Source organism: Phoenix dactylifera, chromosome 1, assembly GCF_051530095.1.
Source record: "Phoenix dactylifera cultivar Ajwa chromosome 1, Ajwa_hap1_PhDact_Kaust_v1.1, whole genome shotgun sequence".
NCBI classification, from domain to species: domain Eukaryota; kingdom Viridiplantae; phylum Streptophyta; class Magnoliopsida; order Arecales; family Arecaceae; genus Phoenix; species Phoenix dactylifera.
The window spans coordinates 56,784,930-56,857,018 of NC_143190.1; the positions used below are offsets into that span (position 1 = coordinate 56,784,930).

General features: G+C 37.4%; 3 protein-coding genes across 9 annotated transcripts; 1 reads left to right on the plus strand and 2 right to left on the minus strand.

The window, feature by feature from the left end:
- Positions 1-2,948: 2,948 nt before the first annotated feature.
- On the plus strand, positions 2,949-34,655 carry MET18 (ARM repeat superfamily protein). Of its 7 annotated transcripts, none has more exons than XR_003388480.3 (22): positions 2,949-3,274; positions 3,694-3,756; positions 3,839-3,893; positions 5,924-6,021; positions 9,950-10,108; positions 10,223-10,282; positions 13,032-13,220; positions 16,392-16,445; positions 20,873-20,959; positions 21,078-21,816; positions 22,843-23,222; positions 23,310-23,383; positions 25,354-25,459; positions 25,726-26,609; positions 28,416-28,491; positions 28,583-28,694; positions 30,169-30,245; positions 31,172-31,252; positions 31,404-31,483; positions 31,594-31,676; positions 32,658-32,810; positions 34,325-34,655. XR_003388480.3 is itself a non-coding variant. In XM_008812268.4 (21 exons), exons 1-20 carry the CDS (start codon positions 3,203-3,205, stop codon positions 31,607-31,609), a joined length of 3,462 nt encoding a protein of 1,153 aa, XP_008810490.3. In that variant the 5' UTR covers positions 2,952-3,202; the 3' UTR covers positions 31,610-31,655; positions 34,325-34,655. The 7 variants fall into 7 exon arrangements, 1 of the variants encoding a protein (XP_008810490.3); XR_003388481.3 differs by having other exon boundaries at positions 2,952-3,274; positions 31,594-31,655; XR_606367.4 differs by lacking the exon at positions 32,658-32,810 and having other exon boundaries at positions 2,952-3,274.
- A 4,700-nt stretch (positions 34,656-39,355) lies between these two features.
- On the minus strand, positions 39,356-47,328 carry LOC103721892 (putative protein phosphatase 2C 6). The gene is made up of 4 exons (XM_008812269.5): positions 46,886-47,328; positions 43,418-43,702; positions 41,449-41,554; positions 39,356-40,799 (listed from the first exon to the last, which is right to left on the minus strand). Exons 1-4 carry the CDS (start codon positions 47,276-47,278, stop codon positions 40,483-40,485), a joined length of 1,101 nt encoding a protein of 366 aa, XP_008810491.3. The 5' UTR covers positions 47,279-47,328; the 3' UTR covers positions 39,356-40,482.
- A 5,125-nt stretch (positions 47,329-52,453) lies between these two features.
- Positions 52,454-56,695, minus strand: LOC103721893 (small ribosomal subunit protein eS24z-like). Its single transcript, XM_008812270.3, has 5 exons — positions 56,521-56,695; positions 56,393-56,434; positions 56,099-56,269; positions 53,400-53,486; positions 52,454-52,743 (listed from the first exon to the last, which is right to left on the minus strand). Exons 1-5 carry the CDS (start codon positions 56,590-56,592, stop codon positions 52,702-52,704), a joined length of 414 nt encoding a protein of 137 aa, XP_008810492.3. The 5' UTR covers positions 56,593-56,695; the 3' UTR covers positions 52,454-52,701.
- Between the last annotated feature and the right edge of the window lie 15,394 nt (positions 56,696-72,089).

Here is a 72,089-nt window from a genome sequence, read left to right on the forward strand (position 1 = left end):
CCTCTTGGGTTTCTATTGGCTTATCTATGTCGGTGCAATTCATAACTCTTTCTTCATAATTCTTGAGCATTAGGATCTCATTTGTACGCTGGTACCTATTTCTTTGGCTGCATTACCATATGAATGACGGAATTGACTTTCTTTATTGCCTTCGAAATAGGCTGTTACTTCATAATACTTCACCTGGTAGTATTTTTACTACCTTACCATATCCATATGTATCTTAGAAACCATTTACTGTGCTCTTTATACTGCTCCAATTTATTACCTTCCAACTCCTTAGCGCTCCTCTTCAATGACCCATCCAAGCATGCACACCTCCTAGCCTCGTCGTGGTCCTACTTCAGGCTCCCGCCCCTCTGTGTACCCCCTTGCAGTGTCCGTGATCTCGCCATGCGTTGTGCAGGCTCCAAAACATCTAGATTAGCCACCTCCTGCTACCCTCTTACCGCCCTCCCGCATCGCTGCCACCCACTTCTCCCCTGCCTCCCACCTTGGACCCCTTGTCCTTGTTGCCACCTCCATTGGACCCTTCCACGCCCCGGAATCCTCTGCACTCCCTTCTCCAAGCATCCCTCGTCCTCCAAGAGTGCACCCCCTCCCCATTGCGCTTCCCTCTCCATCCTCATCATAGATGGCCCGAGCTTTCTGGGGATGCCAGACTTGAGTGGGCCGGAGTGAGGGATCCGACCGGACTTTTTATCGTCATTAATGGTTGTGGTTAGGGACAGTGGGCTCGTGAGGCAGGAGCAAAGTCTTGGTATGGATCGAAGGGTGGGAGCGGCTGGTGAAGGAGGCCTAGGAGGTATAGACGTATAGTAGAGGACCTCGCCTGTACAGAGGTCGCAAATAGTGGGCGGGGAAGGCCTTAATAAGGTGGTGGGAGTCATAGTTATCGTCATTGAAGGAGGGCGAGCGATATATAGCAGCATCAGGAGGAAGGGACTAGTAAAAAAGGGTTCTGAAAAGAGAGACGGAGCTCCTTGGCTCAGACCTTTCTTCCTCTACGGGCTCGTTTGGTTCGCGGGAAAAGAAGGAGGGAAAGTGTGGTCAACGGAAAAGTAATGAGATGCCTCTTATTTGGTTGGAGTTTTCAAAGGAGAGAGAAGGGAAAGTTGTATTCCCATGGGAATGTGATTCCCATATTTCATGGGAAAGTCTTTCCCATGAGAAACATGGGAAAGTTACTTTCCCATGAGGCGGGAATCACTCCATTTTTACTTTTTCCCAAAAAGTCCCTTCAGCATTAAAGAAGCATTAAAGAGGCATTAAAAACCTAATTTTTATTAAGGGCATAATAGGAATTATATATAACTTTCCTAGGAAAGTGGATGGCTAACCAAACATAAGCATCTTGGAAATTTGTCACTTTCCCATGGTCAACCAAACATGCCAAAAGTACTTTCCTAGGCATCCTCTTCCTAGGAATTTGTTTCCCAGGAATCATATTCCTAGGAAGAAAAATGCTTCCCGCGAACCAAACGAGCCCTACGTTCCTCCCTTTCCCTGGCCACACCTCTTCTCCTCCATTTCGCCTCACTTTTTCTTAAACTCTCCTCCAGGCATAGGAACTAAACTTCGAGTTACAGCGCGACTTCAACTGAGGACTCCAAACAGGCTCTGATTATGGTAACTTAGAAGGAAGGCATATTATAACTTCTAAGGAAAGTTGCAGAATTGGCCTTCAACTGTTTTGCTTTATTTTTTAAAGTAAATTACACAAAATTCTCAAAAATAAGCATAAATTATATTTATATTCAATAGTTTAAAAAATTTATGTTTACTCTGTGAGATTTATTTTTATCCAATACTTTATTCTATAACTTAACAGAATATTAGTCAAATAGTTAACCTTAAATAGAATCCAAATATCATGTCAGAAAAATTTTAAAAATAACCAAAATAACCTTAAGTGATATAACATACGCTCGACGATATAAGAAAATGTATGCATTCTTACAATTTCAACTTTTCATATGAAATAAATGGTTTCATTAATACCGTTAATTTAACTAGGTGTAAGTGTAGGTTTTAAAAATTATTGAATTAAATATAAACCTTAATAAGATTTTTGTAATTTACTCAATTTTTTATTTTCAAATACGAGCCTTTCGAAAGTTGAGCTTGTCAAAGTTGCTTGTTGTATAACCTTGCATGAAGACATGGTGATTGTTTAGATCTACCTAGCTTCTTTAGCATTTGCCTGCAATCATAGATAGTTAGTAACATTTTTGTATCTAGAGGGGCAGACAGCATCCAAAAGGCAACATCTCATACTATCACCATATATATTGGTCAACCAAATTACAAGTAGGAGCCATCAGGGTTATACGCATGGCAATGGTTCTCTAAGACCGTTATTTACCGTTGTAACAAAAACAATAACTGTTACTCATCTGGAGCGACTTGAACTCAACTTTTCAAAATTAATAGCTATAGTTAGTTGAAATAACGGGCTAAAAAATTTAACAACATTGTTGTTTGATAATGTTTTCAATTTACATAATAAAATAATATTCATTGTCCTTTTATTGAAGATTTAAATTTAAGGACTCGTTTAGCTTGTAGAAATTTTTTTTACTAAAATAATTTTTTTAGAAAGTTGATTTTTGAGAATATGATGCATAAAAAAATAATTTGGCATGTTTGGTTGACCATATAAAAGTTGTATATTTTTGAGTAATTTATATTTTTTTAAAAAAGTTGTGTGAAAATCTATTAAACTCTTTATCTATGGATTTTGACAGCTTGACAATAATTTTTTTAAAAAAATTTCAATCGATAAGAAAATAGTTTTTCTATATTTTCTATATTTTTTTTACAAAATATAAAATATTTTTATAAAAATACTACCTTTTCTATTTTCTTCTCTAAAAACTTTAACTGAATATTTTTTTTTTTATTTTCGTTAATCATATTTCTTGAGTTTCCCTGGCTGCCAGCGCCAACGAAAGAGGTCGAAGGAAAATGTCGCAAAAGTAACGCAGCCGGGACCGGCCGTTATATTAAGCGCTCCAACAAGCGGCGAGACCATGCAATCGAGTTACCCGGCCAGGACCTCCTTTTAAAGCCAGTCTCATTGTTTTCGCGGCATTCGTTTCCGCTCGGCGAGTCGCTTCTTGATTCCAGAACTCTCGCTTTCTACCCTCTCGTAGAACCTCTCAAAAACCCTAAACCCTAGTCTCTGCTCTCCTCCTCTCTAATGGACAAGACGAGTTCATGGATTTCTCACATCGAAGCCTTCGTCGATTCCTCGTGCGCTCCCAAACAGCAGGTTACCCTTATCTTCTCTTCTTGTTTTCTTTCTTCTTTCCGTAAAGAATGGCTAGAAAAAGAGTTTCTTGATTCTCTAGTGCTGTGCTATGGTTTTCTTGGCATCGTTCTTCAATTCTTGTTTTCTTCTTTAATCGCCCTATTTAGCTTGAGTTTAGGGTTTTGATCTACCGTATTCAATTTTTTCAAAGCACATTATTTTCTGTTTGCTTTATCACGAAATCTTGAGATTTCTCTTCATTTTATTTGAATATTCTTCTTATTACGTTAATTTTGTAAAATTTTGAGCTGTTTAATTTACTCTCTTTTTTTTTTCTAATTTCTGTACTAAAGCTTGATCGTTCTCTTAAATTTCTTGGATTTTTTCCTTATTCCCTTAATTTATTATGATTTTTCGCTGTTGAATTTACTTTGTAATAGGCTGCAAGTGTTGATGCTATTGCTGCATTGGTGAAGAAGGACCTCTTAACTCTTGAGGCATTGGTGGGATTTCTATTCATCTTTTGTTTGTCTCTCTCTCTTTAGGTTTATCTTTATTGTTATCTGCTACTTTTTTTGTGTATAGGTAAGAGAGATGGAGCTGTATCTAACCACCTCAGATCATTCTATTCGTGCTAGAGGTATCTTTTCTCCTAGTCAAAATACCTTTTTTTAATGTGTTTAGTGCTTTTTTGTTAAGGAATAATACTGCTTATATGACCAATTCTGATGCTTAACTCTTTAGCGAGATTCTTAATGATGTTCTGGTTTGCCGGAGAAGCTATGCCACTATGCTGGTCTACATAATTATGTTGGAATCCATGATAATATGGAGTTGTTTTATTCCCCAGCCACGTTATAACCATAGAATATCTTGTGTTTGGGACAGGAGATGTTCTTGAAATGATATGTTGTATGTAATTCTTATATGATTATTGAATTAGAGTCTCCGGTCACAACCACATATAGGATATCAGAATTCAGTTAACTGGTGTTTTATATTTATTGATTGGAAATACTGCATCGGTTATGATTTTTTAAAATTTTTGCATCACTAAACTGTAACACTTCTTGATTCAACTTTTTTTTATAAATAAAATCACCAGATAACATGCTGCTTGATTCGCAAATATTCCATTTTTCCAAATGTATAGATTAATTGGTGTTAATCGAAGAGGTTGCATTGGTTATGGAACAAACCTGATGCCTTGTGATTAGGAATGATAGTGTTAGAAGTTATATCTGTAGAGGAAGCATACATATCTGTCAGCTATAACAAAATTGCTAGTTAAAAATGTTATGATTGTATTCATTAAATGTCGACTGTGAAGAGTTTATATTGGAGATCTAGGAAAGGCGTTAAGAGGCTGATTTGATCTGAAATCAATCCTTTAATTAGAATCTGATACAAAGAAGGATTTAACAAGTTAATTCCAGATATATGATATGGGCTGTTGATCTTTTTCAATGTTGAGAATATGTCTATCATTACAAGAACACATACATGTATAGAATATGTGGCATACTGAAAGCCAAAGCCATGTGGTGTTGTAGAATGATGGTAATTGGGCAATAGCAAAGCAACTGGTACCCTTCAAATTTAAATGAGCATTGCAACAATCTAAACCACTAGGTTTATAAGTTTTTGGGCCCCTGGATTTGGCTCCGTAATTGTAACATTACCAGAAGTCGTGACAAATTTGCTGATTGCAGGATGTGAGAAATGCTGACAATCACAACTTAATGAATAGATAACATCTAGAGGTCTAAGCAAAATTTGATTGCTAGTAACTAGACTGAAGGAAAGGAGAGGTCTAGGATTATCTTCTGAATCATCTTGAAAAAGTTCATGCTGGGAAGCGCAAGTAGTGGCTATCCATGGTTAAATAAAAGATGGCATCCAAAATGCAGTAGAAAAAATTAAGTATTCATAGATTCAGGAATTGCAGTTGTTACATCATTTTTTTTAAGAAAAAAAGACAACGGAAGATTGGAGGAATGGAGCTGTTAGATACTTAGATCATTTTGCAAAACATGAGAGAATGAAAGAAATGGATTTGCAATTAGTTTAAGTTTTGCAAGTTCACTGGTTAGAAATGTTGGTTATGTTTAAGTAAAGAGCCAGTAAATATGAAAACCCTTGAAGTCTGATAAAGCTACGAGGTGGAACTGACCTATTTCCAATTGAATTATTGGACCAGTATCCACATTGGCTACTAAAGTTAGGTTTCTTACATAGAAGCCAAGTTGATACATTGCATATAACCATGTTGGGTTCTTTTTTATGTCCTATCTTTTCTATTTATAGTTGGAAGGAGTTATTGAAAATTTGCTATTTGCTGAATTGTATTCTGTACATATGTAAGCCATCTGTTGTCTCTCAGGCAACCCAATTTATGAATGAAAGGAAATAGTGAAGTTTGCTAAATTGTATTCTGCTGGCGTCAAACACTTCCCCTTAACAATACATGCTTGAGCAGAAAGACATGCACACTCGCACATGCATATGCATGTAAATGTGGACATAGATGGAGACATATACCCATGTATAGATGCATATTTTTGTTACATACACATCAATACTGGATGTACAACTTTTTTTTTTTATCTTTAATGAAGAAGAAGAATCTTATATAATTGCTTCTTTTAATAATGTGTTCTTTTTTTTAAGGTATGCTTCTCTTAGCAGAAATTCTTAACTGTCTCATATCAAAACCATTAGACAGTGCCACTGTAAGTAGCTTGGTAGAGTTCTTTACATCAAAGCTGGTGAGTTTGGATGCTTTCTCCCGATGTTTTTTTTTCTTCTATCTTTAGATCATTGTCATCATGTTCTTTTATATGAAGTCATTTAGTAAAGACTAAAGTTGTTAGGCATAATCTTATTTATGCTTGCTCAACCTTAATTTGATGCCTTCGATTCCTTTTCGTCCATTCTTTCTAATATTCCTGTCCTCACATGACTCCTTGGCTGTTATAGGGGATTTTGTATTTCTTTGTTGCTTACACAGCTTTTTCATATTAAACATCAGACATTTTTATTCTTATTGTAGCCTTGTTGGATGATGTAGTATTTGCCTAGAGAATTCTAATATGAAGCTTTTGAAAAAAAAATGAAAAGTTGTTTGACGAAATATACCTCTCTATAGTTGTATGAAGTATTAACCAAATATCACTGGATTTTGCATTGAAACAAGCAAACAATTTAAGTGGAAGGGACATTTCATAACATATCTTTTCCCACAATACTTGACAGTATATAGGACAGTTACACTGAAACATAGGGGTCCTGCAACATGTCAAAAGGGTGGTTTTAAAATGATCAATTGGTTTATTGATCATCATTCATCAATATGGTGACTGTTCTCTATGTGGTTATAATTGAAGCAAAATTCGAAAAACAGCAACCAATACTGTAGCAGAAAAGGTGGTATAAATCATAGGAAGCATGTTCAATTTAATGTAGCCTTGCAGATTGAGATATTTAATTTTTGATACTTTTCCACCTTGGCTGTGTTTGGCTGCTGGTTAAGCAGTGGGTAAGGAAGACTTATTTGTTTAGCTAGCCAAACACCACCCAAAAAATGGTGGATAACTTTGTTTGGTCAAAGGCTCAAAAAGGTACTTAACTTGGGTAACCTTATTTGATGGGGCAGGGTGAAATAGAGTTAACCACCTAGAGCTTCCTCTCTTTCTTTTATTTTTTTCACTTGTTTACAACTTTATCCCATTAACCAGGGGGCACCAACCAAACAGAGAATAACTTTATTCGCTAGCTGGTTAGGGGGTGGATACGCATGGCTAAACCTATTTAAGGGCTAGCTAGCTATTCGACATCCAAACACAACCTAAGTAATCTGTAAGCATCTTTCTTTTCATTTTTCTATGTCCATCTTAGATGAATATATCAATGGGAAATTGAACTGTGTTTTTGTTGCTTCCATACCTCATAAAAACTGATATTACTTGGGCCCTCTAATTTAAAGGTTTCTTAAAGTGTTGACACCTTTTGATACTTGGACATGATAGGACACAACTCAACATATGGAAGCACAATCCCATTTAAATTGTCCTATTGATCTTAGCAATTACTTTGCATATATGTGCGTGTGTGTGTCAATGCAGCAGACTTTTAGTTTCAAGTGCTAGACACTTAGGTGTCATAATGTTTTTACTACAAAGTTACTACATGGACCCTAAGGAAAGTCTCATTAACTTCTGTTTAGCATATAGTTGTCAAATGGTTAATCATCAATTTAAGTATCTTAGCATATCCTAAGTACCCTTAAATGAACCTAAACAATTTTCAAACCCTTATGCTACTATTTGTTTTGTTAGGCAACTTATGTCTTTTCTCCTTCCCCTTTTTTCTCTCTTTCTTGGATAATTATCAAAGTAGTGGCTTATTTGTACATATGTATGTGTTTGTCATATCTCAAACCTAGATTTTTGGAGGCTTCGTGTTTGACAAACGAGGTGCATGGATGCTTGCAATTGTGTCGAGTGTCTAGGTAACCTTGATTTCAACTTGATGTTTGCTGTAACGGTATGGGACTACGTACTGATAGATGATCGATATGGTACCAATATCGTATGAACTAGGACACCATCTTTTTTTTTTATGTTTAGGGTTTTTAAGCTTTCATTATTTTGTTGAGGCGAAAAAAGGACTTTGGGAGTTCGTTTTTGATATTTAAATGCAAGATACTTTATTATTTTATATTACATATCTAAAGAATGGTGTGACTATAGAATACATGTTAAATTAACCAAATATATCATTAAAAATGTAAAATACTTTGGAAATGCAACATACATGCATATATTATATTCCAAGTTGAGTGTCGATGTCCCTCATACATGCCTAGATCATATTTGCGATCACACCTTGGGACTTGACTCCATCATTGGTACTGTGCACATCTAGGATCTTGGTAGCTTGTTTGGACTGATAGCCATGCTGATACTGTTGCTTCATGGGTACAACGGCGGAAATCGCAAAAAAGGATCAAGCAAAGGTTTAATTCTTGGTCTAATTGAGGATGGAGAGGATGATAGCCACATGAACATGAAGACTCAGAGGGCACATATCCATGTGGGCCATAACCCAGCATGAGAGGATATTATTTGGTATAGGATGATGATCCTGAGCATCAGGAATTCCGATACATCTAAGATTTTCATTGGATGTACCATCTCATCAGCCAAATCAGTACCACATCCACCATCTGTGGGTCTCCTCCCATATACTATGGTATCCTTCCTAGCTCTAGTCAAACTGGGACTCATCAGTGAATATAGTAAGCATATAGAATTGCGTTCCAACCTCCTCACTATCCACTGCCCTCCACCCTGATTGTTGATTCCATCATCACTCGAAGAGTCATTGTCATCATTGCTTGTATCACAAGATGACTTGGACAATCTATCATCGGAAGGCTTGATGGTTTTAGAGTCACCATGAATTTTCTCCTCGTCTACTTTCTTTAAGGGATTTGTCTTCTTTCCTTTCTTTTGCTTTATCTGAGTGGATGTCCAGGCACCGGCTTCTTACCCTTGCTTGATCAACCTTCGTGACTTTTGGCTAGCCCGAATGGGCAGATTATTCTGATTGGTTCTGCCTCCCTGGCTGGCCCAAGTGCTGTGCTGTGTTCTCTTAAACATCTCTCTACAAAATTTCAGATTGGAGGTCTTCGACTCTAAACCAGACTGGAGCCTTTTAGTCCATATTAAACATTAATAACCTATTTAATCTGAATTGCTTTTAGTTCGGTTTTTACTTGAGAAAAATTTAATATATATAAAATTAATCAAATTGTTGTTAGAAAAAGACAGTAGTTAGTATGCTACATCCCGAGCATGATTCTAATTTTTGGAAGCTAACATCTCTTTTATTTTTTACTAATTTTTTATCCTAAGATATATTTTTAGTAATAAATAAAATAAATATCAAAAAATAAAAAAAGGTTATGCCATTGTAGGGATTTGACTAAGATCAGTGATATATCATGAAATTGTGCAAAAATACAAAATTTTTGGCATGATTTTTCCATATATTTTGAATATTTGTGCGTATTGATGAGGTGTAACAATAAAAAAAGGAAGAGGGATTGGAGCTCATGCTCGTGCTTTCATTCTTTTCCTCTCTTTCTCCTCTCCTCTTTCTCTCATGTCTTTCTCCTCTCTTACCTCGAAACATGAGGGAGAAAAGATTTTTCTCCCCCAATTACCAAGGCTCCGAACTGGTGCAGGGCTCTTGCTGGGCTGAATCGCTTGGAAATTAGTAGTTCTAGACAGTTTGGCTTGGTAAGGACTGGTTTGCACTGGTCCATGCTAAATACCGTACCAAGACCACAGACTGTTCCAGTTCATGGTTGGTACTTGGTATAGTTTGGTCAATACCAAACCATGCGGGTTTGGTATGGTATCGTATACTATGGTCTATACAGTTAATATACCATGGTCTATACTTGTCATTAGCATGCTAAACAAAGCATAAAAGCAAACATCCAATTTAACAAGTAATTTTGCATCATCACATGTCAAAATACCAACAACTTCAAACTTGTTACATGAGAGTGCATGGCCTTTTAAAGTTGTATCTCTTATTAGATTCTTCATTTGCAGGCAATGTTTTTGTTGGTGTCATATGTTCTTACTTTCATGATATGCTGTGTGATGCTTCTTTTGACAACAGGCAGATTGGCAAGTCTTACATGGAGCACTTATTGGTTGCTTGGCTCTTTTGAGAAGGAAGAAAAATGTCGGTATGGTTAAAAGTAGTGAAGCAAGGGCACTTGCTGAGTCTTACTTAACGAACGTACAAGTACAGTCACTAGCAGTGCATGATCGTAAGGTCAAACCTCAAGCATTTATTGTCTTACGGATTCATGCATATGTTTATTACATGTAATTCATGGCGAATGTTAAAGATGTATTTGGCTGATGCTTGTTTGCCATGCACTTGCAGTTATGCTTCGAAGTTCTTCAGTGCCTATTGGAGGCCTACCCAGAGGCTGTTGAGATGCTGGTACTATCACTTGGCTTTGATCTTCAAATGTTGTACTTAGCCTTTTTATTTACTTGAATTCAGCAGGTTGCTCGAAGGCAGGAAATCTTCACAATCATGACATCACACTAGACTGTTGAATTGTGGAATTTTGTAATATCTACTTTGCTAGGGTCAAGACTTTTGAAATTTAATGTGTAACTGATGCACTCATGATCTGCATAAAAGAGATCATCTTTGATGTATCATTGTAGATTAGTATTATCTGTGAAGAATCTTAAAAGATACATATGCGAGTCTACCTTTATTTGGATATAATGCAGCATGTGTAAGGTATCTTCTATACTCAGGCCATGTACATGCACACTTATAGCTTATGTATGTGTAAGGTAGCTTATGCATGCCTTTGTTTTGTCCTGGCTTTGATCCATGTGATGCATATAGAGCCTAATTTTGTTTTTTTTCATGAAAAATGCTCTTTTTAATCGCTATCTGACAAAACTTATGTTGCCACTGTTTTTCTTCTTCTGTATGGTTTATTTGGCACTTAACCATTTTAATTCAAGATTTTGGTTGTGGAATTTGATGGTGAAGAATCCAACAACCTTGATTAGGAGGTGGAATTGAAAAAGTAAATTGGATGAGATATTGGCAATCTATGACAAGGTGTACTGAAATGCAGCTAGAAAAATTCATGGACTCCTTAAGCTAAGAAACAAATGCATATAAATTATGGGCACCAGGATTGCATGAGATAAAGATTGAATCGTAGGAAATCATATGAAAGGTAGGTTGCTCTGGTTCATTAGCTCTTCAATAGAAACTTGGTTGTTGAAAGAAATTTCGAGTTCAGGAAACTTTCATAAAATTTTAAATTACGAGCCATGTTACAAAGTTAATAAAAAGGATAATGTAACATAGATGTGAAAATGATGAGCTTTTTATCAACTAAATTGGTATTATGCCAAAAAAATTATGAGGCTTGCTGTCTGCATTGATAGTTGGTGACAGGTTACTCTAAGTTTTAAATAGGGAAAAGAAAATGATTTTACGTGTTTTCAGAGGTGAATCTATACCATAATTTGAATATGTTTGCTATATGTTTTTTTGAATCTTTTGATTTAAGTAACTTTTGTTTGCTATGTATTTTTTTTCTATTTTTGCTAAGGTGAAGTTTATATTGGACAAAGCATAAATGCTTACTATGGTATATTAATACTGTACTAAAGCAAATAAATATGATCAATATTTGTTGGACAGTGATGCAAAAAGAGGCACATTCTTGCTGTATCTTGGGTATCTTTGATGTTAATTGGCACAAAATGCACCATCATTGTATCCATGTACAGGGAGGAAAGGATGGTAGTTTACTCTGCATATACTATGGTCAAAAAACAAAGGCCTTTTGATTTTGTGATTGTTATAAATGATATTATTGAATGGAGAATATCAACTATTCTATGTTTGAAGATTAATTGATAATATCGGATAATGGCAAGCCATGATTTTATAACATTGTTTAGTTAGTAGTTTCAATCCATCTTGCTAGATGATGACGGGCATGCAGCTTTTTGGTTCTCATGCTTTTCATATTTGTCTTTGTTGTTTATCTAGTTGCATGAAATTCTAGACGATGTTAAGCTATATGTGAGGATTTCCTCGCAAAAGATTGACCTTCTGGATTTTTAAAATATTCACTTTCTAACATGAATAGATGCTATTACTTTTTCATGTCATTTGTGTGGCTCATGTTCTATATGATATTGATAAGGTATTAAGGTGTCTCTTTTTTCATATGTTGTTTCCTCATCTCATACACTATAAATCATGGCTTTTCTTTGCTTATTAGGTAGATTTGATAGCATGAGTTGATGTGGTGGTATTAGCTAGCAGTTCTGATAGATCTCTGATGTTATGTTTGACAAGGGCCGTTTTAGTTTTTTCTGAATTTCAAAAGTCATACAAAAGAATGGACAGAATGACATGTTCATCATGCCAAAAATGTAGATTGTGGCATTTATATTGGCCCCTTTAATACTTTGAGTTTGCATGCTACAAATTTAGGAAATATAGTTGGCCATTATCGAAAAAAGGGAATATGGTTGGCCATTCTTGTATCAGTGAAGCAAATGAATTTGACCATAATAACATGAGCTTAGAGCTCTATTTAGGGTGCTGGGTTATGAGTACCAACTTCTGTATGTACTCGTAACCCTGAGGTATATTTTAAGGTCAGATCACTTTGAACATCTTTTATGGAATTATCCATGCAATCGTTCTGCTTCTTTTTTCGCCTACTGAATTTTAAGGATCTGATGCCATTATCAAGTTAAGCATGACTGGAGTTTATTCAAAACCTTGATATAAGTTTCTTAAGATGCAGATTATAGATTAAGTGTTTTCTAGAAAGTTGGTTGCATGAAAAATGTGTGCAATTTTCAGTTTAGGTTGAAGAGGGTTCTTTCAGTCTTGAACTTCTCCTTCTGGGGTTCATAAGTGGCAAATAGATTTCTCTGGTGCAAGTCAGAGTCCATATTGATGAAGTACTTGAAACAAGGATCAAGCTGACCTTTTTTTGTCTGAATTAGTAATATTGACTCGTCTAATATAGCAGCTTGCAGTTGTTTCCAGCTTCTATGCTTCTGTGCTTGCTGAACACTTGTTTATTTCTCTCCCATGTTAACTGAAACATTCTTTTTGGGAGTTTGATGATATTGCCGGTGTTACTTCATTATCAATTTTTTTATTACACAATGCTCTTATGATGTAGGGTGATGACCTCGTTTATGGAATATGTGAAGCAATTGATGAAGAAAAAGATCCTCGATGCTTGATGCTAACTTTTCATCTAGTGGAAATCCTGGCACGAGTATTTCCTGATTCATCTGGTGCAGTAGCAAGTTTTGCTGGGGATCTTTTTGATATTTTAAGTAGATATTTTCCTATATATTTCACACATGTAAGTTCAGAAAAAAGACTCAGTTATTCTTGTTACAAATTGTTCACTTGTAGTTGCTTAGGACACAGCATCCAATGCATATGCAGAATTTTTTCTTTGTATCTAGAGTCTCAAGAATATTTTCTCTTTATTGAATAGTTGCTTTTGTTATCATTGATAAGACGGTTAACATAATTTGTGTTTAACATCAAATTCACTAAATTTATTCATTTCATAGCTGTACTACATACTTTTTTTATGGAAACAGTTCATCATCCCATTTTGCCCCCCTGAGTGAGATTTGCTTCCAGGATTCCTCATTAATGGACAGTTTATTTTAGTAATGGTAAATGCCAATATTTTGATAGTTTATTTTAGTAATGGTCAACGCCAATATTTTTTTAGCACTTATAAGAACTTTGATGTTTTTCGGTATTCATGAATTTACATTACCACTATCTGTTAGACCTGTTGACATGTTGGCTCGATAGCATTCATAGAATTTGTTTGTTATGTTCTCATTTGTTTATTGAGTCCATTCTGTGTCAGAGATCTAGTTTAGTTTAAGTGAATATGTCGAGTATCACCACTTCTATGGTGTGTTTGGATGCTCTGCCATGCTATTGGAGGATGGTCTTTGACAAACTTTTACTGGCTAATTGAGAGAAGGAGAGGGTGGAGTGGTAAGTTGGAAAGATTGGATGGGCCACGATCCTGCAATTCCGAAAAAATTGGGATTTGGCTAATTACTTTGTTTGGAAGATTGTGGTAATCGGTATGAAAAGACCACTAACATACGTGGGTACTCAGATTCTGTTAATATATGTTGCATTCCTCTTATTCACTCCTATCTCTTGCTTATCGTTGTCAAGTTTGACAGCATGCTGTCATTATGTTATGCTTAATATTAGCATCCACAATATTGCTAATTGTGATCCAATGGTCATTTGCAGTCAGCCAGGTGATATTCAGCTTTACTGGATTTGACAGAGTCTTTAGTTATTTGCCTGTATATTTTGGGCTCTTCACTAATGCTTTCTTCTGGAAGCTTGTTAGAACTTGAAAATTCGATCTTCCTACTTACTGAATTTTAATATTAATCAGTAATACCTGTGCCATCGGTTCATTTGCCTCAGGATCTGTCATTTTGTCTAATTGGAGACCCTGTGCCCATCTATACATTCAGGTTCACTTGGTTGAATCATTCATTCCTCTATATTTGCGGTCTTTTAGAGTCAAACCAAGAAAGCATTGATCAAATTCTTTTCATCCGTCTTTCCACTCTTCTGTTGGCCTGTTTCCTGATCTTGCATCCTAAGAACTTTCCAGATTGGAAGCTTAATTTGTTATTTGGTCATATTCAATCAATGATATTGGTGCTAGTGTTATCATATTTTAAAATGAGTCGATTATACCCCTTAACAGATACTAGTGTGTGGACAATGGGTAAAGAATATTGGTTACTTTTGTTCTTGATGGCACAATGCAAACTATAGATCGGTGTTATGGGTACTAGACTAGACTCTGGTACCAGAAAACCGGTGCACCGGCCCTTGTTCCAGTTTAGTTCTGTTAGAAGACTGAATAAGCAGTTGACCTACTGAAACCTGCCAGACACAGGCAAGCTTTGCTCAACCCAGCCAAACCGGGCTGGTTCCAGGAACCTGGATTCCTCCCCTTTGATTAAAAATTATATTTACATTAAACATTGGAGGACAGATGAACTCCCGACCTATCCTCTGATCTACAATTCTCTTAACCACTAGGGCATGTAAGATTGGTTGATGCAACTTGTAATATAATTATGTAAAAACTAAAACTAATTGTTCCAAAATAACAAAATAGAATTTAGGACTCAAGAATTTGGGAGATAGCTAAGTCAGATTTTATCATCGCCTTAATACTGAAGTGTTGAAGTTTTTATCATTTTGTAATTAAAAAAAAAGCCAGTTCATTTTTTTTAATATTTTTATTTCACATTGGAATGCCTATGGTATAGTTTTTTGCATCATGTACTTTTGGTCAAACATTCATTTTGACTAGACTTAGGTATTTAACTAAGATGAGCATATATTATTTTCAAATTTAAATATTAGGGCTATGTCATTTTTATATTAGCACATGCTCAAGCGAACATGTTATATTAAAATTTAAAATGTGAAGTGCAGTTATTTTTATCGTGTATTCATGTAATTATTAAGTATATTCTCGATAGATATTTTTATTTGTAAATCTCCTATGTTATTTTTCATAATATATTACCAGTATTTATCTATTTTTATGATATTCTAAATTTTAATTATTATTTAATTGATCCATCAGTTGAACCAGTAACCTGGTAACCTGTTCCCCTAGCGAGATGGATGTCCAGTCTGATTACGGTGCTGTACATATCAGTCATTAGTTTTTGATACTGGTGATGTTAATGTTGATTGTTCAAACTTCAAAGTTTCAACATGTCATAAATTCTGGTTGGGATTCCAAATGAGGATTCATGCTGCTTCTTGTGAGTTGTGGTACACTTTGTGATGAATCTTTAAAGATGCTTTAAAGTTTAAACTTTTGATTGTGATATTAATTTTCTTTTACTTTTTTCAGCTGTATGTATCAATGTGTTTTGGAGCTGTTATGTATTTCAGTTTACATTGAAGCTACTTTTTTTTCCCTATTTGACAATCAATATGAAATTATCACCTCAACAGTAGTTAACTGTGTAATTTGTCTCTTTTGGACTGCATTTTAGCATAGTTTCAATTAAAATGCGACCTCCTTTAACATCATTTTTTTAAATTTCTATGTCATATGTTAATTTATTTCATTGATATTTGCCCTCATTTGCAATCTTGTTATCATTTTGTCTCTGCGGTTTGCTATATATATTCTATATTCATATGTGCATACAGCATATATTTCATGCATACATGAATATGTACATATATGTGTATGTATACTATGTACTTGCAAATAGGCATGCATTTACATATATCCATTAATATGCATATGCATGTACATGTGTGCTAGCATGCTGGCGTGTATGCATGTGGCTTCATTTGGTCATTGTAGTGATGGGATGCTAAGATTTAATTTCTTGCTATTGCATTGTGATTTGTTTTCTTGTTTCCATCCATTGATTGAATACTTATTTCCTCTAAGTTTATTGAACATAATTGCCATAATTGTTACCATGTTCAGCCAAGAAGTGATGATTTCGACATTACAAGGGAAGACCTTTCTAGGGCACTTATGGTACGTCTTCTTATTTGCATTGTTCTGGCTGAATCTTATGTAGTGGCTCTTCAATTATTCTGTAAATAGAAGTTATTTTAGCTAGTAAAGTTTGTATTCAAGCAAAGCACTGCAAAGTGGCAATGTCACAGACAACTTGCTTCTTTCCTTCCCGATTTGCCTCGAAATTGACTAAGAAATGGTTTTTAAGAAAGCATTCATAATCAATTTTGCTTCACAAGCATGAACTTGAATTATTCACTTTTATTGGCAATAACTTAATCACTGACATCTTCATTAGTCATTACATTATTAGAATAATATTTGAAGCATCACGAGATGATTATTATAGGGGCACATAGATGGATCTTGTAATTCACTACCTTGCGAGCTTTCCCTTGCTTGAACTAGGGCTAAAATGGGCGGGGCCAGGTTAGGCCACCTCCTTGCTCGAGCTTGGCCGATATTTTTGTCGAGCTTCAGGCTTGGCCGATATTTTTGTCGAGCTTCAGGCTTGGCCTAAGCCCAGAAAAACTATATTGGTCTGACTTGACCCTGAATCCAAGCTTAGCTTGATGCCCAAATAGGCCTAACCCAAAAAAATTGAGCAACCTAGGAAGAGGGGCACTGGAGAGGTCAATGAGGGTGGGGGTGCTAGTTCGACAGTAGCATAGGCGGTGGAAGCAGAGGAGGAAGACTAGGGTGAGGAGGGTGGACTCAGTGGTGAGGGTGCGGAGGAGGGAGGGGGAGGAGGTTAAAGTTAGGATTTTGAGAGAAAGAAGGTGAGAGCTAGGGTTTGGGGGAAGGCAGTGATAGGAAAGAGGGTGAAGGAGAGAAGGGAGACAAGGAAGGAGAAGAGGGTGGAGTGGATGAAGAGGAGTGAGTAGAGGGAGCAGAGGGAGAGGAGGAGGAGGGGGTTGGTGGAGGAGGAGGTATTGATGACAGAGACTGCTTAGGAGTGGCAGTAGTTGGAGGGGGTGGAGGCAATGGAGGGGAAGGTGGCTAATGAGGAAGATGAGGAGGAGCGGATGGGCCATAGAATGCCACGGGGTTGGGGGGTTAGGAAACTGGGCTAGGGTATGGGTGTAGGCTCTGGTTTGTGCATTGGTTGGGCTCGGGCTGGGCTCGGGCTGAGCCAAGGCTTTCCTAAATTTAAACTGAAACTAATTTGGGCTTTATATCTAGGCCGAAGCACGACTTGAATCCCTTCAAACTAAGTCGAAAGCATGGCCCAGGGCCATTTCTAGCCCTGGTTTTAGCAGAAGCATTGTGCTTTCTCCATATGTTGGAGATTAATATGTTTCATAAGTAATTGTTACAGCTCCATCACTTGATAGATTTCATGATTGTCCATGCTTGGTAGTATTATAATCGATATGCTTCTATGACTAAAACAGTGACACCACTTTGGTGACAATATGTAGTGCAGTTGGGTGGTATATCATAGGTCACTGTTGTTCTGAATTCGGATTTAATAAAAACTTGAAAATTGGTTTAGTAGTTGCAAGTCGAATTTTTAATTCTAGAAACAACACTTTGCGAATTACTTGATGACATGTATTTTTGTTTAAAAGTCAGGGTGATGTTTTAGTGTATATATGTATTGTTGCTGTAACTGCTCCCCCCCCTCTCCCTCCCTCCCTCTTCCTCCTAAGAAAAAGGGAATCACAACCGGAGTACGATCCTCTTTCAGACACTTTGTGAATTGAGAGTTACACCCTATATTAATCCAAGGCCCTCTTGGTGCAAGGACATCATCATGATTTTGTTGCACATGCCTATACCATCTAAATTGGTGATTTATTGTTAAATAATTCATATGTGCCTCTTCGGCAGATGTATATATTTAGCTTCATATCATATCCCTTCAATATGGTAATTACACTTATATTCATGTGCATAGATCCTTGATATCACCCTACTTATGATCCATGCAGCATTGTTGGCACTGTTGTACATTATCTTCATGTTGAATTACTTTATCATCCCAAACTTTTTGTGTTTGCAATCATTTATCGATGATATCTATAATCCATCTACAGAAATTGATAGAAAATGCTCTTCTCCAGTTGCTCTCTATTTGGCTTGTCTATCTCTTCTGTTTCTTCTAATTCACAGGTTCACTTGGTGACACCTCTGCTGTAACTCTCTCTCTCTCTCTCTCTCTCTCTCTGTGCGCGCGGCTTTTTGAGTTTGATGTGAGGTTGTGTACAAATTTTCTTAACCCCTGCCATGGAATAGTTGATCCATGCCTTAAGAATATCTTCTTTCTTTTTTGCTTTCTAAAGAAAAGGCAGTTTCTTTTTCTACAGTGGATGACTGCATTTCTCGCATCCTCTTGTGGTTTTCTCTGCTGCCGACTTGCCTCCTCTCATGACCAACTTGTTTGGCCTTTTAGGTAGTGTATTATGGTTGTTTATCTCTTATCTTCCTGTCTGATGAGATTCATCCTCAGCCAAAGCTTCTTTTGTCTTTTTTCATCCATAAACTGTACCATCTATATCTGTCTTATATTTTTGCTGCTATTATAAGTCAGTCCTAGCAGAAGCCTTCAGGCAGTTGTTCTTCTTATTCTCTTTAGAATTAATTGTTCTGACTTTGGATCTATGCCTGCTACTGTTTTAAAAGCTCTTATGCTGGTTTGTGCCAAGGTTGTTTATTCTATATAGGTGGTTCAAGGACTTCCTTGCTATAAGGGTTATAAATTCTTCATTTTGTTCTGAGTAAATAAGTTGTTTAGTTGTATGTCTAATTTCTTTGTGGATAAATTATGAATACTTTGCGACACAAAAGTGCCCAAATTGCTTAGACTTTGATTGCTATTTAAACCCTTTTTGGAGGTCTTCAATTTCCAAGTTCTCTTTTGAGGAGACCTATAGCTGTTATTCTATTTTACCTTATTTTTTTGGACTTTTCAGTTTTTGAGTTGGAACTCATGTAATGTTTATACTACCTCTGATTAGCATATCTCTTGACAAAATTGAATCTGGCAAAGATAAGGCCTTTAAATTTTGATTTGACATAAGAACTGAACCTACAGACGAGTAACTGATGTATTTCAGTTTACTTAATATTTTAGAAAATAATAATATTTAATAATATCGCTTGAGCAGATGAAAGTACACAAAAATAATTGAACTGGCTTCTTGCCAAGGTATGCATATTTTTTTTAACAGGCCTTGTCCCTTTTTAAAGTTTTGTTCCAAAGGGGGAAGAGTTGGCAGACAAAGCAGAACAAGTTATCTTGTGGCACGTCTATTAACATCCTCTAGACTGGATGCATCTTCCCAATGGAGCTAATTTATGATTGAGGCTGACCCATTCCAAAATGGTGGTGCCACCTAGTTTGGTTTTGTGTTAGTGTTTCTAGAGAGATAGCTGGAGTTTCATGCATTATTGAAGGTGTTGCTTTATTATCATTTTTGGATTGCATTCTAGGAGGTTATCCATTTTAAGCATGATGCATGTCGTGGCTCCAATTAAAGCACTCTACCTTTTGGGGCACATAAGTATCCAACATATGAAATGGGTAAAAAGGTCCACACTGACAATCTGGAGCAAGTTTTCTAAGAGATCTGAGTCTCTTTTTGTGCCTAATTTTTATTGTCATTGGTGATTATTTTGTGTTTTTTTTCCTGAGAGAATGGGAGGAAGCCTGAACGAAATCAGGGTGAGGGTGGGATCAAACCCCAGTATTGATATTAAACACCCAATGACTTTACCAACTCAACTGGCTGGCATGCTGTGGTGACTAGTTTTATTTCTACCACTGAACTTCATATGAGAAGGCTTCTTTAATGACCCATATCATAACCTTTTACTTGTTTGCCATTTAAAACAAAGCATTAGGTACTTGCCTGTGCTGCCTACCGGGAATATGACTTTTCTATATTGATGATTAAGAGAGAAGCAAAGTTGGATATTATGATGGTTGCCATCTCTGTGCTTATTTACAAATTTAATTAAGCAAGTACATAGTCTGTGGAACCATATCATGGTAAAATATTAATATTTGTCTTACTACCAAAATGAATATGTTATTCCTTGTATTCTACTTCTACGATTAATGTATTGAAGGTTCACCGTACCGGTACCGAACCCCATACCGGTGCCGCACTAGTATAGGCATATCGAGTGTCAGTACGGTATGGTACGCGGTATGCCTGGCGTACCGATACCGGTACCCATTGGTACGGGTACGGTACGCTCGGTACCGACCGGTATAGCATACCATGAATATATTCACTTCAAATTTAATGACTGGGAGCAGTAGAGAAACCAAAATGCTTTGCTATGAGTTGCAATTATTTTAAAATTTGCTCCCTGCTTTGGGCATGTTATTTATACTTTAAGATTGTACGCGGTCGCCATAAGTTTTGTGTTTCTAATATTAAGGTTTGCTTATAGGCAACTTTCCTTTGTGTTTTATCCGGCTGTGTATGTTGCAGCATGCCTTCTGTTCAACTCCATTTTTTGAGCCATTTGCAATCCCGCTGCTGCTTGAGAAACTTTCCTCCTCTCTTCCATTAGCTAAGGTTTGTAATATTATTTTATAATTCATGATGTTAACTGATCTCAATAAATTCCCTTTTGTATTATGTAATTTTGAGCTAATGGCCCAGTATATAATTTGATGAGTTCAAATGTTTACAGCTCGATTCTTTGAAGTATCTTAACAATTGCATACAGCACTATGGAACTGATAGAATGATCAAGCATGCTGGAGCTATTTGGTCTAATTTAAAAGATGCGATCTTTAACCATTCGCCCCACAAAACTCTATCTTCGACTTCAGAAGCAGCTGGAAATACGGAATCTGAGGAAAATCAAATTGCAAAAGAAGCTCTAATTTGTCTGCAAACAGCTATTTTGCATTTAGACTCTCTAGAGAAAGATCCTATTTTGAGTTTGATTGTTGAAGATGAAGATATTGAAATGAAGTTTGGGCTTGTGAGCAATGAAGGGACGTGTACAGGCATATCCATTGAAAGCCGGCGCCAACTGAGTGCTGTTGGAAATATCTTATCAGTCTCATCAAAAGCCTCCATGTCTGGCTGCACAAGAGTGTTTCAGAAATTTTTTCCTCACTTGATGAATATTTTGGAAGTTTCTGCTAGCAGCTCATCTTATGGTTGCAATACAAAAAATAGAACTAGTAGCTTGAATTTTGGAGCGCTGTATCTCTGCATTCAACTCCTTGCTTCATGTAGGGAATTGACATTGACTTCTCAAGACTTCTCACCTCAAGTTACTACAGTGCAAGACATCTGGTGGTCCATGCTTCAACATTTCTCTGGTCCATTAGTTCATGCTCTTGGATCAGCCCTGGTGGCAGTTGGAAGCTCTGAACTTGTGAGTAACAACACTGGACATGAACATGCCATTTATGAGGGTAAAACTTTTACTTTCTTTTGTTCTATCCTTTACTTCAGTACATGCTTCATGAAGATAAAAAGCTTGTAAAAACTATCTTCTTTTCATTGTTGGTCGTGCTTCAATAACACCTTCAAGGATTTCTTAGTGGTTGATCATATGTATGATGATCAGCTTGCTTAAGCTTGTATCCATATACAGAATTTCTGAAAGAACATGTCCTATTCATCTGTGACCTTTATGGTGTAGGCTTGATTTTGTATATGATATGCTTGCATGCTTTTGAAATTGATGATATTGCAGTTTTCTTCCAGAGATGTAATACTTCTCTTTAGATGTTATTTTGTTTAGAGCACCAAGTTCTCCTTAAGTAAGGGTATATCAAGTTGCTTTTCAAGCCACATTAATCAATATTTTATATATTTTTGCTGAAAATTTAACTTGGTAAGCTACGCGATTTTGTAACGCAGCTTAATTTGAGTTTTCTGACTTCTGACATGTTACACCAAAAACAAATAACGAATCACGTCACTTTTTATGTCAATTGTACAGCAGGTCTCTCCATGTGATACAACTAATCAATCCTTTGAAACAAAAATTATTAATTGGAAAATGGCATGTTCTTGAATTCATACAAGTGAAATGAAGAAATAGAAGATGAACATGCTGTAACATATGCACAGTCGCCATAGGTGATACTCCTATATGCCCTTATATAAATGCCGAACTTTATCATTATTAACTGGAGCAATGGAAATACTAAATCAGTTATCATGATTTAAAAAGTTCAGTTCATAATTGCTTTGACCCTCCTCTTTGTACTGGTCAACAGAATTAAAAAATTTGGGGTTCATGGCAGCACAATGAAAAAACGAGGTTTTCCTGCTATGGGTTTTTGGTGATTTAGTTCTAATTCATGGCTACAGAACGATGCTTGGGTGCAATTTATGCCGTTCTTTGCTTATATAGTGGTGTAATCAGGTACATTTGTTCTGTATCATAATACGTGTTGCGTTTTGTCTTTTTTTCTTTTTCCTTTTTTTAGTAAAGGGCTTGCAGGTACTTGCAATGTTTCCAGGATGCTACTTGCCTATATCTGAGGATGTTTATGAATATATCTTGGTGATCCTCGTGTCAATGGTCACTGAAAGGTTTGAAGACACATTCTTGTGGAAATTATCGGTGAAAGCATTGATCGAAATTGGTTCATTTATTGAAAAGCATCATGATTCTTATAGAGGAATAAGCTTTAACAGAATTGTTGTTGAAAGGATTGTTTCTTTGTTTCAACATGATGATTCTACCATGCCTCTTGCACTAAAACTGGATGCAATTTCTGAAATTGGTACTATTGGGGTAGATTACATGTCAAGAGTAATTAGATTGCTTGAAGAAGCTATTCTTTCCAAATTTTTAGCTGTCTGTGTAAGTTGTACAGGCGTATCTTTTAGTGATCTTTAAATGCCTTTCTCCAAAGGGCAGAAGAGAAACTCACTGATGCTTCTCATTTAGGTTGAAGGATGTCTTGAAGCTGCTGAGATTTTAGTTCCTCTGCTTGAGTGCTACTCCAATCGGGTGCTTGCGTGGTATGAAATTAATATATCCTCTATTATGTCCTACATGATTTAAGAATTTCCATAAAGCATCTCTTCAGATGCATGGTTTCATATACTTAGTTTTGGGAAATGGATAGAACATTTCTGTGTAATTATAGTCATCTTTGAAACATCATATGCTATATGGAATTTCCATCTACAATCTTAAGAAGAAAAAATTGACGATCATTTATAATACAAGTTTACAACATTTAATTACACCCTATGCGGGATTTTGATTTCAGTAGTCTTCAAAACAAGAAGCCAAATCAAAATAAGTTCAAGGCGAGTTTGGTAATTATTATAAAATTCCATCAGCCGCCCTTTATTTAGCCGCATATATGACCTCTTTTCCACTGACTACCCCCCACCAAAAAAGAAAAGAAAAAATTCCGCCATTCAACCCAACCAATCATCATCACTGGTGCAGGCAGCTCCCCCTCAAATAGTTTGCCCAGTGTTACTCTCTGTCAGTCCAGTTAGGATTCCAACATAGAATGATTATGAGCAAATATTAAGTTTAGGTTGTGATCCTTTAGGTTCCCATAGGTCCACCAAAAAGCAAATCAAATTCCACCCTCCACCCCCATCCCCCAAAAACATGCAAATTTAATTCGCCAGCTATAAGAGCAGATATATTTTCATTATAAGATGAAGTCCATGTTAGGCCCATCTGAAGCCTTTTGCCTCTTCTTGCAGCTGATTGCATATATGTTTTCAATACTGGCTATTTAATAAGCACTGTTGCTGGCTAGTGGCCACATCTAATTGAGTCTTACCCTTAGCCTCATATTTTGGTACTCATTTCTATCTGCAGCTAAACATTTGTTGATTTGACTTTCTTAATTCCTCTAGATATTTAAGTTGAAGTCCTCCCCTCATCAGTTTTACCATTCAGTTTTGAAAATTTGCCACCCATTTGAATTATATCTGCTGAACAAACTCTATGCTAGCTTGGAACTTCTTCGGAGCAATGTCCACTTCATAATTCCGCTAGAAATTCACTCCTACACATTCTTTCTAAGCACTTCTGGGAGATCTACTCTCTTTTTTTTGCACATGACCCCAAGTCTTCTTCTGCACTTTATCTGGCTTCTAGCAACTAAGAAACAAAGAGTTTTGGAACCTGAAGTCATCCGGATTTAAATTTCATAAAATCTTTAGTAAATGTTAAAGTACAATTGATTTTCTTATTGCGGGTTTCAGAGGTCACCAGAAGGGCCATATCTACTATTGATCCATGTATTGTTTTGGTACCTCAACCAGTAAACTTTTAACATCTATTCATCTATTCTACTCCTCTTATGTACTTATTTGAGAAGTCTCATTCCTTCAAATTATCTTAGATTAATAGCTACCTATAACCTGTTCGTATTCTCTAATATAAATTTGACCTCATGTGGAATAAAAAAAGGATCTCTTTATAACAACACAAAGAATATGGAAGAAAAAAGAGGCAAGCAGTTACCAAGCTTTGTAAACCTCAACAATCTCTTTAATTCTCTTTATCTTTACTTTCTCTTTAGACTAATTTACCTTTGCTGTGAATAGGTATGTTAATTTGACCTCATGTCTCTCAAAGTCTTAATTATCCCGAGTCTTATAGTTTTATATTTTGATAATTCTCTTTCCAGTAAGATTTCTTGTTTTGATCAAGTGTCTCACCAGTCCGGTATGATTTTTTCTTTTTACATCCTCTTTTGACATTCCATAAATTCAATAACTATCTCACACGTGGCAAAATTATGAGGACTTCATTGAGCACTGACTTGTCCTTCATGTGTATACATGCATGCTTGGATATACATATATCTGTGTTTGCAGTTCCGGTAATACCTGTATGGTTTTGTCATCAAGAAAGTAGTACCCTTGTGATTACATTTAAATACTATCTCATGTAAGAATTCTTTAGAACTTCAGGGAGTTGATATGTTGATATAACCCTGTCTGCATGTGATCAGGTGCTACACTTCTGGTAATTTTGATGAAGTTGCAATGCGGTTTGCTCTCTGTATCTGGGACCAAATGGAAAGCATCACTATTTTTGACAAAGATGTAAAACTTAAGGTAACTGGTGCTAGTTTTACCTATTTTACTTGCATCTGTTTTTAGGTTAATCCTTCTGGCACAATATGTAGCTGGGATAGCTTTGATTTCCTAGTTGTTTTCACTTTTAACCAGCTTATCCCAGCTGTCTGTTGTCAGCCTTAAGCTGTTGAAGCTATCAAAATTTGCCATATTTTATTCAGTAGTAAATCTGACTTCCATGTGGCCAACATGAGAACCAACATATACTTATGTGGCAAAAAAATATTGATATACTTTAATTTCAGGATCTTCTTGATAGAGTAATGATGACAATGAAGCTTCTAGTTTGGGGTTGTGTTGAGGAAAGTCAATCCTTGATAGTGCGGAAAGCCTATAGCGTTCTTTTATCTACGACCTTTCTTTCAGAGGAGTCATTGTCATTTTCTCCATCCAAGTTAGAAGGGTTACAGTTAACTCCAGATTTAGTTAACCTGTCATGGAGAGATGAATGGATTGTATCTCTCTTTGCATCAGTAGTGATGGCGCTTCTTCCACAAACACCTCTGCCAGATGTAAAATTGTTGTCGAATATGCTTACGACTTTCCTACTTAAAGGACATCTGCCAGCAGCTCAAGCATTGGCTTCTATGGTTAACAAATGGCATGTAAATATTGATAAATCAGAAGTGTCAAGTGCTTATACATTGGATGAAGCAATTGAAATGATTCTTGAGAGGAGTTTATTGAGTATCCAAAGCAGTAGTAATTTGGGAAAGTCTGATCTTTTGAACAGTGGTGAGAGAATGCTTAGTTGTTTATGTCTCTTAAACAAGAACAGTTCTTTTCAAAATAATGCAGTGGTTGGACTAGCATGGATTGGAAAAGGTCTGCTTCTGAGAGGTCATGAAAAAGTAAAGGAAATAGCAATGCTTTTGTTAAAATATTTGCTTTCAAATCCATATAAGGAATTACACTCTGATGTATCTGGAAGTGGTGATGGGCTGGATGTGCATACTTCTCTAGCAACATCTGCCGCAGATGCATTCCATGTAATTCTGAGTGATTCAGAAGTTTGCTTGAATAAAAAATTCCATGCAACGATAAGACCACTTTATAAACAACGTTTCTTCTCAAGCATGATGCCTGTCCTGCTCTCATCAATCAAACAATCTCGCTCGTTGAGTATGAGGTATTATCAGCCTTTTCACTAACTCTTCATCTATCTATTTATTTATTTTTTGTTTCTGGATCTTTTGAATTCATTTTCGGTAGATATATTAGTTATGTTTCTTGTGATTGTTAATGGGGTTAAAGTTTCGTTATTCTTCTATTTTATATGAGTTAATCTATATTGGTCAATTCAAGTTGTTCAAAATGTGGCATGAAAAACAATTTACGGCATATAATAGATTAATTTGAATGTGGCCAGTGTTGCATGGACTAATACATAGGTGTATGACAAATATAGTAAAAGGTGATGCTGGTATTCCTTAAGATCACTTATGTTTAGATCTCTCTATTCTTCAGTTTCAGATGTGAAAACTGGATACAGTTGTTTTTAAGAAATAAAAATTTGATCATGCATGTCTTTAATGCTTCATGATCGGTAGCGTTTTTTGTATGGTAAGACCCTTGAGCATTAAAATTAGAACCTTACAAAAACATAGTGAGAATCGCACATTTCATATGCTTCTTAGGTTGGCCATTGGTAAGTTAAGTTGTGTTGGTAGGTTCTGATCAGACTATGAGAATACTAACCATGTTGCAGGAGAATTTAAATATGTATGTGTTAGACCCTTCGACACTGGATGACACTTCTAGATGTGAATCCATGATAACGTGTTCCATGTTAAATCTTGGCATTTTTCTTGAGGGGATAAATTCTAGAAAACTATTAAACTATTATACCGAGTTGTCTATTAATGAGACCATTTTTTTGGTATGTACATGTCTATACATATACGTTCATAAATTATAGACATGCCACCATTTTTGGGTTTCAAAATATTTTGTCTCATTGCTTGTGACTGGAGCCAATTATGTCAGATAGATTTTTCTGCTTTCTATCACCATAGTCCCAGACTAAATAAGTCTTTAGATGTTCTTTACTGGAGCTGATTGGACTAAAAGCAGAACTGTAGCTAATGATTGGCAAGTTGATTTTTTTTTGTTTGGAGCAAGGTTTGCCATATTGATGTGTAGTATCCCATACCAAGCATATCGTACCATACCGGTACTGAGAGTAGACTTAGTATGGGAGGAGTACCTAGTCTCAATATGCCGAACCATCCTCCATACCGGGCGTATCAACATTGCAGCAGCATGGTACCAATATAATAGCGAGATGGCGAGCCTTAGTTTGAAGCAAAATTTGTTGTCTCGGTACCGGTCTCTATACTTACATCCTAATAAAATGTCGATTCACCTTATACGGGGATCGGCTCAACGCATAATGCCTTCTGTACCAAATCTCAGTTCAGTACCGGTATAGTACGGTACACAACGGTACGGCGAACCTTTGGGTCATGATGGATACTATTACTCTATTAGCTATTCATTAACATTAGAAAAAGGAAAATAAGAAGTGAGAGAATGTTATTTGGTTCAATTATCCTCTTCGCTACATGCTTATATGGATGATCTAGCTATTGGCTAGGATAATATTGGTTAAAAATCCCAACTCTGTTGCTCCAGAAGCAATGGAAACTCATTTTTTTTATTGCAAATACCATTAAATCTGCATCTGGTTTTCTACAACAAAGAACAAAATATTCCAGTTGCTTTTGGACTGCATCATTTATTCTTTAGAAGTTTGATTAACTTACTCAGGAAAAAAAAATCACATTATTGATAGCCTGACATGACTATTACATTTTTCGTTTTCTTTCAAGTAAGCCATGGAATGTTGATCCTTTTACTTGGACACAAAATCTTGTATTCTCAATGAGTTGTCCAGTGTTGGAATGAAATTACTTGAACTGAAACATAATTTCAGAGTGGCATTGTGTCGAGCTTTTGCGCATGTTATATCAGATGCTCCACTAGCTGCAGTGGTTGCTGAAGCCAAGAAGGTTTGCTTTGGAAACCAAAAACTTTGATTTTCTTATAACAAATTTATCTAATATTTCGTTATCAATAGACTTTTCATTCATCTTTTTGCAGATCGTGCCCTCATTAATGGATAGCTTTGCCATGTTGAGTGAGGATGTTCTGAATAAAGATCTAATATACAGCCTGCTGCTGGTCCTATCTGGGATCCTGATGGATGATAATGGTGAGATTAGTCTAGCACATTCTTGTATTGTGGTTATCAGTGGCTGTTTAAGCTGTGACACATCTTACCAACAGCTGTTAGCTCAGCTGGTTAGTACCTTCCACTCCAAGTGAGAGTTCCCACGTTCAAACCAGAGTGGTGGTGAATAGCCATCCTATTCTCAAAAAAACTTAATAATGAAAATAAAAAGGGTGATATATCTTTAGGCAGAAAGCAATAATGTTAAATTTGATATCTCATAAATCCAGACACTTCTAGATTTCTTCATGTTTGTGTGGGTGCATACATGGGCCAGTGGCTAGATTTGTACATTACGTATATGTATGCATACCTATGTTTCTGTAATTTATTTTCTGTTACATGTATGCTACCATACATGGGCCAGTGGTTATTTCGGCAACTTTGGTTGCTCTGCAGATGAGTCGCACTGAGCCTACAGTATCTGGCACTCTCATAACAAACGTGATTGTGAATTACTCGCTAAATGCTCAACAAGTCTGATCTTGAAAGAGAGGAAATCTGAAACCATGTTTTTTGTGGGGCCTCTATATTTGATTTGTACATCTATCTACTACCCCCTGTATTAAATAAGACATCAAAAAATCAAAGGGGTTTCTCTAATAAATATTGGTGAGGCAAATTTAAAGCTAAGCTTGGTAATCGGGACTGCTTGGGTAAAAGCAAGAGACCCCCAATGTACACACAACAAGTGGAGGTTTTGAGGAATTTGACAGTCATCTGTCTGAACTGAATGCTACATGAAGAAAATTAGCCTAATGATGGAATGAGAGACCTAGGTTTTAGTAGATCATAAACCAGATTGTTTATTGAAATTCTTAACATATTGGAACACATTGCTGCATTTTTCTTGTACTGCTTTAAACAATGTTCAGGACTCCGACGTCGATCAGACTATCTTTTAAGACTGTAAAGTGTGTTTTTACTACTTGCTTGTCAATATATCGTTGTTGATCGTCTATATATTTTTTACTTATATTTCCACTCCCCATTTGTGACAAGGCACTCCCCTCGACCTGCAATGGCAGGTTCTGATCAAATTCCATTTGACTTGACATAACAGTTATTATTTTTTTATGGAAAGACTAGCATAGCTATGGTTCCTGAAATTAACAGGAAAAAGCTGTAGATGATCACATGAGGCGAACGCCCTAATGACTGCATATCTTGAATGTCATTTTATGCCATCAGTAATGAAGAACAAGTATTTAGTTTAGGACACGAAACAATGGTGTGTGTCATTATTGATTTGGTAAATCACCAGTAGTTTGATCAAACAAAAACATGGATTTCTTTATAAATTATCAAATATAAAATTACTAGAGAGAGTTTTTGTAGATCTGAGCAATGAATCATATTCTCAAATAGTTACTTTGGTTCTTGGTACTGCTACTTGCATGTAATTATCACTTAGGTTTTCTTGTGATCTTTGTGTTGTTTTTGCATGTGAATACAGGAAAAGAAGCCATCGTAGAGAACATCAATACCGTTATAAGTCACCTCATCAGACTGATTTTCTATCCCCATATGATGGTAATATCTTGTCTTTAAACTTATGAATTTATAACATATGATATTATTGTCTACTCTGTATTTAATATATTTTTGTTTTTGAAAATGAATCCCTACTCTTTTCCTGTAGGGCAAACATGTTCTGATTACCATCAACACTATACCACTTAATATCACATATTTTCTCTTGTGGCACTATTTGTTATCAGTTTCTTGCTTGGCTGTAAGTGCCATGGAAACCTGTTTGACCCTTCTTCCTATGGAGGAATGAGATGACAATACGCATATTTCTGGTTTTTCTTTTGTTGTGGATCATTTTTAGTTTTTCTGGTTTCATTGATAAAACAAGATGTTTAACATTGTGATTTTAAGACTTCTATGAAACATAGTGATGCATTGCGATGTCTTCAGATAAAAGGAAACTTGGCCCCGGAGGGGATGGTGGGGGGTTTATAATTTTTTTTGGACTGCCATGTACTCGTCAATCTTCTAAAAACGATGTCATAAATGCTTGTGATCACCAGAGTTTGTAAGCTTCGACAATCATTCAATTCCTTGGAATTTTAAGTTGAAGATGTAAACTGTGACTCTGACACTGATTATTTTATAATCTTGCAGGCCAGTTTCATAAGGACAAAATATTTTACAAATATTTCAAATTTTCAAATAGTTCTATTTTTCCTTTTACTTATGTTGCTTGAACCTTCCTACCACTCAAACCCAGCACATGCACGCATGAAAAACTTTATGGATTTTCTTGGCTAAATTTTTGAGGATGCTGTATGGAATCCTTTATTTGCATAGAATTAAACTACTCAAAACTCTTCCTTTTAGTTTTTTTGCTATAGGATGAGGCATATTAGATCCTTTTCTTGTTGCACTACTTTCTTTTTAACTTGCTCCATTGTTTTAGCTGAATTGTCTGAAACTCCTTTTTATTGTCTTAGCTTGTTCGGGAGACGGCAATTCAATGTCTTGTAGCCATGTCAGGCCTTCCTCATGCAAGGATCTATCCCATGAGGCCTCAGGTTGGTTTGATTATTCATATTACGTGCTATTGTTTCATTTGTCAGACCATGTTTGTAGGTGTTAATTCATGCTACATGCATATATACATACATATTCTTTTCTTTTTCTATGAAAATTGATAATATACATGTCTCCAATACTTTTTTTAAGGTCCTACGGGCTGTATCAAAAGCTCTTGATGATCAGAAAAGGGCTGTCCGTCAAGAGGCTGTGAGATGTCGTCAAGCATGGTTTGGAAATTTGACTTTATACATTTGTTGTTTTCATTCATCTATGGCTTTTTGCTTACAACTTGATGCATGATTTTTATTGTTAATATTTGCAATATATTCTACCACAGGGTATCAATGGCATGAAGAAGTCTGCGTTTTTTAGGAAATTGGAACTTAAAGCTGTTCTAAGGTTGAGAATGGCATAAACCAGGTTTTTCTTTATGATATGATCTTACAATACAAATGTTTGCTGCAAATCCCTGCAGCCAAAAGTTTAAATGTTGCTCTTTTTGTCTTTTTCGTCAAAATATTGAAAGTAAAGATTAGATAGAATTGATGTGACTCAAGCCTGCAAATATAGAATCAGAAATCTAACGTGTAAGTCTTTATAGGGTATAATTCTGATTTTCAACCATTGAGATCACTGAAAATTGTGACAAATCCCTGCAAAACAAGAGAAAAGTAGAGAATTGATAGGGGCCTAGGGAAAAAGGTTGAAGGCGAATAAAGAAAATGAAGAGAGATGAATAAAGAGGAGAAATACGGCCCATGAGCTGAAAACCCAATCTGGATGTCTCATCCACGACCCCTATAAAGATGTGATGGTTGGTCAGGCCTCAAAGCCAATCAGGATGCCCCTTGTATATGACTCTTCTCAATATAGTTTGCGCATGCATTGTTGGCCATGAAAATGCATGTTACCAACCGTGAAAATGGGACTGAACTAATTCAGAAAACAGATCAAGTGACAGTTCTGTACATGACAAAAACTTGAATAGATCAAATCATCAACAGTAACAATAATGTGCAAGTAGCAAATTTTAAAACATCAGCACTAATCTGTATCAATTATTCGGAAGACACGTGTCATTGTTGTGGTATTTGATGGGTATCTGGAATTCATCTGTGCCAATATGATGACTATGCTCTTGATTTTACCATTAAGAATGACCCAAATCATAATTATATAGAATCAGCTTTCTACATATTGCAGTTTGATAATACAAGATGATCAAACTGTGGCGAATTGATTGCACTTACATGACTTGCCCTGTATCAAATCTCTGTATTAAACTTGCATGTCTCGGCCAGGCAATAATTTTTTTCTTCTTTCAATCTCTATTTTAGAAGCTATCTTTTTGTTTTGCAGATATATTTTTCAATGCAGTTTTTTTTTTTTTTTTTTTTGCAGGGTGGGGGGAGAATTAATTAATGAAATAAGATTCTAAAGTATAAAAAAGAAAATTAGACAATCAAGGCGTTTAGATGGTTTGGACGAATCCACTTCTGGGAAGCATACCTGCAGTAGCCATGGAGATGGCTATTGTTGAAATTATAATCAGATGTAATTTACGCAGTCAATCTCATCCATATGTACTTGCATACAGCTGTATATATGCTCTTCTTTTGGATTTAGATTATTCAACACCACATATTTTTTCACTTGAAAGCTTGATGAAATGGAGTTCTCTACAGCAAAACATACAGAATTCAAAACACTCACTTAAAATTGCCTTCCAGTGACCAGCGCAGTGGCTTTTTTTCCTGCATAATTTATAACCTTGTATTCTTATCTTATAAAAGTACAGAAAAACATGAAGCAATTGTGCAGTTACAAGATTATTTCCTGAGAAAAACACAAAATCATGGTGATAGCTTGGTAAAGAAAAACTTGATCACCAAGTTTTATGGGAACAGTTTCTTAGGATTGTAATTTGCTATTCCTCGACATGTTTGAGTTTGGTGGATGATCACTTGTCATGGAATGCAAGGATAAGAGTATTTATTAGTGCCCATGTGGACTTTTATTTTTTTTTTGGCATTGACGGAAATTTAGGCATGAGTTAGAAGACAAAACATTATTAGTATGTGTCAAGGTCTTGAAAAATTTTCTATGATGGATCACCCAAGAGATACTGTAAAACCTGGGTTCTGTAGGTTGACGTAAGGATCAGTCCCTGAAGATTTTCCATTGCAAAAGTTCAAACTGGTTAACAATTCAGAGATCGCATTTTCAGATGGGTTGCTATGTGAAGACATCTTAATATTGCTTTTCTCACAACTATAAGCTTTCATGTATGGTTCTCTTGGTTTTTCCCCAAAAAAGAAATCAATGTTTTATTTTAAAGCAACCTATTGTCTCCTACAATTTGCAATTCTATCATTCCTCAGGAGCCTGATCTCATATATGTTCTCTCTGTGATTACGACAACAGCAAGGAATTAGGGCAGGCACAAGATTGAATATCCCAAAGGGTGTGTAGATTTGGTAACTTGACCTAGTTTGTGAAAATTGGATTGAATTCTCACTTTCTCAATGACCTGTTACTTTCTACCAATCATTTGCAAATAATCTCAACAATTTTTAACAATAATGCAAAGGGCCTGATCAGCGGAAATTGCTAATGCATAAACACAGGTTCTGGGCTATGCTAGAATATCTATTTCAAGACATGGAGAATCTTCATATAGAGCCCAATCATTGAAAAGATAATGCAACAATCTTCTCTAACATCAGATTTTGGCATCAATAATTCACTAATTGCTCATCTGAAGAGTGAATTTGAAACATCGTACTTTTCTCTTTAAACTTTTTATTGACTTTACTACTAAGATCCAATGTAGAAATTTGTGGACACATCCTCTTTTAGCTAGTAGATCAATTTGTTACTTCTTTTTCTTCTGCTTTCCACGATACAGACTGTTGGCCTACTCACTGCAAAAGCAATCTTTCCAATGAACATAATCTCGAGTTGGGAAAATTAGGAACTTTTGTTATTCATTACTAGGAAGTGATTATTCCCATTCAATTGTTATTATCAGGTTTATTTGTTTCTAATTGAAGTGTTTTAATGTCTAGGAACCAACTCAAGTTGTGATATGGCTCCCTGGAATGATCTGGATGTGCAATGCCACTTTAGCTTGCTCATAGAGTTAAGAGGGAGGACAAGATAGAAGCCTGATACTTTTGCTATTGCAAAGTTTGTTTTGCATTCACAGGGATGTAATTATCATTTTTTTTTTTTGCATTTTTGTTGGGGCAAGCATCTCTTTGTTCTCTTACTTTACTGGACTTAAATTGCCTTTTTTTTTTTTTTTGACTCTTTTGAGATTCATCGCTTAGCCAAAGTATGAAGCACACTCTGAACTTGTTGGAAATGTGTAATTTAATGCATGTATTTTGTCAACAACAATTGTCTTTAGGATTGAGTTTATTAGTATTACCTGATGGATTGATTTTGATGAGTACAAAATATTTGAGTATAATACTAATGATTTTGTGTTTTTAGAGAAGTTAAATTTGTTTTATAGAAAACTCAGTGAGGTTAAAAAGTTAGAGAAGCATGGAGAAGTTTTTTGAAGAGTTTTAGAGGTTTCTGTAGTAGAGTTTCAGGATATATTGAGTCGGCTTCTGAAGATCATGAGTCAACCCAGCACAAACGAGTCGACCTCTAAATGGCCACAGACAGAAAATAGAAGGTAGTCAAGACACCCATTTCATGAGTCGATTCGATTCTTAAATATCACGAGTCAACTGGTGATATGACAATAGTGATAATTAGTTTTTTTGTCTCTCCAATGGTTAGATTATAGTGAAATTTTTAAGAATGAAGTTTTGGGGAGTGGATGTAGGTGTAGGGTTAGGCACCAAACTACTATAAATCTTGTTTGTATTGCTTGATTTGTTTGCTTTCATCTTGGGCTTATTTACTTATTAGTTTGCTGGTAAAATTTATATTCTTCTATCAAGTACTTATTTTGTTTCATTGTTAGATAAAATTTTTGAAAAACTCAATTCATCGTTCCTCTTGGGCTGCATTGCTGGGCAACAAGTGCGCTCTTGTATCTTGTAAAGACCTGTCTAAAGCTTTAGATCTATATGGTAGTCTTTGGAATATCTTTCGCTGAATGGCACTCCTTCATTAGGATTTTTCTTTTTATTAGATTTGATTATACTTATTGGAAGGCTAGAATATAAAATTTTATTCAAGCATAAAACTATAATTTATGGAATATCATAGTATTTGGCTCACACATACCCACTAAAAACATAAGTAGAATTCAGTTTTCCAAACATAAAAGTGAATGGTAAAATAATGAAAAGAAATTAGCTCAACTAAATACCAAAGTAATGAATGTGCTCTATTGCGCTTTTAATAAAAATAAATTTAATAAAATTTGCACATGTTCTGCTAAAAAAAATTGAAATAAATTAGAAATAATTTATGAAAGAACTAATAATATGAAAGAATAAAAAATTAATATGCTAACACAAATTATGAATTGTTTAAAATGCAATCTTATGAATCTATTTTTAAGATTTTTAAATATTATTAATGATTTGAAAACTTTAAAAAAATTATATACTAATGAAAGATTTTTAGATCTTTGTCTAGATCTTGAAAAGCGAAAGTAATAGCTATTCAAGAGACAAGAAATCTAAACGGGAAATCTAAACGAGCTATCCTTGGAGGAGCTCTTGGGTTTTCTTGTGACCCATGAGCTAAGCATCATGAACCAAAAAGATGATAACAATGAAGGGAAGAGAATCGTAGCTTTCAAGTAGGAAGCTAGCACAACACTTGTGAAATTTGGTACTGAAGATGACGACCTATCCTTAATCACTAAAAAATTCAAGAATTTCTTGAAGATGAAGAAGAAGAAGAAGAAGAAGCTAGAAGGAAGAAGTAAAGCTTCAGCTGAGGGAGAGCTGAACAAAGAAAAGAAAAAAAAAGGAGAAAAAAAAATCTTTGCCTAAGGGGGAGCCAACCAAGAAAAAGAAGTAGCTCCAAAGAAAAAAAAACAAAAATAAATAATTTGTGCTTTATGGCACAAAGAGATAAGGTAAAACCCGCATCCTACTCTGATTTTACTTTAGATAAATTGCAGAATACTTTTGAAGATCTCTTTTTTTTTTTAGTCAAAACAATTAAAAAGGAAACATAAAGAACTTAGGATATTAAACTACAAATTATCTGAAGCAAAAGAACTAATTTCAAAAGGAAAAGATCAATTAGCTATGGAAAATAATGATCTGAAATTAAAAGTAAAAGACTTAAATACTAAGCTTTCAAAATCCACACATATAGAGAAGAAATTAATTATAGAAGTAACTGATTCTAATAATTCTAGTCACATGTTCATAAAATGTAATTACTTTAGAAGAATGGGTCATTTGTCGCATTCATGTTCACTTAGAGACAATCCTGCTGATAAAAATAAGAAAATATGGGTCCCTAGAGGATCAATAATTACCGGTCAACAAGGATCTAAAAGAATTTGAATATGCAAAGCTAAAATTTGATTAGATCAAACATCAATCAATACTAGGGTATTCTGATTTGAACTTGAAATTATTATAAAAGCTAGAAATTAAATCATGCATATCTTAAAAAAAACAAAACCCTAAGATGGAAGAAGAGGAATTCCTAAAAATGAATAAATGATTCTAAAGTTGAAAAATAGATTATAACTATACTTATTTGAAAGAAACATAATTCAACCTAAATGGGGAACAAAATAAATTCTCAAAAGTAAATGAATGCATTTGACTTTATAAAGTAGGTAGAGTGGATTGATTTTGATATAACTTTTTGTGATGCCTAACATGCTTTAATTCTATGGTACTTATACTTAACGCCTTTATACATATTATAATGCACTGATACTTGTTGAAAAACTCATCAATATTAGCTCCTTATTTGATTTTGATTCTATAAAGCTTCTCATATGTTTAAAATGGATATGATCTGATACTTTAAAATATGTGTTCTCTATATTCTAATATGTTCTCTATATTCTATAATGACTTAAGATGTGCTGCAATGCATAGAAGATAAACATCTCAAAACTTTATTGAAAACTTTTCTCAAATTCCAAAACTTTAAAAGGATTGATTAAGGGGGAGAAAGAAAACTTACGGGGGAGAGATCATACAAAATTTAATAGCATAAATGAAAGGCTTCTACAAAAAGGAAGAGAAAGAATGCTAAACATATAAAGAAATAAAAAATAATCCTAATTTTCTTCAATAAGCCTCATCTGAAATTTAAATATGAAATTTATTCTAAAGCTTGCTATTTGGTAGTTATATTATGTGCTTAATTGAGCCAAATTGTAATTCTAATATTTGATGTTTTTAGCAATACTAAAATTGATCTTAAATAGCTCTAATTGAACAAAAAATGGGGAGAGGGAAAGTTAACTATTGTTAAGTCTGAAATTTTTGAAACTCTGGAACTCCAAGTAATCTGATACGTTAATTTTGAATGTCAAAAGCTATGAATCATTTTTTTAAGCTTGTCATATCCCCTAAATATTGATCGGAACAATTGCTATAATTCTCTAAATTTTAAAATGCAACTTTTTGATGCTGTCAAAAAGAGGAAGATAGTACATTGAGTATATGCTTAATTGAACATATTAGCTTGGATCAATTGAATATTTTATAAAGCATTCATAAAGTATGTTCTTAATTGAATATATTAGCTTTGGTTGATCTGAATATTTTATAAAGCATTCATGAGGTATGAAACCAGTAAAAAACAATCTTTTCACTAGCCGACCGCTAAGATTATGAGTCTACTCGTCTGCGCCTGACAATAGTAATGGCTAGTTTTTCTGCAAAAGCAAAGTGATCATATTCACTCTCAATTGCTAGAAACTGCTTTCTAACAACTTTTCAAGTTATAAATACTTCCAAATTAAATTTGAGAATACGATGGATTAAGAAGATTGAGTAGATAGGGTAAACAAAAAGGAATATAAGTGAACACCACTTCTTGTGCTTCATCTTGAGGATCAATCTAAGAAGTGACTATTCAAAGCCTCCTTCCGCTTCAAGAGTGAGCTTCTAAACATTCATAGAGAGAGAGCTTCGACTGCTAATCACTAAATTCTATTACAAGATCAAGAGCGAGTAAGAAAGAAAAAAGAGAACAAGTTAAATTCTACTCATCAAGATCTCAAATTTCAAAGCAATCACACTTAAGCTTCAACGGCATCAATCCAACCTCTGCAGAGGCTATTGTGTTTGTATTTTTCTATCTTTGTTTAGTACACAAGATTAGGAAATCTCGTGTGGGATTTTTAGTGTTGCTGACATTGTAAAAATCAGCTAGCTTGTAAAGTTTGAGTATACCCGTGAAATATCTAGGTTATGGTCAATTATCCTGAAAAATTGATTGAGTTGATTGGGAACCTGAGTAAAATAATCAGTGTAGGTCTTGGTTAACTTTCTAAAAGAATTAATTGAGTTGATTGTGAGCCCAAGTAAGACAATCAGTGTAAATTTTGGTTAATTTTCTAGAAAAATCAACTGAATTGATTGTGATCCCGTTCAAAGCAATCGGACTGTAATATGCAAAATATTACAGTGAAATTTTTAAGAAGAAAGTCTTGGAAAGTGGACATAGGTACAGGGTTGGCACCGAACTACTATAAATTTTGTATATTTATTGTTTGCTTTCATCTTCGGTTTATTTATTTATTAGTTTGCTGCTAAAGTTTATATTCTTCTATCAAGCACTTATTCCATTGCATTATTAGATAAAGTTTTTGAAAAATCCAAGCCCCCCTCTTAGGTTGCATATCTTAGCAACAAACAGTATTAGAGTAGGTGCTCTTGTATCTTTTGAAGACCTAACCATCTAAAGCTCAAGATCCGTATGATAGCCCTTGGAATGTCTTTTGTTGAAGGACACTTAGGCCTCCTCTTTTTAGCGGATTTGATTGCTGCAACGAAAGTTGAACATCTACTTTACCCTACGCAAGGAAATATAAAAACCTTGCCAATAGCTAATTTATTTGGCATTAAAAATACATCATTCTAAGCGAGCAATTTTTGAGCTTCATATGATATTTTTACCATCAAACAAGAAGCCAAGAACTCTTTCTTGTCGATATGCTGCTCTTTATGTTGGATTAGGAGAACTATTTTTCAGTTAAATACATGGCATTCAGTATTACATATCATAGACCACTTCTTTTATGACAACCAAGCAGAATTCCACCGGACCAAATTCCCAAGGCATCTCCAAATCAAAACGTGGATACTTGGTAATTACTCGTCTGAAGGCATTTTGCGCCCACCTCCTCCAGAGAGTCAGTCGGATGGCCGTGGCAAGATGCTTGGCTGAGTCACAAACCTTGTAAACATCTGAAGGAACACCAATGCTTCAGATCCCAAGATTGGATTCGGACATTGGATTCCGACGCTTCTGATGTCTGTTACGCAGTACATATAGTTCCGAAAAGAAAAGAATGTGGCAATTTAGAGTATCCGCAAAATCCAATTCTGGGTCAGATGCAGAAACGCTTCATCAATATTGTTCAGTCCTGCTCCAACAGAGGACCGATTGCAGAATGTTGTCACAGTCCATGCGCTAACAGGGTTCTGCCCCAGCCAAACTTTACGTGTGCATTCAAGTCATGCTGTCCAACCAAAATCTCAGAGTCAAGGTTTTCCAAACACAGATCCTGTATTGGTGGCAAGGAGTCACTTCTAAAATCTAGCAACAAAAAAGAGCAGTTTTGTTGCATACAAGGCAGATGAACAACCACAGAGCAGGAGTCCAGTGAAAATCTCTGCACACCTCATAGAAGAATGCTTTGGAGGCTGTGGTCGCAACAGGTGAATCAGGTATCATCACTGCATAAACTCCAAGACCATCCTCTTGGGGACAGGGACATCATTCTCATATTTCTATAGGTAGCAGCAACCAGAATTTTACTATGCTTTTTCCTGAGGATGGACAGCATTAGCAATTGCTGAGCCAGCCTAGAGGCACATCCTTGAGATTCATATGATTCGGATGCTTGAGGAAACCAATTTCTTATAAAATCATGTTCTCATTCTATCAAAAGCAAAGGTTGCCATTCAATTGGAAACTTCATGGCCTTCCAGGAGAGAACCTGGCTTCCGAATTCCGAAAACTAAACAGCATGATTCTTGGACCATGCAGCTACTGGATGAACGGGAAAGGATGTCTGGAGCCTCAACTTCTGAAAAGCTTCCTCTCACTGTCTCAGCCTACGTCTGCTCCTGGATTTCAAGTCCACTACAATTACAGAGATGTTATCGGAACTGTTATTATGATAAGCCACTCTAACGAGATGATCGGCAACAGCCTGAGCAGGAGATGGCAATGCTTGGTCCACCAATCCACTACGGCGGTGCCTCCTGAGAAGACGACAGGCCACATCCCCGGCCTCTTCATTGGACATCACATCCCAAAGTCCATCACTTGCTAATATCAAGCACTCATCATCTTCACTTCGAGGCATAAAACTGACTTCTGGTACAGGAATTATGTGAGGTCTCATATACCGATCACCTGAAATCCAGAATTTCTTCTGCAAATTAGCTAGGAGACTGTAAGCTCTATGGTGTACTTATCATTAGGAAACCAACATAGATGAGATGGAGGTTAAGTAAGGGCCCATATGGATTGCACACCAGGAATATAACCTCTGGTGCAGCAAATTTACCAATGCAGTTGAAGGTCATAAAATTAACCAACTAAATTGACATACTGTGTTGATAAGTTCGCAACTGGCCCGGGCCTGCTGTAAATCAGTTTCATGGCCCCTAGAGCAAAATCAACCTTTTTAATGTGCGTGCCTGGCTTACTTGGGGATTGGAACAATTTACAACGATCAAATGCAAACTGACTGCTGCTGATCATGGTAAGTCAGCAAACCACAAAGAAAAGGTTGTCAACAGTTTGAATACTCAATACTTACAATTTATGGTAACTAAATAGCAACTAGTTTAAACCGTGCCAATCACAAATGTTCTGACAATACAACAACCAAGATTGCTATATCTGTAAGCTAAATGACAGATTAGCGGCTTTCTTCTAGCATTATTGATGAGATTTGTATAGAACTTGGATGCAATGCAAGAATCAATAGGCACTAAAAAGTTAAATGACCAAAACAGAGGGGGAAAAAACATAAAGCAAAGAGGAAAAGAGTACAAACCTATGGCTCTGGACATGGCAAGAACTCCCAATACCCGAGGCCCATTCCAGTTTATGACTCTTCCTCCTCCATTTTCAATCCTCGCGAGTTCATCCGCTATATCAGGCTGTTATGAAACACTGTAAGAAATAAAAAAGGGAGCATAGGAAGTTGGAAATAGCATGATGGAGATATACACATCTTTGAGGAAGAAATATAAGGCCGATGAAATCTCTATGATCATTGTTGAGTATATTAATAGACTGACATCATTTGAGACAAGCAATCTTTTGGATAGCCCTATATTATAAATCAGACCAGTCCGATGATCCATTTGATGTACGATTCTCTGGACTGCTAAGCATTTTCAGATGAAGTAATCATATAAATGTACAATTCAGTGAAATCAGGCAACCACAGATGCAGGGCAACTAAGAAAGCAGCCTAGTGCATAAGACTTCCACCATTATAGGGTCAGAGAAGAGTTAGATGTACGCAATCTCGCCCCAGCATACGGAGAGTCTGTTTCTGAGTTTGAAAACCGTGACTCTAGAACATAATGGAGCAAACTTACCGTTATGCCAAGGTACACCCTCACAGATGCAGAGCAAGTAGCAGAGTTATTCCTTGGCAAGAGTTGACCAACTCATTCCACAAGGGAGTTCAAGCATATAAAGCCAAAATAAAACATATCACCTTGATAATAAAACCTTAACATAGTAGTCAGCATTCAAACATGATTACGATCCAACCAAAGTCCAATAGAAATTAGCATTATAAACAAATCACAAGCTATAGAAGTTAAATATTATTATACATAATGACGAATGCTCATACACCAAGAAAAAAAAATTAAAGCAGCACTCTAAGGGCAGAAGTACTTTGACTCAAATGAGAAAATGGCTCATAAAAGTGGGGATTGATCATATTCTTTACACCTGCCTACGGGAGTGCCAGAGAAGAAAAAATGATTGTACATTCATATCAAACTCATTGGCTGCAGAACCAGAATTAATAATTACGAATTATTATGATAGTTCTCCTAGCGGGTCTTGACATCTCCTTGTTTTTCTCTGAGTGATGGTAGGAATGCCACCATTCAGGTCCAAACCTGGAATCTCTCCCTGGTGCATGTGCTAATGAGACGGGTGTCAACCAAATGACCCAAGGCCTATTGGGAGGGAAAGAAGAGGTTGCAAGAGCTCTAATAGCTAGAAATTCTTAAAAGAACAAACGTCAGACATTAAAACAAATATTGAGAAGGATCTCAGTGCTCATGATTGTGCCATGATGGAGGCACCCCACTATTGTCCCTTCCCAGGTGGTGTCACCCAGGAGGGAGATATCAACAAATCAGTGCTCATGATTTTGATTTCCAAGATAGTCAGGAGATCCACATTCATCTACTTAGCAAATCAGAAACAACAGTATTTCTTGACAATGTGTTTTTGACAGATAAGAGTAACTCTTGATCCAAGAAAAAAACAACAGTATAAACAAGGGAAAGTGGAAACATCATTCATGACAAGCGGTAATGTCTTGCTGTCTCTAGGGTACAGAGAATGATATGACATTGCTCAGATAAATCTACAAAAGGCATCCACTTCCAGCGGGATGTCATTGCTCAGATGGAGCTGAGTATGCTTAAGTGTAACATTAAACAAAAGATGCTGATCCCTCAAATGTTTAGTCATATCAATCAAGCTTATTTTTCAGTAAATCACATGAATTAATAACTGTTTGCAGACAAAATGACATCTATGGAAATTCATTCTACTTATCAGCCATCTGAAGGAAGCGATCTGATGAAACTTTGATCTCACAGTTACTGTGACTTATTGAGCTCATTTCATCCAAGAGATGGTGTTCACTGGACAGTGAAACACAGAGAAAGTGCATTAAATAACAACAAAAATGGAGACAGTGAAATCTGTTTGTGTAGGGAAATATAAGATAACTTATGTTGACAGGAAAAGTTCATTACTGGAACCTTATGATCAACAGTTAGCTGGATGGCTTGATTTCCACGACAAAGAATTGCCCTCGAGTCACCACAATTAGAAGATATAATTTGACATCCCGACACGAGAACCACTACAGCAGTTGATCCAACTATATCTGGGGCTACAGCCTCTGCTATGACCTCATTATCAACCCTCTCAAAGCCATCACAAAATGCCATCTCCCACCTCCTCTGCCACCCTTGTCCATCATTTAATCTCTCCCACTCTTCTGCCACAACCTCATGAATCCGTTTTGCACAATAATCAGCCACCTGGATTTCACCAAAGAAATGTAGTAAAATAACATCAATCATCTGCAGTTAAGAAGAAAAGCAGAAACATTGAGTGATCTTGCAAGTTTAATATTCCACAATATACAACTGCAACTGTTCATTCCATGAGATAACTACAAAAATCTTCTCCTGAGTTTAATAGAGCTGGTGGCATGAGGGTTAAGCTTGGAAGTGATGGCAAAGAATATTACTAGCTTATAATTTCAATTAGATCCATATTTGTTAAAAGATCCTAACTGTTCTTTGCAAACAATTTAAGCACCGGGGTCATAAGACGGGTTCTGTTTTTTAAACATCAACATGAGGTCCATTGCATAAAATATATTTTGGACTCCTTACCGAACAATTGGATTCATCAATTAAACATTTTGGTTAGAGGGTGTTAACTGGCTGAGCTGATGAAGTCTTTTATTTTGATACAGGAGAGCTGAGTTTAATTCTACATTTGCTCCCACCATCCTAGTGCAAAAAGAATTAAACATCTTGAGGAGCTTCCCCGTGGAAATTTCGAGTTCTCGAGCGAACGAGATTGACGGTCCTGCATTGGGGTGTCGTCACCCAAATCCTCTGTTTCGTCAAACAAGGAGCTCAACGGTGCAAGTGGGCGATGCATAGGATCATGGAGGAGGCAGCTGATAGATTGCAGGAGAATTTTACGTCTTCAATTTCTTTTTCTGATGATGAAGAGCCTGCCGGCTTGGGAGGAGGAATATCATTTGATCTTGCTATCCAAGCATTGAAGAAACAGTGAAACTTGGGATTTGGGAAGAGATTTTTTTGACGCTTCCTCTCTCCCAGGGTTATCTGTTATTCAAATTTCAAGAGGACGAAAATGAGCTAGTCTTGCAGAAAGGAGCTTGGGTTGTAACTGGCCAAATACTTGCCATTGAGGAATGGCGTAGTAACTTCATACAGGGAGGGGACTTGCTGACAAAGGCTCAAACAGCTTGTGGAAGAGTGCTTGTCCTCTGGTCATCTTGTTCATCTGGCAGAATCTCATATGAGATTGAGTCCTTCCACTCCAGTTACAGTTAAACAGGAGATCATTAGTCTTCTCAGGATTCCTCCAAAAGAGGGGAGTCTGGTTCTATCTGGGCACCCCTTATCAGGCTCTAGACTACATTGCAGACACAGATAAGGTTAGACAGTTGCAAATGGAGGAATCATCTCTTTCTGGTAGGTCTATTCTGCTACAATCAGTCCTCTTCTCCACTGCTATATACACCATGATAAGTTGCTCTGCTACATTAAAGGGAATTGACAAATTAGAAAAGGGATCATACAGAGCCTTATGGGGTCAGACAGCTGATGAGAGAAAGCTTCATTTTGTTGGGTGGAATGACGTGCAAACCTAAATGCTATGGTGGCCTTGGTTAGAGTTGGAAGGACAGCTCTTTTGGCTAAGGCTGCCGGTCGGCTTATTCTTGGCTGCAGATACTTCAGAGCAAAGTCATTATAGCTTGGTACAGATACGATGAAACCTGGGATGGCTATAAACTCAACAATAAGTGCTCACAAATCTTTGGAAGCCTATACGCAATGAAGCTTCCTCTGTTAAAGAAGAATCTACATGGGTTATCAGTTCAGGTAGGGATATCAATCTTTATAAGCTTCCTTTATAATTATGATGACACTCTTACTGTGGCTCATATTATTACTTCAGAGAGGACATGATGTCTCCATAAATTGTTCTCTCTGTTTCATTCAGATGTTGTGCATAGACTTCTCAAAAAAAACTCCTATTCGTAGAAGCAGTTGCAGGATCAGACTTGTTGGGACCCAAACAGAAGATATAAAGTCTCTCTCAAGGACATGTATAGATTAATCTGCAATTATGATGCTGACCAAATTAATCCGTTTTGTTCTTTACGGTGGCAACAACTTCTAGCTCCTCAGGTTAAATTTTTCTGGTGGAAAGTTATTTCTCTGGCTAACGAGTTCATAATAGCCACCAAAAGATCTCAGCTACAATAGCTTCCCCCACCCTTTTGCTTATCTTCTTTCTTGCTGATAGTTATGGTTGCCCTTTCACTCATATTTGATTTTTGAGAAAATTATAGTGACACTTAGAACATGTCCTAAAGACAGCTCCTAAACTTTAAAAAGTTTCAAACCAACCCTTCAAATTTTCAAATTGTTCTAAAAGTGGCCCTTCCATTTATTTCCGTTAATAGAGTGTTGGCACATGATGATCACACTATAGCATCAAGCACTTGTACGACAAAATACCCTTGATATATAGTGAATGGGTAGAGTACCAAAGAATCTTTCGTGTGAAATAGATCTCAATGCATTTTTAGTATATAGCTCATAGTTAAAAATCATCCAATGCACAGATCTCAAAGTACTATGAACTCCTTCATTCATCCGCTTGCATAGATCTCTAAGCATCTTTAGTATATGACTCATAGCTAAGAATCATTCGCAACACAAATCTTAAAGTACTATGAACCGCTTCATTCATCCACCTGCATAAATGTAAAAATATCTTTAATATATATGAGAACCCGTGCGGACATGTATGTTTAGTTCCATATCAATTAATCGCCGAGAAGATCTTGAATACTTATACGGAACTAAGAAACCTAAAAAAATAGTTAGCCTTTTTGAGTGAGTTCCTATATTGTTACAATATATAATCCATAGGTAAGGACCATCCACGACATAAATCTCAAAGCACTCCAAACCCCTTCATTCGTCTCTTGCACAGATCTCAAAGCATGCTTATTATATAGCCCATGTTAAGGATAACCCATTGTATAGGTCTTAAAGCACTCCAAAATCCTTCCTCTATCCTTCTGCACAGATCTCAAAGCACTCTCAGTTAAAGATCATTCAGCGCGCAGTTCTGAAGTGTTTTGAACTCCATTCATCCGCACCATCAAAAGATATTTGTAAATGTTTGAAGAAGGTAGGGGGACTTGGGTTATCTATAATGGCAGGCTAATAGCCTCTGGTTGTGAAGCCGGAGAATCATTTGGGAATGATAGAAATTTGAAGACTCGATTTGCAACATTTTAAAGTTGGGATGCGTCCAAAGTCAGTGTCATTATAATTTTCTTTTCCATTTTTTATGTGGGGTACACCGTACGAGAGTTCGCGAAGACGGCAAGTCACTTATACAAAAAAAGATAAATAAATAAAAGCGGCAAGTCAACGTACCTGGCAGCCTCCATGCCCATCGTACACACCGAAGAACCGCACGTGCGAGATCCTGCCCGAGCCCGGGGCCGCCTCGCACCCGCCCACCTCCTCGCACCTGAGATCCATGAACTCCGGCATCACCGCCACGGCGTCCTCCATCTCCCCCCGCCTCCCCACCGTCGCCGCCGCGCCCCACATCTCCGCCCCCCTCCTCCCCACGCACCTCCGCCTCCCCCTCGCCTCCACCTCCGCCGCACTGGCGGCCACTTCATCCGGCGCCGCCGCCGGGGCCGCCAGGGCACCCGGAAGAGCGGGTATCTCGCCGGAGCTGGCGGCGCTGCTGATGCCGTCGTCGGATCCGAGGATGAAGGCAGCGGCGCTGGGATCAGGATCAGTGGGATCGGACTCCATGGCGGAGAGATGGGTGGGGAGGAGCGGAGAGCAGAGAAGAGGAAGGTGGAGGGGTTTCAGGATAAAAGGGGTCGTGAGGGGAGACCGAAACCAACGGAGGGATGACACGTGGGAAGATGACATCAGTAGACCCGATGGCGTAATTGATGCCGCTTCGCGCGAGAGCATCAATTTAGGTCATGCGGGGATACGTGTCGAGTGGAGGAGAGTGACAGGGCGAGATCGCTTTCGGTGGGGGGGGGGGGGGGGGGGGGGGGGGGTGTCTGCGTGTAAATTGGAGCGATCAATGTGGTCGTGACAGCACGGGCCCATGGAGGGAAAGAGAGGAGCCTCGTGTCGCGATACAGGGGAGGTCCATGCGGTCTCGGAGGGTTTATCCACCTGAGAGCCTGAGATTGGGTTGAAGATGGCAAGGCGAGCACGCTAAAGATCCACCAAAGGGACATTGGGCCATTAACGATCTCAGTCTCCGTCTTTGATCGCGAAGGACCTGGGATATGCTTTCCAACGATGTTTCCAGGTAATATCACGCAGAACAAATTATTTTAATTTTTTAAACAATCATTTGATCTAGAAATAAAAATTTGTTTTTAAATTTTTTAAATTATAATATAAGTATATTATTATATTTCCTATTTATATTTATAAATTTATTTAATATATTACTTCTCTTTTTATTATTTTTCTAATCAAAATAAAATTTTGTATTAAAATAATAATACATTATAAGTATAAATAGAAATAATAATCCATTAATAATAATTAATATATCTTCATAGAATTAATAAAAAAATATTTTTCATAAAAGATATTGTTAGTTAATATATAACTAATATTAAATTTATTATAATATATTTTATAAGATTAATAAATATATTTATAGAATATATTAGGGGTAGTTTTGGTATTATATAGTCAAAAATGTTGGATTCTCATGGAATACTGGACATGTTACACATGGTTACATGCGGATCTATAATCAATAGAATGTAATATACCAAATGTGATGATTTTAGATCATAGCATATTAGAACTAATCATGGACTAAACCTCATTTTTAGTCTGGCTTTGGTCTAGATATATTTAAAAATTGATATTTTCTATGACCAGTTCTGGCTCATGATCGGCTCTGTTGGAGATCGTGTTATTTCGAGATAAAGATCATTAGTGATCTAAGATCATTTTGGAGATCCCATTTATGTTATCGAACACTACCAAAGTAATTTACGCGTACAAGATGTAATGCATCCTCTGAACCATACCTACCTTGAGGGCGCTGAAGAGTTGATTCAATGGTTCCTGAGTCATGCTTCCTTCGACAAAATAATTCATACTAATGATCACGTGCGATGCCATGCCTATGCAAACATAAATATAATTTTAAGAAAAAAACTTTCAACAAAAGTCAATTTTATTTTATTTTTCTTTATTACGCATGTGTGGTGAGGTGCCTAGAATCGGGCTAGGCTAGGCAGCGCACTTGCCCAAGGCCAACCTGAAAAATTTTCAGCTTGAGCCCAGGCTTGGTTTGAAGGCCTATCGGGCCTAATCTAAGTAAGCTTGTTTAGGTTGAAAGGCTAGGTTCGGCCCGAATTGGCCTGATAATTATTTCCAAAGTGGCCCAAGATGCTCGGGCTAACCCTAGGGGCTCCTGTAGAATATCAAATTCGGCTTAGGACCTGGTTGAGTTCAGAGCATGAGCATCGAGCCAAAAGTTGAGCTCGAGCTCCAGACAGGATGGGTTGGGCCAAGCATCTGCTCGAGTGTAGCCTGAAATTTATTCTGGCCCTATTTTTAAGGTCCAAGCCCGATCCGAATAGTTTTGGTTCTGCTCAAGACCCGATCCAAAACCAGTCCAGCCTGACGGGCCTCGAGGCTACCCAGGCTTATTTCCATCCCTATCGGTAGCAAGGGAGAGGTGGGAGTTTCAAACGGTTTCCGGGTAATCCACCTTTTCCAATATTTATGGGCAGATAACTCTACAACCCACCATAAGAAGCATCACTTCATAATAACAAGACAAAGTATATCCGGGCTTCTTCGTTTTGTTTTTATTTTTATTTTATTTTTTTATAATGCTGGCTTGACTCTTTAATAGACTCTTTTGAGCTTCGTTGGATTAGGAAAAGTGAAACCCAAGCATTTTAAAAACTTGGCTCTTTTTTATTAAAAAAAAAGACTTGGCTTATTGAAAAAGGCTTATAAAAGAGCTGAGTCTAAACATCTTAAATTGGAAAAGAGAAAATACATAAAAATTCTACTTGGCTAAATAAAAAGCTCGGCCATTCTAAATTTTATTGATAAATGAGACAATCATAATCATAGTCCATCAAACTCAGCTCAAATGAGCCAAGCCTAAACAACTATTACTGAATAACCAGCAAGTGGTGTGTGTTATCTCTATTCTATCTACAGGCTATGCGAGTACAGATTATAGACGATGGAGGGTTTTATGGGATGAGATATAGTAGGGACTCTTTTGTATTGTGGCTAGAGGCTTTAATTGCATTGAGGGCCCAAAGGATGAGAGAGTTCTAGAATTTTATTAGTATTAATGAGTTGCTTGACCACAGATTTAGTGGCCCTAGATTCATATGGTGCAACAACCGGCTGGGACAGGCCAGAGTGTAAAAAAAAATTGAGGCCTTAGCTACTACAAATTGGACTCAATGATTTTCTAATTATCAGGTGTGCTACCTTTCTTGCATTGCCTCGGATCATTGTGCTATTATGGTTTCTACTATTATTGCTATTCAGTGTCGCTCCCCATTTAGTTTGAGAAAATTTGAATTTTCTATCCTCAATCTTATAATGTTGTGAAGACCACCTAGAGAGTTCTTGTCAAGGGGGATGATATGTATCAAGTTACTCAAAAACTTGAAATCACCAAGCGCATACTGTGGAAATGGGATCGGGATTGTGTGGGCAAATATCTTTAGGAAAATTGAAGAAGTGAAAAAGTCTATTTGTGATGGTGATTTGCCGGATAGATTGGTATGGCGGATATCATGTACATCTAAAGTCAGGGCCAAGGATATCTATAAATTATTTAGGAATGTCCTCGATGGTAGAAAGGATAGTGCTTGGATATGGAAGCTGGGCGTGCACCCCTGTGGTGGAGTGTTGATGCATAAGGGGTTAAATGTTGCATCTAATTGTGACCTTTGCCCAAATGTGGAGGAGTCTACGACTCTGTGTTCTTTTTCAATGCCCAAAGGCACCGTAGGTTTGGCAATTATCCAATGTCCCAGCTGTATTTTACGCATCACCATCCGCATTGGAGGTTTTTTTACAGCATCCGAAAATATATGGTTATAAACCTGAAAGCAGGACAGATTGCATCTACTCTGCTTATGTTGCCTTTCATATGTGGCTTACAAGGAATAAATGAATCTTTGAAAAATTATCTTCTTCATCAAGATTCTAACTAGAAACAGCTTTCATGCAAGCTACTGAAGTGATTCAGAGTGAAGAGGCTGATACGGACACTTGGACTCCCCCACATCATACTTGGACTCCCCCACATCATTATCTCTCACCAGAACGGTATTCATTATCTAGGAGCCCCCACCCCCAAGCTTCATAAAGGTTAATTTTGATGGTAGTATCAGTGATAGAGCCTATAGAGGAGGTGCATGTTCTGTGATCAAAGGTCCGAATTCTCAATTTATTTCAGTGAGTGGGAGACAGCTTTTTGACCCATCTATTTCGGGGCAGAGTTGCAAGCTGCTTGGGAGGAGATGCGATATGCTACTGTTTCTTTGAAGGCTAATCATATGCTCCTTAAAGACGACTTAATAGTAATGGTCGATTGAATTGGATTTCGAAACTCTCCAGATCTACCACTGATCATCCCATATTATTGAACATTCGGAGAGTCGTCGATACTTGTACATTGTTTACCATAATTCATGTCTATCGAAACGCAAACAGTGCAGCTGACATAGTGACTACTTTTGTTGTCAAACACTGGTAAAATTTTATGGACAACTTTTTTCTAGCATTTTTGTTTAGTTTAGAAATATTTTATTTCCCGACTCTATTGGATTTATTTATATTAAGCAAGTACATACCATCCGGTTAATTGAAAAAGAAAAACACAACTATTACTCAGTTCAGCTCAACTCATTTACACTTCCAAATCAAGAAATTGCAGAACACCAGTGATGTTACAGGGATCATGGTTTCAGGTTCGCAGCCATTAATACTTGCTGTACGCGATCTTTCCCTGCTTTCTCGTATATGAAGTAGATGTACTCAACACAAGCGCAAGATGTGAAGGTCTCGTGACAGAATTAGAAAAATCTTTTAAATTCTGAAGTCACGTTCATCTAAAATGACACTTTTTTAACGGCCAAGACTCTTCAAAGGAATAAAAACCAACTTGAGTCAATTCGGCAAAAGATTATAATTTGTAAATAAGCAACATCCACTCTTTTATTTTTTTCCTGTCATCGAGTACTTCCGGCCCGTAAACTTTAAGATAGTGAATCGAAACCCGAGTAGCCCCACCACCCTAGCAATCATCCGCTAGCTCACTGAAAAACTTAAAATATCCCTAAACTTGTTAAATTCACCAACCCATGCAGTTCTCCATTTTTTATCACCATCACCTTTTCTAGGAGTGAAGGTAGTAGACTAGAGATCGAGATGGAAGGATGAACCTTGAGACGAAGAATACAAAAACAAAAATCACTCAACCCACAGTTGAACCATGAATCTAGAACTCAAGAGACCAGAGTTCAGCGTTCATGACCATAATGTTCACAGAAAACACCGCTCTGAGGCGCTCGGTCAAATGATCTCAAAGTGACGCTGCGTTTTTTTAACCTTTTTGTCAGACGGGGCTCCTGTTCAATAATCACAGATTTTTTTTTTCTTGGAGGACACGGATCAATGTGATAGGTGAAATTGTGAAAGTGATTGCATGATTTCTTTTTGCAGGGCAAGAAAACCAAATAACCAGACTGCCTTCTAGGGCACGATTTTCTTTTCCCAATTAAACTTTTCAGAGCATAATCACAGTGTTAGTGATCATAAAGGCGAATCTAAACCACAAACCGCTGATGGAGCCTGACTCACCCCAGCTGCTGCTTTATTTTTATTTTTTTTTTGCTAGAAGACCCATTCAGCAACCTCAACAGCACAAGTTGTAGGAACTTACAGAAAAGAATGTAGTGACAACAATACTTGGAATAACCGGTTTGGACCAAAACATGTAGAGCATCTTTGAAAAAACTTAACCTGAACAGATGTCAAAGGTTACTTAATAGAGTTTGAATTTTGCTAATCCACTGCATACTTACGAGACTCCAACCAAACTCAAATTCCAAAATCAGCAAAATTAATAACCTCTAAAATTTTAATTCTACCAAGTCACAAACACAAGATGGCAATGCAATAAAAACAAGTGAAGAATCCATTCACTTCTTCTTCCCAGCCTTAGCAGCATCTCCAGCTTTGGTCTGAAAATAATAAAAGTAGTCAGCACCCAGAGAGAGATTTACTCAGCACCTAAGAATTTTAACATGTCTAGCGGTGGTACAACAAGCCTAGAGGGTGAAGGGCTTCGAAGTGCCACAACCAATTCAAGAGCAGTTCAACGGGGATATAAAGGATGGCATTTGCTAGAAGGATAAGCACCTTTAATGATGTTGGATTTAAAATGTTACACTTCAATTATTAAGATGGTAACTATCAAGATTTGCAATACCAATTTCCGGACCCATATCAATACCATGTTGGTACCATATTAATATAGGTCAGTTTGGTGTACTAAAAGTCTGTACACCCCCACATTGAGCATCAGTTTGATACCAATATGGTATGGTATGCCCGATATAGGACAGTACATTTTAGTATGGCAAATCTTGGTAACTATAGCACCCTCCTCTCCTTTGACTGTCAAAAAAAAGTAGAGGAGCTCCACACAAAGGTCTTATTATGCAATGCACACCTCACTCTATTACCTACAGTTACTTTGGCAACTGCCACAAATTGTCTAGTCTAAATTGGAAAGCAACCATCTAATTGAGAGTCACAAGTGGCAGAAAATAGTTCCGAGATTAGACATTTCTCATACGAAGGGAAAAAATCATAATACAAGTGGTTCCTGCCTCACCTTGTTGACACCTCGGATTTTCTTTGCTCTGTTTTTCCTTTCCTTCATTTGCTTCCTCGACTTCTCAACCTTTGTGGCGAGCCCATTCTGCCAAAACATTATCATTTTTCAATTAACATAAGAAGCATCAAGAAAAAGAGACACCATGTGCACCAATCTTAAAATGAACCCATCGAAGCATTGACCTCATTGAAACAGGCATAAGAGAAAATAAACTTGAATATATTAACTTTTTATACAGTAAGTTACCAGTGAGATAGTAGAAGGGAAGTGGGTTTGTCAGTAATAAGTTCAACACCATATAAACACTTACAAGAACAAACAAACGAGAAACAGAACTGGGCATCTACCAATGAAGTGACACAGAAAATTTGATTCACACTGTTTGGACATCTAACATATCAGTTTACATCACTGTTTAGACAATATTGAAACCAACCATCAAACCACCTTGTGTATCCATAGACACCAAAAGGCTAACTATCAACTTGGAAATACAATTCCAACATCCCTATTCATGTCATATACCCAAAGGATTCTTCCAAGTTACAAAGAGAAGGAACTGTGCATGCAAAGTGAACATTTAGAGGATTTCTCAAAAACTATCAATGCCCATATTGTCCCCAAACGATAGCAAGCAGAAACATCAAACTGGAATTATTGTAATGATTATAGTAATCCACACGAATTGCTATCATAATAACAGGATATCCAGAAGCCAGGATGATATAATTTGTCACCTGAAACATTTCCTACTAGAAAGGTCAGGGGTTCAATGGTATTCCTGTCTTATTTCGTGCGGGTTAAAAGTTTAGTCATGTTAGAAAGCCAACAAAATTTTAGCACCCCATTTACGAAAGCACAAAGGCTTCAGAATGTGCCTTTTCTCGGTTAAAGTGACAATCTACTTTTAACTGGAAGTGAGCACATTCATCATAGTAAAGGTGAAAGAAAAATGTTGGGCTTGTTTACTACTTTGCATGCGGTCAATCTTGAAGAAGAGTAACATCAGATAAGAAAAGCACAAGAATGGCAGAAATCTCGAAGACTTGGATGACATTGAAGATCTAGGCATCATTCTGGCACCATATGTTGTCAGGTTTTAGTTCACCCTGCAAGTCAAATTTTCACTGTATAACACCTTGGAACAAAGTTCTCCATATTTCTTGACCTCCTATTTGATTTTACATGTCTTCATTGGCATTTCCTTCTACCAACCATGTAAACAAGACTAACAAAGTGTGCTTAAATAATTGCACTGTGTGCCACAGATTATTTGATTTAATTAACTTGTATGTGCACAACCATAGATACGTCCACACTCTTTTTTTGGAGTAAGAATACACCCATTCTCTGATAGCATAGAATTTTTCTGAGAAACTACAATATTTGAAAAAAAATGGGCAGCAGTAAACTCCTCTGATAGTATCAAACCATGAAGACAAATTTGGAGAGAAGAGATGGAGAAAGTGCTTGGTTGATATATTCTAACAGTCCGTAGATTGACATTTGGGGAGAAGAGATGGAGAAGACTGAACTCCCTGTTTGGATAACAGAAATGAGGACAGAAATGGAGAGAAGATAAGAGAAAATGAGGACAGCAATTACCTGCTTATGGCTTCTCACCAAAAGTGGGTAGATATGAAGAGAAAATGAATGAACTCTTCCCCTTCAATGTTTTAACTTTGAATTTTGCCCACATGATTGAGATAGAGAAATTAGCAATTTCTCTTCTCTATCAACAGCTAAGTAGCTAACCAAACAGGGTTAACCTCGTTTCCTCTCTCCCCCCTCCACCTCCCTCCCTCCTTTATACGTCCTAAGAAGGAGAGAGACACATTTTTGTTTCTTTACTCTCGTCTTCCCTCCTTCCTCTTCTTTTCTCTTCTCCTTATTATTTCCGAACAGACAGTAAAACAAAAAATGGACCATCCTCTCATTTTGACTTTTTGACTAATACTGATTGAAATAACTCAAAAAGCCAAATGCGATTGCAATAACTATTCTCATTAAAGAGGAATTATGTATTGAAACATCTATAGGGGCATAAATTTAGTGATGCCAACATATAGTACCATAGCAACAAGCAAGAAGCCTCAAATTGTAAGTCATTAACAGCTAGTAAATTGACTTGAATGTGCAAAAATAGCACCAAGTGCAGGTGAAGTAGCATTATGAATTATAAAATACCCTACTTTTGTTTAAACAATGATATACTTAAGGACATTTCAGCTATGAACAATTTTGTCTCCACAATGAAAAGACACTCAAAACAGCTCAGAAGAAATTTATAGAAAAAGAAGAAAAATAGCAGTAATAGAATTGCTTTCATGAACACACATTACAACCAACATGGATACACAGGAGCAGAAGTAACTATCAAATAAAAATAGAAGAGTCAATTACATGTAAACCAGATTGCAACAGCCACTACATAACACACAGAGATTATGTTTTATTTAACGATACCACAAACATAAGCCGCATTAACAATTTGTGCCACTGAAATTCAACTACAGATACAGAACACACAAGGTCAAGATATAGACCAAAGATCCAGTCAGACATAGCAATCAGAACTAAAAATTTCCACACCATACTTCTAGAAATAAAAACTGATGTACGAATCCCATCAGACAAATACAAATAAAATGCAGGAAAACTATGTCAAGTAAGGAGAGATTGGGATGGAAACACACCCTGATGAGCCGATACTTGGGCTCATACTTCTTGGCGCTATCCACCGAGTCGTAAATCAACCCAAAACCGGTAGATTTTCCCCCTCCAAAGTGAGTCCGGAACTTGAAAACAAAGATCGAGTTCGGATCCTTCACCTCGTAAAGGTTCGCCAACTTCTCCTTCAACTCCGCCTTCAAAAAATCAACAGCTAAACTTCAACAAAACTCTACAATAAAAGCGATTTAACTTCCGTTCCCCCCAAATTTCCATAAAACGGGAAAGAAAAAACAACTGGAAATGAAGAAAGATGGTACCTTGGAGACATTAGCTCTTCCAGGGTGAAGGACATCGATGACCTACAAGCAAATAAGCGAATTTTGGAGTTAGGGTTTTGCTACACGAGATCAGAAGGCAGGAAGAGATCAAGGGTTTCTGGGCTCACGAATTGCTTGCGGGAGAGAAGACGATTCGTCATGAACTTCCGAGTTCTGATCGTCACGGCCTTCTCCGCCATTATTTTTCCCTTCTTCGCTCTGACGACGAGATCCGGGGGGGCGGAGGCGGCGCGAGAGCAGCGAGAAGAAGCGAACCCTGAAAAACCCTTGCTCTGGAATAACGCAAGGAGCGGAACTTATATTTTTGGACTGGTGGACTTTGGGCCCAGAAACTGCATCGAGCCTGGAGAGCAATTTGGAATTAGGACTTTACGGACTTCGATTGTTTCCGTGCACGGGGCTTCGAATGAACCAGGTTGTAATGGAGAGCTCGGGCTCCGCTCGATAACTGGACGAAGCCTGGACACTTTATAAGGCTTGAATAACCGAATAATAGTTCAGTTTGGGATCCATCATAATCTTGTTAAAATTCGTTCAACCATCACCTATATTTGTAGCGGTTGGTTCGGTCATGTATTGAATGCAGGACATGCATCCTATTACAATCAGTCTTCTCTTTTTGCTTGGTAATGCAGAAATTTTTAGAGTTTTTTTTTTTTTTTGTGTATGAATACCCTATTAAAAATTCAAATTTGCATAAATATTTTCTTAAAATTTATATTTATTTCTATATCAAAAACAAATACTCCTAATATAACAGTTCTACAACATTAATAAAAACTATATTTATTCTAATTAAAAATAAAATAAAATTTTAAATTACTTTTTTGCCTTCCATCGTGATCATCTTATAGATTTTCCTTTTTGCACATCTATCCAATAAGGGGATTATAGTCATTTTAATTTGAAATCGTTAATTTTTTAACGGTGTTAGATAGTATGGATACATATGCGAAAACAAAGATAAAAAATAGGTAGAATAACAAAACAAGTATTTTACAAGGATATATATATATATATATATATATATATATATATATATATATATATATATATATATATATATATATATATATATATTATGAGTGTATTTATTTAAAATTTAATATTTAGAAGGATATTCATATAAAAAAATCTAAATTTTTATTGCTTTTTAATTTCAGAGGGTCAAATTTTTAGATCCCTTATCGACAAATACACTTGCATTTATTAGGGTTGAAGATCCAGGCCCAATTTGGCCATATGGATTTTGGACTGGGGACCATGTGCTTGTTTGCCCCAGCCTTACATGCTCTACCAGATCAATTTCTAAAATATGCAATGTTAGCTTTGCAAATTTCAAAGATTTTGACAGATGTCTAGATTAATTTCACAGTACACTGTTAATGCCCTTATTAATGGTCTATATGGAGGATGTCCATATTAATAGTTGTTGCTCCAATGCCTCCAATACAGAACACATCATGCCTTATGCAAGAGTTGGTCTACTATTCCAAGCACTCCTTTCTCCTTTCTAAATTTTCATATTTCCTTTCAGTTTTTTTCTCTACTCTCCATTCCTCCCCAAGCAACTAAAGGAGCCCTTTAGGTTACACCTCCACGCGATCATACTCATGACAAAAGGCTTTGGGTTAAGTCGAGTATATTGTATCTTGAGAACGATCCTGTAGGTATGGGGTGAAAATTTGTTCTAAAGGCAGTGTTTTTACACACCTCATTCCAAGCATGCCTCTCCAATTCTTCTACATTTTTCTTCATTATTTATATTTTTAAAATTATTTATTTGTATGATATTATCTTGAAAAATACAATTACAAAATGTTAGCAATTTTTTCATATAATTTTTGACAATCAAAGGATGAATTTTGTATATCTAAGTAATTGCTAATATTTCATTGCTTTGAAGTCTAGTATAATTTTTAGTCGTAGAGTTTCTACTATTTTAAAGATTATTGGAAAATTTTCCTAGCTTTTTTTCCAGAAAACCACAAAATTCCATTGATCTAAATTTATGCAAAAAAAATTAATTCAGCTTTTCAAATAAAATTTTTGAAATATATTGCTCTAGAAATAGTGCAAAAACTTTTAAAATAGGTCTTCAAATTAAAATCAATCATTTCAGCTACCCTGAGCTGTGCAGAAGTCTAACTTTAGTAATTTGGGTATCAAAATTGTTTCTCTTTATTTTAAAACATTTTATTGCATTTTTATTACTTTATTTAAATTGTTTCCAAGATCTCCTCTGAAAAACCTAATTGACCTAATGCAAATTCTTCAAGAGTTATAAGATTTAAGGCTTAACTAACTCTCTTCCTTTATCATCATCAAACTAGATGAACCCATTGACTAAACTAGATATTTTCAAATCATTGGATATCTCCTATACACAGCAAATGGGACAATAGCTAATGTTGCCCATGTTGTAGGGAGGTTAAGTAGATCTACTCATAACCAGATCAATCTCATTAGATTCGTCTAGAAAGAGTGCTTCAATATCTAAATGAAACCCTTGATCTTTCTATTCTTTGCATTAAATACCCTAAAGTGGTTGAGGATTATAATAATACAAATTGGGTTACTGATTGCTTAGACTCAAATCAGCTGCTTGCTTTTTTTCTTTTTTTTTTTTTTTGTGGCTGTGGCCCCATAGCTTGAATATCTTCCAAACAAATAATTGTTGCTCGAAGCATTATTGAGGCTTAGTTGATTGCTTCGGATACCCCACCCTAACCAAGGTAGAGTTATTTAAAAATTATATATCTAAACTTCATCTAGTACTAAAACAGGTTATGGCCATATCAATCTATTGTGACAATAAAGATGTAATTGAACTAGTAGATTAAAAAGATACCCGCAAAAAGATAAATGGACATACCTAGCTTCATCACACACACACACACACACATATATATATATATATATATATATATATATAGAGAGAGAGAGAGAGAGAGAGAGAGAGAGAGAGAGAGAGAGGGAGAGGGAGAGAGAGAGAGAGAGCAATATAGTTTTTTTGGAATATACTGAGCATAGAAAAATTCAGCAAATTCATTAATGAGGATGATAGTGTTATTTTGATGATTAACAAGCAATAATCGAGAGTATGTTATAAGTTAATTCGATACTTCATTTATAAGTCTGTTACTCTCAGTATATTTGTATAACAAGTTAAAGATGCATTTTATTGTTTACTTGGATGAATCTAATATTGAGTTGCAGCAAAGTATGGATTGAGTCGACCCCAAGGTTGATTGGGTCGACCCCGGCACATCAAGAAAGCATTTGGCACACTTCTGCAAAAATGGCACAGATGAACAGTAAGTTGGGTCGACCCAAGGAAAGCATGAGTCGACCCAAACTTCAAGCTTCTCAACAACTCAGAAAATGGTTCTCTGGAAATACTGAGAGGGTCGACCCAAGATGAAGTTGAGTCGACCCAAGCTTGAGTCGACCCAAACCCTGAGAGGGTCGACCCAAAGGCAAGACAGAACAGATGATAGAAAAGGTTCTCTGGAAACCCTGAGAGGGTCGACCCGAGAAGAAGTTGAGTCGACCCAACTGAACCTTGAGTCGACCCAAAGAAATGTTGAGTCGACCCAAGTGAAGGAAGGCTGAATTGCAAGTTTCTGTGGTTCTGAGAGGGTCGACCTAAAAAAAGGTTGAGTCAACCCAAGTGAAAGTTGGGTCGACCCAAGGACAGGTTGAGCCGACCCAAGCACGGGCAGAAGCATAACGGCTAGTTCTACAGAAGTACTTTTTATCCTTCCAACAGTGAGTAACGGCTAGTTTTTGAATTCTAACCATTGGGGCTTGTCCAATGATGAAGAAAACTATTTAAAGTGGCACTATTCATCAGAGAGAACATCCTTTTGCAAGAATATCAAAGAGTACACAAGAAAGACAAAGTGCCCTAATCTTCTTCATCCAAGTGCTTCATTCAAGAGTCAAAAGAAAGTGGTTGAGCAGATTCCAAGAGTCATTAAGAGCTCCATCCACCCTTGAAGAGTGAAGCATCCTTGACAAAGAAGAGAGAAGTCACATCAAGCAATAACTATTCTCTAAACTCTTCTTTGTAGATTATATTGTTATATTTGCTCATCTAGGAGTTTAAATCTTCTTTCTTTGTTTATTAAACTCATTGTAAAGGTTAGTTGGTAAGTCCGCAAAACCAACGGAATAGGTTGATTGGTGAACCCGTAAAACCAATTGTAAAAGTTCGTTGGTGAGCCCGAAAAACCAACATAGGTTCGTTGGTGAGCCCGTAAAACCAACATAGGTTTTTGGTGAACCCGGAAAACCAAAGTGTAAAGGTTTTTGGATTGTGAGCCCGGAAAACAATCCAACTGTAATCCGCGGGATTATAGTGAATTCCCAAGGGGTCGCTTGGGGAGTGGACGTAGGTGCTAAGGAGAGCACCGAACCACTATACTTCTTGTTGTTTGTATTGTGATTTGTTTATTTCACTAACTCATCAATTAACATAAGTAAGATAGTTAAAATTAAGAGAAACCAATTCACCCCCCCTCTTGGCTTGTCACCTTGGGCAACAAGTGGTATCAGAGCAAGGTGCTCCAATAGTACTTATTGATCTCACAATCAAGAGTTAAAGATCATGATAACCCAAGTGGGATGTTCTATGAGTGAGGGGCAATCCACAAATAGACCTCCTCTATTTAATGACACAAATTACACATACTGAAAAGCTAGGATGAGGATATTCATTCAAGCTTTAGACTATGAATTATGGTACATCATTACTAGAGGACCTCACACACCCACACTTAATATAGAAGGCACTATCATACCCAAACCAGAAATGGATTGGAATGAAAGTGATAGAAGATTGGCACAGTTAAATGCAAAAGCAATTAATGTACTTTATTGCTCATTAGATGTAAGTGAATTTAATAGAATATCTACTTGCATCTCTGCTAAAGAAATTTGGGACAAACTTGAGGTCACTCATGAAGGGACTAATCAAGTTAAGGAGTCAAAAATAAACATATTAGTACATAAGTATGAGTTATTTAAAATGGAATCCACTGAGTCCATAACTGATATGTTTACTCGTTTTACTGAAATTATAAATGGGCTTAAGAGTTTAGGAAAGTCTTATACTAACTCTGAATTGGTGCGAAAAATTCTCAGGTCTCTACCAAGAGTTTGGGAGGCCAAGGTAACTGCAATTCAGGAAGCTAAGGACCTCAACACACTGCAATTAAAGGAACTTCTAGGATCACTCATGTTGGGGGAATAAGATTTTTTCCCCCAAGTGACACAAATGCCCCCAAGAAGCCGCACAATCGCCGACCCTGAACAGCCGAAGTCGGCGTCCGACCTCGGAACGCCCGACCTCAAGACGTCCGACCTCGGAACGCCCGACCTCAAGACATCCGACCTCGAGACCTCCGACCTAGGAAAATCCTGACGCTCAAGGTCTACCCTTGTCAGCCACCTACTACGGCCGTACTCCTCCGAGGTCCAACTGAGGACCATACCCTGCCACTGCTTCAGCATTTATTGCGCATGGCCGCTGTAACCCTCCGGTTCACTCTACAATTAATGTGGATCTCCGGCTTACTCCACCATTAATGCGGATCTCCGGCTTACTCCACCATTAATGCGGATCTCCGGCTCACTCCACAATTAATGCGCATGGCTCCTGACATCTACGGATCCTCGGCTCTCCACGGCAAGTTAGCCCAGCAGAGTCTGGTCAACCATGATAAGTCTCTGATCTCGGCCATACCTCCGACACCAATGCAATGATTCGCCTGGTAGCGTACTGGTTCGGGTCGTACGACGCCGTCACCGCCGACATCAGCACAATGATTCGCCTGACCGTGCGCCGACCTGAGCCACATGCCGAGCCGTACTATGGCCTCGCCCTGTTACATCACAGGTAAACCGACCCCCACCTATAAAAGGGAGACTTAGCTTCTCAGGAGGGGGTTGGAGGAAATTCCGCGCCTTACAAGTACTGTTCATCTCCTCCTTACACTATCTGCCCCCTCCCTGACTTGAGCGTCGGAGGGCCGGCGCCGGAAAACCCGGCCACCGGTTTGTCTGCAGGCACCCAGACGGAGGACGCCGCCCGCTGACGGATCGCCGCCCCGCCGTGAGGACCCCCAGCTCCCTCTCTCCGGCCACCCCAGACGAAGGACGCCGCCCGCCGACTGGTCGCCGCCCCGCCGTGGTGACCCGCAGCTCCCTCTCCCTCGATCGAAGATTGCCCCCGGGTCCAATTTCCAGCAACAACTCATGACCCATGAGTTGACCATGAGGCAAAATTCAGAAGATGAGGTCAAGAGAAGAAAGCCCATTGCCCTAAAGTCTACCACCCCTAAACAACAAACTGAGTCGGAAGATTCAGATGATGATGATGAATTGGATGAAGAAGGAATGGCTATGTTTGGAAGAAAATTCAGAAAGTTTATTAGAGGTAAGAATAGATTTCATAAAAAGAAACCCTTCTTCAAAGGTAGCTCAAGCAAAAAAAAGGGTAAGGACAAAGAAAAGGAAAAAGAAACTCCTATTTGTTATGAGTGTAACAAACCCGGGCATTATAAGATAGATTGCCCAGAATTGAAATGGATGGCAAGAAAACTGAAAAAGAAGAACTTCATGGCTGAATGGAGTGAAAGTGAGGAGTCAAGTTCAGAAGAGGAAGATCATCAAGAGACGGCCCAAATGTGTCATATGGCCAATGACGATGAGGTAGATTCTGAACTTGAATGTGATTTTACTGTTGATGAATTACATGATGCATTTTTAGAACTAATGGAAGAACATAAAAAACTAATCAATAAAAATAAAGTTCTAAAAGAAGAAAATCAATCTCTTATCAAAGATAAGTTAAAACTATCTCATAACTATGAAATATTAAGTAGGAAACTCACAAATGAAACCAAGAATCTAATTGCTGAAATTGTCAAGTTAAAAGAAGATGCTGAAAAATATAAATCCTTAGTAGATAAGTTTACACTTAGTTCAACCAAATTAAATATGATTCTTTGTTGCCCAGATAGACAACCCAAGAGGGGGGGTGAATTGGGTTTTAAAATAATTATTACAATTATTTGATTTATGAAATACAAATTAACACCTTTTGCAAGTTGATTAATTAGATGCTATGTGCTATGAATGAAATGAAGATAAAGAACAACAGAGCAATCACAAACACAAGGAATTTATAGTGGTTCGGAGCTAACCCTTGCTCCTACGTCCACTCCCCAAGCCTCACTTGGAAATTCACTATAACCCCTCGGATTACAGCCGGTTGATTTACAAGCTCACAACCCAACTTGTTGTTTCACGAGATCATAACGAACTCGGTCGGTTTTTCCAGGCTCACCGACTAGAACCACCCGATTGTTTTCTCAGGATCACAATCGAACCCTTACACCGTTGGTTTCAACCTAGGCTCACCAACAAACCTTTACACCCTTGATTCAATCCCCTGATTGAATCAAGTAAGGAACAAACGGTTTGAACAAAGACAAACAGAAAAATAGAGCTTCTAAAAAGCAGATATACAGCGATATAAATAAGAGAAAAGTTAAGAGCCCTCAAACAAGTTTATGATGATGTAGAGGAGGGCTTCTTGAACTCTGGGTCTCCTCTTGAATGTCTTGAAGACTTGAAGGCTGAAGGAGACTTCTTTAATGCTGGGAAGAGTTGGTTGAATGGAGTTAATGGCCCTCTTCCTTCTTTTCGTTGAAATTCTTTTTGGCAGATGAAGATTATGTGTTTTCTTTGTAAGGAATGTCACTTCTCTGCTTTGCTACAGTCCTCTGTGGCTATTTAAGCCATTTCCTACGGAAACTAGCCGTTAGACACACTTTACTAGCCGTTCTGCACATTCTGCACATCCTGACAATGTGTCTGTTGGGATCGGAGTCGACTCGCGCGATTTGGAGTCGACTCGGCTGTAGCAGGAGTCGACTCATGCTTTTCTGGAGTCGGCTCGACAACTGTTCCGGATTTGAATTAAAGTGGTCTTCTCGACTGGGAGTCGACTCGACTTAACCCGGAGTCGACTCTCCAAAAACTGGAGCTGACCTTGCACTTTTGGAGTCGACCATTCCAAGGAATCCATAGAGGTATTCTTCAACTTTGCTCACTCGAGTCGACTCGAAAATTCTGGAAGTCGACTCGGCGCTCAGAGCCCGAACTCCCGATCTTCTGTCTTTTGGCTCGTGCAGTCTTGGAGTCGACTCGGACTATTTCGGAGTTGACTCGGCTCTCAGTATCCGAAAAACAGTCTTCTGTCTTTTTGGAGTAGCGCTGCCTTGGAGTCGACTCGAACTGTCCTGGAGTCGACTCGCGTCTTAGAGACAACAATACTGTCTTCTGTCTTTTTTGGGGTCGCGCTGTCTCAGAGTCGACTCGGGCTTTGCGGGAGTCGACTCGGCTCTCAGTGTCCGAAAGTTGCTCTCTGACTTTTGCCTTGTATTACACTGAGAGTCGACTCTCGCTTTCTTTGGAGTCGACCTGCCAACCATCGGAGTCGACTCGCGTTCCTCAGGAGTCGACTCGGCTCTCAAGGACCAAAATACCTTCTCTGTCTTTCTGTCTGTAACTCCCTGGAGTCGACTCATACTACTCCGGAGTCGACTCGGCAAGCATCGGAGTCGACTCGCGTCTTCAGGAGTCGACTCGCTGACAGGTTTTGAGTTGGGTCTTTCTGTTTGTCTGTCAGTTCTCAGTCGGAGTCGACTCGAAACGTTCCGGAGTCGACTCGAGCCTGTGCCAATGCTTCTGATACGCTTGGAGTCGACTCGTAATATCCCGGAGTCGACTCGAGTCTCAGACTTTGGTTCAGATTCACTTCTTAACTTATCCAAACTGTCTTGAACCAAATCTAGAGACACTTAACCATAAATTTACAAGATTTTCACTGAAACACTAGATTGAATTCATTAGTAAACATAAGATATACTCAAATGCTTTGAGCTCATCAAAATCAAATAGGGTTATAATCAATCACACCACAATCTCCCCCTTTTTGATGATGACAAAACATTGAGTATATGTAAAGTGAATTGCTCAACAAACAAGGAAATTTATAATAAAATTTTAAAATGAATTCAAGTGTCTGGTTATTTAATTTATCTAAACTTGAAAGGTGTGAAACAATAAATTTTGGAGTTAAAGCTCCCCCTTTCATTTGGAATTATATAAGCCTTCATGTCATGCAATCAATTGTTTGGCTTATATATATTTAATGATTTTGCTTTCTTAAAAAATTCAGATTCTCTCCCTCAACATATGCATTCAACTTTGTTTCGATTCTCTGAATTTTCTTTTAGTGCATTGAAGCTTTTGAACTTAAATTTTTGGTTTTTAGAGGGAAAATCTGCCAATTTTTTTTTAAGTATGATTCAACTAATCTCCGAATATTGAATAGATTCTGGAGATTACTCCATTAGGAGCCCCAACAGAGAGATAATGAGCCTCGAGGTATCGAATCCACTAAGAACAAATTCTTGTGTGTTATAAAAGTTTTCTTTTTATTGATTTTCATTGATTCCCTTTATATGTCTATTCAATATATTTCTCCCCCTTTCTGTCATCATAGCAAAAAGGAAGTAAAGCAGTTAGAGATTAAATTGCACAGTATTGAAGAAAATTGTCTACTCATTGTATTGATGTATGTGTAGGTACATTTGTGAATACAAAGAGTAAAGCAGTAAATACATGTCAAAATACACAAAATAAGCTAGGGCTTCCTCGAGGATGTGGCTCCTCTGCTCAGTCTTGATTGTTCCATTAGGAGACTGACTCCATCCGTGACGTTCCCTAGCTGGGTGATAATGGCCGAGGTGGCCCGACTGTGCGTCGTGAAGAGCTCAGTCAGAGTCTCCTGAAGTGTATCCAGCTTGGCGATCAACACATTCGCCAAGCGCTCGGCCCCCTGATTCAGGCTGCCCATGTCGTGTCGGATGTCATCTCGTATTTGTCTTGTGTTGCTTGTGACATCGCTCATGTTGGAGAATTGGGCTTGTATCAGGCTCCTGACGTTGAAGATCTCCTCCCTCAGATGAGCCGTCATCTCGGTCACGGCTGATAAGGAGGGAACTAACGCAGAAGAAGAGGCAGTGGCTGGACCTCGGAGCTCCCTCAGCAGGTCGTCCCGAAGATCCCGTACAATCTCCTGCCGCAACTCCCGGAGCTGCTCAGGAGAAATCCGGACCTCCATCGGCTGAGTGGGTGGAGCTGAGGAGGAGGGTCCGGCTGAGGTGAATGGTGCTGAGGTGGAGGGAAAGGTAGGATAGTCAGAATCTGGATCAGGACTGGGGGAGCGTCTAGTGGTAGGTGTGGAGGAGGATGGTTTCCTGACCCAGGTTCCCTCTACCTTATGAAATCCCATCCTGTGTAGGGTTTCCTCACCCATGCGATCTGTCCATCGCAGTGCGCGAGAGGGTTCCCTCTCAGGAATGGGGATCTCAGACTCCCTAAAGATAAGGGTGTATAGCATCCCATATGGAAGGGTGAGCCTAGGTTTATCTAGTGGCTCACATAGGTATTTGTAGATCAGTTTGGGAAAGTTAATAGGGGTGTCTTGGAGAATATAGTACATGAGGGCTAGGTCCCTCTCGGACACAAAGTCAAAACGGCCGGTTTTAGGGAATAGTGTCCTAGAAATAATGCTCAGGAGGAGCCGCATTTCAACTGACAGTGAACTAGCGGACACCTCATCGAGTGGGGACTGGGGTGGACTCCCTAAAATGGCCGTAAGGGCCTCAGTCCTATCCTCTGGGTGTGTAGGAAATACCCCAACTTGGGGAAGATGTAGGATTTGTGCTATGAAATCCTCAGAAATGAATAGAGGGACACCTTCTACGGTTCCCTGTATCCCCCCATTGCCCCTATGCACTGTTCCATAGAACTCCCTAACAAGACCTGGGTATGTGGGGAGATCTAATGAACAAAAGAACTCTAAACCTTGGCCCCTCAACCTATCTCCTATGGTGAAGCCCTCCCGGGAGAGATAGTCGAAGTTGACGTATCTCCCGGTGGAGACCGCCTTACCGGCGCACGGTCGCGAGGGAACCGGCCTCGGCGGGGAACGAACCGGAGGTTGTGGCCTCACGGGATCGTTCCGAGCCTTGGACCGTCGCTCGGCACCGGTCGCGGGTTGGGGCCTCTTCCGGCTTGGGACAACCATTTTCCGAGGCATCCTTGACCTAGGGATGGGGTAAAAACCTAAGGGACGGAAGAAGGTCGACGGAAAAGCCCTAACGACGGTCGGAGACGTTGTCGGAGACGGCTCTAGGGTTTGTGAACAGTGGAGGCGGTGAATAGAAGTGTTGATTAAACGCTTGGATTAGGGTTAAAAACTCGAATCCCGACCTCGAGTCGACTCCTATAAGTCGCGAGTCGACTCGACCTCGAGTCGACTCCAAAATATGCGCGAGTCGACTCCCCTTATGCTTCCATCGGCCTCGAGTCGACTCCCGTCAATGTGCGAGTCGACTCCCCTTATGCTGCCGTCGACCTCGAGTCGACACCCGTCTATGTGCGAGTCGACTCCCCGTCATGAGCCGACTCTGAAACGTATCCGAGTCGACTCGAACTCTGGCACGCACCTAAAAATTATGCTATTTTCATACCAAACAAGGGACAATCACTAAGTTATGATCTGATTTGATGATTATATATGAGAAACTCCATATTTAACACAAGTTAATCATCAAAATCAATGAACTAGAGGAGAATATCACTAGGATGGATCAATCACTCCTAATCCTCTCCTAAGCACACTAAATCTCTCTTCACTCAAGGGTTTTGTGAAGATGTCTGCTAGTTGATCATCTGTGCAAATAAATTGAAGTGTAACATCACCATTCAATACATGATCTCTTATGAAGTGATGTCTTATTTCAATGTGTTTGGTTCTTGAGTGCTGAATTGGATTCTTAGTTAAGTTAATAGCACTTGTGTTGTCACAATTAATGAGAATTTTATCTTGTTTAATTCCATAATCTTCCAATTGTTGTTTGATCCACATGATTTGAGCACAACAGCTCCCGGCTGCAACATATTCAGCTTCAGCAGTAGATAATGCAACCGAGTTTTGTTTGTTGCTAAACCATGAGATTAAATTTTCTCCTAAGAATTGACACGACCCGCTGGTGCTTTTTCTATCAAGTTTACAACCAGCAAAGTCTGAGTCTGTGTATCCTATTAAGTTCAGGCTAGATTCTTTAGAATACCATAAGCCTATATTTTTTGTTCCTATTAGGTATTTAAAGATTCTCTTGACTGCAATTAGATGAGATTCCTTAGGATTAGACTGATATCTAGCACACATGCATACACTAAACATGATATCAGGTCTACTTGCAGTGAGATACAATAAAGATCCTATCATACCTCTATACATCTTTTGATCTACAGATTTACCTGATTCATCTTGGTCTAATTTGCATGATGAGCTCATGGGTGTGCTGATTGACTTGTTTCCCTCCATATCAAACTTCTTAAGCATCTCCTTGATGTATTTAGCTTGATTGATGAAGATCCCTTCTTTAGATTGTTTGATTTGAAGCCCGAGGAAATAGTTCAGTTCTCCCATCATGCTCATCTCAAACTCACTCTGCATCAAGTCAGCAAATTCTTCGCAGAGGCGATTGTTAGTAACACCGAAAATAATATCATCAACATAAATCTGCACTACTAGCATATCTTTGTTTTTCTTCTTTAGAAATAGTGTTGTATCTACATTTTCCCTAGAGAACTCATGTTCTAGTAGAAATTTGCTAAGTCTTTCATACCATGCTCTAGGTGCATGTTTCAAACCATAAAGTGCTTTGTTCAATTTATACACATGATTGGGGTATTGATGATTTTCAAAACCAGGAGGTTGTTCTACATATACCTCCTCATTAATATACCCATTCAAAAATGCACTTTTTACATCCATTTGAAATAATTTGAACTCCTTAGAGCATGCAAATGCTAGTAATAATCTAATTGCCTCAAGTCTAGCTACAGGAGCAAAGGTTTAATCAAAATCTATACCTTCTTCTTGATTATAGCCCTTTGCTACTAGTCTAGCCTTATTCCTAATTACAATTCCATTTTCATCAAGCTTATTTTTATATATCCATTTGGTACCTATAATTGAATATTCAGAGGGTCGTTCAACTAGGTTCCATACCTTGTTTCTAGTAAATTGGTTTAATTCCTCTTGCATTGCATTTATCCAATTTACATCCTTTTCAGCTTCTTCTACGTGTTTGGGTTCAAAATGTGAGACAAAAGCTAGATGATTATTTAAGTTCCTAAGAGATGCTCTAGTCCTAACAGGTTGAGATGGATCATCTAAAATCAGTTCCTTAGGATGCCCGTGAGCATACCTCCAAGCCTTATCCATCCCATGATCCACAATAGCCTCTTGGCTTGATGATGCATTTCCAATTAATTTTTGTTCATCATCTTGTAATGTCATCTCATCAATCTTTTCTTCAAGAATTTCAGCATCATCATCAAGGTTAACTCTCTTGCTAGAAGAGATATCACTAGAATCATCAAAAACTACATGTATAGATTCTTCTATAACTAGGGTTCTTTTATTAAAAACTCTATAGGCTTTACTAGTTGTAGAGTACCCTAAAAATATACCCTCATCAGATTTAGAGTCAAATTTTTCTAGATTATCTTTCCCATTATTATGAACAAAACACCTACAACCAAAGACATGAAAATAGTTTACTTTTGGTTTTCTGTTTTTCCAAAGTTCATAAGGTATTTTCTTTATAATGGGTCTCAATAAAACTCTATTTAAAATATGACACGAGGTATTAATGGCTTCTCCCCAAAAGTACTTAGGGAGGTTACTTTCGCATAACATAGTTCTAGCCATTTCCTCTAGAGTTCTATTTTTTCTTTCTACAACTCCATTTTGTTGTGATGTCCTAGGTGCAGAAAAATTATGAGTTATCCCCTTTTTACTACAAAACTCATCAAATAAATGATTTTCAAATTCGGTTCCATGGTCACCCCTAATAGCTATGACTGAAGTATCTCTAGCATTTGTTACTTCCTTATGAAATTTCTTAAAAACTGAAAATGCTTGATCTTTATGAGCTAAGAACATGACCCAAGTGTATCTAGAAAAATCATCTACAATAACTAGACCATATTTATTTCCACCTAGACTTGTGGTTCTAGTTGGTCCGAATAGATCCATGTGTAGTATTTCTAGAGGTCTAGAGGTAGAGACACAATTAATGGATTTAAAGGAGTTCCTTGATTGTTTGCCATATTGACAAGCTTCACATATTTTATTCTTTTCAAACTTTAGTTTTGGCAAACTTATCACGGAATCTCTTTTAACTAGTTTTGATATTGTGTCCATGCTTGCATGACCTAACTTACGGTGCCATAACCAACTAGCATCATTATCCTTAGTTTCATTAACAACTAAACATGGGTTATGTTTGGCAAGATCCTCAAGGTCTACTACATACACATTCCCACGTCTTATTCCTTTAAAAACTAAACTATTGTCATTTGAGTTGGTTATGATGCATCGAGATGGTTTGAACAAAACATCAAAACCTCTATCACACAATTGACTAATGCTAAGTAGATTATGCTTAAGACCATCAACATATCGAACATTATCAATAAAAGTTGAAGGGGTAATTTGTACTTTACCTATACCAATGATGTGACCTTGGTTATTGTCTCCAAAAGTCACAGCACCTCCCTTCTTAGCTTCAAGGGTGAAGAATTGATCCTTGTCACCCGTCATGTGTCTTGAGCAGCCACTATCCAAGTACCAATAATTTTTGTCGACCTTGGCTGCAAGACACTCCTACACAAGCAAATCATACAATTTTAGGTACCCAAGTTTTCTTGAGTCCTTCATGGTTAGTAATGTTGGTTCCTTTTGGAACCCAAACCCTTTTAATTTTTCTTTTAGTTTTTTCTTTTCTATAATCACACACATTTGCTTTATGTCCTAATGTTCCACAGCAAAAATATGTTATTTTCTTAGTTTTACTTTCCCCTGCTTTAACAAAGAAATTACTAAGGAGTTTTTGCTTATTTTTAGGTTTATACCCTAAACCAGCTCTATTGAATACAGCTCGTTGACTATTAAGTATCATCTCTAATTTTTCTGAGCTATAAGTAAATTTTTCTACAAAAGGCTTATACTTCTCAAGTTCTAGTGCCAACTTTTGTTTTTCTGTTTTTAGTGCATCTAAGTCTTTTGTGAAATTACCTCCAATAGTTTGTTTATCCTTTTTAAGTTCAGAAATTTTCTTGGCTAGTTTTTCGTTATCTTTACTCAAGGTATTAGTTTTTTGAATTAACATTTGGTTGCTTGTCTTAAGTTCTAAATTTTCTTTAGTGATAAAATCCTTATCCTTAACTAATTTATCGTATTTATGGAGGTGAGATTGATTGGTTAGTTTTAGCTCTTTATTCTTAAGGCTTATTGTCTTATATTCATCCATTAATTCATTAAACGCATCATATAACTCATCAAAGGTAAAATCTAAATGCGTTTCAGATGTTACCTCATTTTCGTTTGCCATAAAGCATAGATTGGCCTTTTCTTCTTGTTCCTCATCCGATGATGATGAAGATGTATCGGAGTCCGATAGGGTGGAGACGAGGACCTTCTTTTTCTTGTACTTGCTGGCCTTCTTGAGCAAAG

Coding starts and splice junctions, on each gene's coding strand:
- LOC103721892 (XM_008812269.5), bottom strand. CDS start 47,278: ATGGAGTCCGATCCCACTGATCCTGATCCCAGCGCCGCTGCCTTCATC. Junction 43,703..46,885: donor ATGGGCATGGAGGCTGCCAG/GTACGTTGACTT, acceptor GGTGAAATCCAG/GTGGCTGATTATTGTGCAAA. Junction 41,555..43,417: donor AGCTAACTGTTGATCATAAG/GTTCCAGTAATG, acceptor GTTTCATAACAG/CCTGATATAGCGGATGAACT.
- MET18 (XM_008812268.4), top strand. CDS start 3,203: ATGGACAAGACGAGTTCATGGATTTCTCACATCGAAGCCTTCGTCGAT. Junction 26,610..28,415: donor TCTCGCTCGTTGAGTATGAG/GTATTATCAGCC, acceptor ACATAATTTCAG/AGTGGCATTGTGTCGAGCTT. Junction 30,246..31,171: donor TTTTCTATCCCCATATGATG/GTAATATCTTGT, acceptor TTATTGTCTTAG/CTTGTTCGGGAGACGGCAAT.
- LOC103721893 (XM_008812270.3), bottom strand. CDS start 56,592: ATGGCGGAGAAGGCCGTGACGATCAGAACTCGGAAGTTCATGACGAAT. Junction 56,270..56,392: donor GAAGAGCTAATGTCTCCAAG/GTACCATCTTTC, acceptor GATTTTTTGAAG/GCGGAGTTGAAGGAGAAGTT. Junction 53,487..56,098: donor CCAAGTATCGGCTCATCAGG/GTGTGTTTCCAT, acceptor ATGTTTTGGCAG/AATGGGCTCGCCACAAAGGT.